Consider the following 72,089-nt stretch of genomic DNA (forward strand, 5'->3'; position numbering starts at 1 on the left):
AATAACTCTGCTCAGACGCTCCGCCTTCACACGAGGGAATCCACTTCTCACTGCATTGACCCACCACCATCCCCTCGCTCCGGAGGACTTTTATCCATCCATGCGAAGAACTCCACTCAGACGCTCCGCCATCACGCGAAGAACTCCATTCTGATGCTCAGCCGTCACGCGAATAAATCTGCTCAAACGCTCCGACTTCACACGAGGGAATCCACTTTTCACTGCATTGACCCACCACCATCCCCTTGCTCCGAAGGACTGTTATCCATCCATGCGAGGAACTCCACTCCACTCCGCTCCGCCCTCACGCGAAGAACTCCACTCAGATGCTCAGCCGTCACGCGAGGAACTCCACAGACACTCCGCCATCACGCGAAGAACTCCACTCAGATGCTCAGCCGTCACGCGAGGAACTCCACAGACACTCCGCCATCACGTGAAGAACTCAACTCAGGTGCTCAGCTGTCACGCGAGGAACTCCACAAACACTCTGCCATCACGCGAATAACTCTGCTCAGACGCTCCGCCTTCACACGAGGGAATCCACTTTTCACTGCATTGACCCAACACCATCCCCTTGCTCCGGAGGACTGTTATCCATCCATGCGAGGAACTCCACTCAGATGCTCCGCCATCACGCGAAGAACTCCATTCTGATGCTCAGCCGTCACACGAGGGAATCCACTTTTCACTGCATTGACCCACCACCATCCCCTCGCTACGGAGGACTGCTATCCATCCATGCGAGGAACTCCACTCTGCTCCGCCCTCACGCGAAGAACTCCACTCAGATGCTCAGCCGTCACGCGAGGAACTCCACAGACACTCCGCCATCACGCGAAGAACTCCATTCTGATGCTCAGCCGTCACGCGAATAACTCTGCTCCTACGCTCCGCCTTCACACGAGGGAATCCACTTTTCACTGCATTGACCCACCACCATCCCCTCGCTCCGGAGGACTGTTATCCATCCATGCGAGGAACTCCACTCAGACGCTCTGCCATCACGCGAAGAACTCCATTCTGATGCTCAGCCGTCACGCGAAGAACTCCACTTAGATGCTCAGCTGTCACGCGAGGAACTCCACAGACACTCTGCCATCACGCGAAGAACTCCATTCTGATGCTCAGCTGTCATGCGAATAACTCTGCTCAGACGCTCCGCCTTCACACGAGGGAATCCACTTCTCACTGCATTGACCCACCACCATCCCCTCGCTCCGGAGGACTTTTATCCATCCATGCGAAGAACTCCACTCAGACGCTCCGCCATCACGCGAAGAACTCCATTCTGATGCTCAGCCGTCACGCGAATAAATCTGCTCAAACGCTCCGACTTCACACGAGGGAATCCACTTTTCACTGCATTGACCCACCACCATCCCCTTGCTCCGAAGGACTGTTATCCATCCATGCGAGGAACTCCACTCCACTCCGCTCCGCCCTCACGCGAAGAACTCCACTCAGATGCTCAGCCGTCACGCGAGGAACTCCACAGACACTCCGCCATCACGCGAAGAACTCCACTCAGATGCTCAGCCGTCACGCGAGGAACTCCACAGACACTCCGCCATCACGTGAAGAACTCAACTCAGGTGCTCAGCTGTCACGCGAGGAACTCCACAAACACTCTGCCATCACGCGAAGAACTCCATTCTGATGCTCAGCCGTCACGCGAATAACTCTGCTCAGACGCTCCGCCTTCACACGAGGGAATCCACTTTTCACTGCATTGACCCACCACCATCCCCTCGCTACGGAGGACTGCTATCCATCCATGCGAGGAACTCCACTCTGCTCCGCCCTCACGCGAAGAACTCCACTCAGATGCTCAGCCATCACGCGAGGAACTCCACAGACACTCCGCCATCACGCGAAGAACTCCATTCTGATGCTCCGCCGTCACACGAGGGAATCCACTTTTCACTGCATTGACCCACCACCATCCCCTCGCTCTGGAGGACTGTTATCCATCCATGCGAGGAACTCCACTGAGACGCTCCGCCATCACGCGAAGAACTCCATTCTGATGCTCAGCCGTCACGCGAATAAATTTGCTCAGACGCTCCGACTTCACACGAGGGAATCCACTTTTCACTGCATTGACCCACCACCATCCCCTCGCTCCGGAGGACTGTTATCCATCCATGCGAGGAACTCCACTCAGACGCCCCGCCATCACGCGAAGAACTCCATTCTGATGCTCAGCCGTCACGCGAGGAACTCCACTCAGATGCTCAGCCGTCACACGAATAAATCTGCTCAAACGCTCCGACTTCACACGAGGGAATCCACTTTTCACTGCATTGACCCACCACCATCCCTTCGCTCCGGAGGACTGTTATCCATCCATGCGAGGAACTCCACTCCGCTCCGCCCTCACGCGAAGAACTCCACTCAGATGCTCAGCCGTCACGCGAGGAACTCCACAGACACTCCGCCATCACGCGAAGAACTCCATTCTGATGCTCAGCCGTCACGCGAATAACTCTGCTCCTACGCTCCGCCTTCACACGAGGGAATCCACTTTTCACTGCATTGACCCACCACCATCCCCTCGCTCCGGAGGACTGTTATCCATCCATGCGAGGAACTCCACTCAGACGCTCCGCCATCACGCGAAGAACTCCATTCTGATGCTCAGCCGTCACGCGAGGAACTCCACTCAGATGCTCAGCTGTCACGCGAGGAACTCCACAGACACTCTGCCATCACGCGAAGAACTCCATTCTGATGCTCAGCCGTCATGCGAATAACTCTGCTCAGACGCTCCGCCTTCACACGAGGGAATCCACTTCTCACTGCATTGACCCACCACCATCCCCTCGCTCCGGAGGACTTTTATCCATCCATGCGAAGAACTCCACTCAGACGCTCCGCCATCACGCGAAGAACTCCATTCTGATGCTCAGCCGTCACGCGAATAAATCTGCTCAAACGCTCCGACTTCACACGAGGGAATCCACTTTTCACTGCATTGACCCACCACCATCCCCTTGCTCCGAAGGACTGTTATCCATCCATGCGAGGAACTCCACTCCACTCCGCTCCGCCCTCACGCGAAGAACTCCACTCAGATGCTCAGCCGTCACGCGAGGAACTCCACAGACACTCCGCCATCACGCGAAGAACTCCACTCAGATGCTCAGCCGTCACGCGAGGAACTCCACAGACATTCCGCCATCACGTGAAGAACTCAACTCAGGTGCTCAGCTGTCACGCGAGGAACTCCACAAACACTCTGCCATCACGCGAAGAACTCCATTCTGATGCTCAGACGTCACGCGAATAACTCTGCTCAGACGCTCCGCCTTCACACGAGGGAATCCACTTTTCACTGCATTGGCCCACTACCATCCCCTCGCTACGGAGGACTGCTATCCATCCTTGCGAGGAACTCCACTCTGCTCCGCCCTCACGCGAAGAACTCCACTCAGATGCTCAGCCATCACGCGAGGAACTCCACAGACACTCCGCCATCACGCGAAGAACTCCATTCTGATGCTCCGCCGTCACACGAGGGAATCCACTTTTCACTGCATTGACCCACCACCATCCCCTCGCTCCGGAGGACTGTTATCCATCCATGCGAGGAACTCCACTCAGACGCTCCGCCATCACGCGAAGAACTCCATTCTGATGCTCAGCCGTCACGCGAATAAATCTGCTCAGACGCTCCGACTTCACACGAGGGAATCCACTTTTCACTGCATTGACCCACCACCATCCCCTCGCTCCGGAGGACTGTTATCCATCCATGCGAGGAACTCCACTCAGACGCCCCGCCATCACGCGAAGAACTCCATTCTGATGCTCAGCCGTCACGCGAGGAACTCCACTCAGATGCTCAGCCGTCACGCGAATAAATCTGCTCAAACGCTCCGACTTCACACGAGGGAATCCACTTTTCACTGAATTGACCCACCACCATCCCTTCGCTCCGGAGGACTGTTATCCATCCATGCGAGGAACTCCACTCCGCTCCGCCCTCACGCGAAGAACTCCACTCAGATGCTCAGCCGTCACGCGAGGAACTCCACAGACACTCCGCCATCACGCGAAGAACTCCATTCTGATGCTCAGCCGTCACGCGAATAACTCTGCTCCTGCGCTCCGCCTTCACACGAGGGAATCCACTTTTCACTGCATTGACCCACCACCATCCCCTCGCTCCGGAGGACTGTTATCCATCCATGCGAGGAACTCCACTCAGACGCTCCGCCATCACGCGAAGAACTCCATTCTGATGCTCAGCCGTCACGCGAGGAACTCCACTCAGATGCTCAGCTGTCACGCGAGGAACTCCACAGACACTCCGCCATCACGCGAAGAACTCTATTCTGATGCTCAGCCGTCACGCGAATAACTCTGCTCCTACGCTCCGCCTTCACACGAGGGAATCCACTTTTCACTGCATTGACCCACCACCATCCCCTCGCTCCGGAGGACTGTTATCCATCCATGCGAGGAACTCCACTCAGACGCTCCGCCATCACGCGAAGAACTCCATTCTGATGCTCAGCCGTCACGCGAGGAACTCCACTCAGATGCTCAGCTGTCACGCGAGGAACTCCACAGACACTCTGCCATCACGCGAAGAACTCCATTCTGATGCTCAGCCGTCATGCGAATAACTCTGCTCAGACGCTCCGCCTTCACACGAGGGAATCCACTTCTCACTGCATTGACCCACCACCATCCCCTCGCTCCGGAGGACTTTTATCCATCCATGCGAAGAACTCCACTCAGACGCTCCGCCATCACGCGAAGAACTCCATTCTGATGCTCAGCCGTCACGCGAATAAATCTGCTCAAACGCTCCGACTTCACACGAGGGAATCCACTTTTCACTGCATTGACCCACCACCATCCCCTTGCTCCGAAGGACTGTTATCCATCCATGCGAGGAACTCCACTCCACTCCGCTCCGCCCTCACGCGAAGAACTCCACTCAGATGCTCAGCCGTCACGCGAGGAACTCCACAGACACTCCGCCATCACGCGAAGAACTCCACTCAGATGCTCAGCCGTCACGCGAGGAACTCCACAGACATTCCGCCATCACGTGAAGAACTCAACTCAGGTGCTCAGCTGTCACGCGAGGAACTCCACAAACACTCTGCCATCACGCGAAGAACTCCATTCTGATGCTCAGACGTCACGCGAATAACTCTGCTCAGACGCTCCGCCTTCACACGAGGGAATCCACTTTTCACTGCATTGGCCCACTACCATCCCCTCGCTACGGAGGACTGCTATCCATCCTTGCGAGGAACTCCACTCTGCTCCGCCCTCACGCGAAGAACTCCACTCAGATGCTCAGCCATCACGCGAGGAACTCCACAGACACTCCGCCATCACGCGAAGAACTCCATTCTGATGCTCCGCCGTCACACGAGGGAATCCACTTTTCACTGCATTGACCCACCACCATCCCCTCGCTCCGGAGGACTGTTATCCATCCATGCGAGGAACTCCACTCAGACGCTCCGCCATCACGCGAAGAACTCCATTCTGATGCTCAGCCGTCACGCGAATAAATCTGCTCAGACGCTCCGACTTCACACGAGGGAATCCACTTTTCACTGCATTGACCCACCACCATCCCCTCGCTCCGGAGGACTGTTATCCATCCATGCGAGGAACTCCACTCAGACGCCCCGCCATCACGCGAAGAACTCCATTCTGATGCTCAGCCGTCACGCGAGGAACTCCACTCAGATGCTCAGCCGTCACGCGAATAAATCTGCTCAAACGCTCCGACTTCACACGAGGGAATCCACTTTTCACTGAATTGACCCACCACCATCCCTTCGCTCCGGAGGACTGTTATCCATCCATGCGAGGAACTCCACTCCGCTCCGCCCTCACGCGAAGAACTCCACTCAGATGCTCAGCCGTCACGCGAGGAACTCCACAGACACTCCGCCATCACGCGAAGAACTCCATTCTGATGCTCAGCCGTCACGCGAATAACTCTGCTCCTGCGCTCCGCCTTCACACGAGGGAATCCACTTTTCACTGCATTGACCCACCACCATCCCCTCGCTCCGGAGGACTGTTATCCATCCATGCGAGGAACTCCACTCAGACGCTCCGCCATCACGCGAAGAACTCCATTCTGATGCTCAGCCGTCACGCGAGGAACTCCACTCAGATGCTCAGCTGTCACGCGAGGAACTCCACAGACACTCCGCCATCACGCGAAGAACTCTATTCTGATGCTCAGCCGTCACGCGAATAACTCTGCTCCTACGCTCCGCCTTCACACGAGGGAATCCACTTTTCACTGCATTGACCCACCACCATCCCCTCGCTCCGGAGGACTGTTATCCATCCATGCGAGGAACTCCACTCAGACGCTCCGCCATCACGCGAAGAACTCCATTCTGATGCTCAGCCGTCACGCGAGGAACTCCACTCAGATGCTCAGCTGTCACGCGAGGAACTCCACAGACACTCTGCCATCACGCGAAGAACTCCATTCTGATGCTCAGCCGTCATGCGAATAACTCTGCTCAGACGCTCCGCCTTCACACGAGGGAATCCACTTCTCACTGCATTGACCCACCACCATCCCCTCGCTCCGGAGGACTTTTATCCATCCATGCGAAGAACTCCACTCAGACGCTCCGCCATCACGCGAAGAACTCCATTCTGATGCTCAGCCGTCACGCGAATAAATCTGCTCAAACGCTCCGACTTCACACGAGGGAATCCACTTTTCACTGCATTGACCCACCACCATCCCCTTGCTCCGAAGGACTGTTATCCATCCATGCGAGGAACTCCACTCCACTCCGCTCCGCCCTCACGCGAAGAACTCCACTCAGATGCTCAGCCGTCACGCGAGGAACTCCACAGACACTCCGCCATCACGCGAAGAACTCCACTCAGATGCTCAGCCGTCACGCGAGGAACTCCACAGACACTCCGCCATCACGTGAAGAACTCAACTCAGGTGCTCAGCTGTCACGCGAGGAACTCCACAAACACTCTGCCATCACGCGAATAACTCTGCTCAGACGCTCCGCCTTCACACGAGGGAATCCACTTTTCACTGCATTGACCCAACACCATCCCCTTGCTCCGGAGGACTGTTATCCATCCATGCGAGGAACTCCACTCAGATGCTCCGCCATCACGCGAAGAACTCCATTCTGATGCTCAGCCGTCACACGAGGGAATCCACTTTTCACTGCATTGACCCACCACCATCCCCTCGCTACGGAGGACTGCTATCCATCCATGCGAGGAACTCCACTCTGCTCCGCCCTCACGCGAAGAACTCCACTCAGATGCTCAGCCGTCACGCGAGGAACTCCACAGACACTCCGCCATCACGCGAAGAACTCCATTCTGATGCTCAGCCGTCACGCGAATAACTCTGCTCCTACGCTCCGCCTTCACACGAGGGAATCCACTTTTCACTGCATTGACCCACCACCATCCCCTCGCTCCGGAGGACTGTTATCCATCCATGCGAGGAACTCCACTCAGACGCTCTGCCATCACGCGAAGAACTCCATTCTGATGCTCAGCCGTCACGCGAAGAACTCCACTCAGATGCTCAGCTGTCACGCGAGGAACTCCACAGACACTCTGCCATCACGCGAAGAACTCCATTCTGATGCTCAGCTGTCATGCGAATAACTCTGCTCAGACGCTCCGCCTTCACACGAGGGAATCCACTTCTCACTGCATTGACCCACCACCATCCCCTCGCTCCGGAGGACTTTTATCCATCCATGCGAAGAACTCCACTCAGACGCTCCGCCATCACGCGAAGAACTCCATTCTGATGCTCAGCCGTCACGCGAATAAATCTGCTCAAACGCTCCGACTTCACACGAGGGAATCCACTTTTCACTGCATTGACCCACCACCATCCCCTTGCTCCGAAGGACTGTTATCCATCCATGCGAGGAACTCCACTCCACTCCGCTCCGCCCTCACGCGAAGAACTCCACTCAGATGCTCAGCCGTCACGCGAGGAACTCCACAGACACTCCGCCATCACGCGAAGAACTCCACTCAGATGCTCAGCCGTCACGCGAGGAACTCCACAGACACTCCGCCATCACGTGAAGAACTCAACTCAGGTGCTCAGCTGTCACGCGAGGAACTCCACAAACACTCTGCCATCACGCGAAGAACTCCATTCTGATGCTCAGCCGTCACGCGAATAACTCTGCTCAGACGCTCCGCCTTCACACGAGGGAATCCACTTTTCACTGCATTGACCCACCACCATCCCCTCGCTACGGAGGACTGCTATCCATCCATGCGAGGAACTCCACTCTGCTCCGCCCTCACGCGAAGAACTCCACTCAGATGCTCAGCCATCACGCGAGGAACTCCACAGACACTCCGCCATCACGCGAAGAACTCCATTCTGATGCTCCGCCGTCACACGAGGGAATCCACTTTTCACTGCATTGACCCACCACCATCCCCTCGCTCTGGAGGACTGTTATCCATCCATGCGAGGAACTCCACTGAGACGCTCCGCCATCACGCGAAGAACTCCATTCTGATGCTCAGCCGTCACGCGAATAAATTTGCTCAGACGCTCCGACTTCACACGAGGGAATCCACTTTTCACTGCATTGACCCACCACCATCCCCTCGCTCCGGAGGACTGTTATCCATCCATGCGAGGAACTCCACTCAGACGCCCCGCCATCACGCGAAGAACTCCATTCTGATGCTCAGCCGTCACGCGAGGAACTCCACTCAGATGCTCAGCCGTCACACGAATAAATCTGCTCAAACGCTCCGACTTCACACGAGGGAATCCACTTTTCACTGCATTGACCCACCACCATCCCTTCGCTCCGGAGGACTGTTATCCATCCATGCGAGGAACTCCACTCCGCTCCGCCCTCACGCGAAGAACTCCACTCAGATGCTCAGCCGTCACGCGAGGAACTCCACAGACACTCCGCCATCACGCGAAGAACTCCATTCTGATGCTCAGCCGTCACGCGAATAACTCTGCTCCTACGCTCCGCCTTCACACGAGGGAATCCACTTTTCACTGCATTGACCCACCACCATCCCCTCGCTCCGGAGGACTGTTATCCATCCATGCGAGGAACTCCACTCAGACGCTCCGCCATCACGCGAAGAACTCCATTCTGATGCTCAGCCGTCACGCGAGGAACTCCACTCAGATGCTCAGCTGTCACGCGAGGAACTCCACAGACACTCTGCCATCACGCGAAGAACTCCATTCTGATGCTCAGCCGTCATGCGAATAACTCTGCTCAGACGCTCCGCCTTCACACGAGGGAATCCACTTCTCACTGCATTGACCCACCACCATCCCCTCGCTCCGGAGGACTTTTATCCATCCATGCGAAGAACTCCACTCAGACGCTCCGCCATCACGCGAAGAACTCCATTCTGATGCTCAGCCGTCACGCGAATAAATCTGCTCAAACGCTCCGACTTCACACGAGGGAATCCACTTTTCACTGCATTGACCCACCACCATCCCCTTGCTCCGAAGGACTGTTATCCATCCATGCGAGGAACTCCACTCCACTCCGCTCCGCCCTCACGCGAAGAACTCCACTCAGATGCTCAGCCGTCACGCGAGGAACTCCACAGACACTCCGCCATCACGCGAAGAACTCCACTCAGATGCTCAGCCGTCACGCGAGGAACTCCACAGACATTCCGCCATCACGTGAAGAACTCAACTCAGGTGCTCAGCTGTCACGCGAGGAACTCCACAAACACTCTGCCATCACGCGAAGAACTCCATTCTGATGCTCAGCCGTCACGCGAATAACTCTGCTCAGACGCTCCGCCTTCACACGAGGGAATCCACTTTTCACTGCATTGACCCACCACCATCCCCTCGCTACGGAGGACTGCTATCCATCCATGCGAGGAACTCCACTCTGCTCCGCCCTCACGTGAAGAACTCCACTCAGATGCTCAGCCATCACGCGAGGAACTCCACAGACACTCCGCCATCACGCGAAGAACTCCATTCTGATGCTCCGCCGTCACACGAGGGAATCCACTTTTCACTGCATTGACCCACCACCATCCCCTCGCTCTGGAGGACTGTTATCCATCCATGCGAGGAACTCCACTGAGACGCTCCGCCATCACGCGAAGAACTCCATTCTGATGCTCAGCCGTCACGCGAATAAATCTGCTCAGACGCTTCGACTTCACACGAGGGAATCCACTTTTCACTGCATTGACCCACCACCATCCCCTCGCTCCGGAGGACTGTTATCCATCCATGCGAGGAACTCCACTCAGACGCCCCGCCATCACGCGAAGAACTCCATTCTGATGCTCAGCCGTCACGCGAGGAACTCCACTCAGATGCTCAGCCGTCACGCGAATAAATCTGCTCAAACGCTCCGACGTCACACGAGGAAATCCACTTTTCACTGCATTGACCCACCACCATCCCTTCGCTCCGGAGGACTGTTATCCATCCATGCGAGGAACTCCACTCCGCTCCGCCCTCACGCGAAGAACTCCACTCAGATGCTCAGCCGTCACGCGAGGAACTCCACAGACACTCCGCCATCACGCGAAGAACTCCATTCTGATGCTCAGCCGTCACGCGAATAACTCTGCTCCTACGCTCCGCCTTCACACGAGGGAATCCACTTTTCACTGCATTGACCCACCACCATCCCCTCGCTCCGGAGGACTGTTATCCATCCATGCGAGGAACTCCACTCAGACGCTCCGCCATCACGCGAAGAACTCCATTCTGATGCTCAGCCGTCACGCGAAGAACTCCACTCAGATGCTCAGCTGTCACGCGAGGAACTCCACAGACACTCTGCCATCACGCGAAGAACTCCATTCTGATGCTCAGCCGTCATGCGAATAACTCTGCTCAGACGCTCCGCCTTCACACGAGGGAATCCACTTTTCACTGCATTGACCCACCACCATCCCCTTGCTCCGAAGGACTGTTATCCATCCATGCGAGGAACTCCACTCCACTCCGCTCCGCCCTCACGCGAAGAACTCCACTCAGATGCTCAGCCGTCACGCGAGGAACTCCACAGACACTCCGACATCACGCGAAGAACTCCACTCAGATGCTCAGCCGTCACGCGAGGAACTCCACGGACACTCCGCCATCACGTGAAGAACTCAACTCAGGTGCTCAGCTGTCACGCGAGGAACTCCACAGACACTCTGCCATCACGCGAAGAACTCCATTCTGATGCTCAGACGTCACGCGAATAACTCTGCTCAGACGCTCCGCCTTCACACGAGGGAATCCACTTTTCACTGCATTGGCCCACTACCATCCCCTCGCTACGGAGGACTGCTATCCATCCTTGCGAGGAACTCCACTCTGCTCCGCCCTCACGCGAAGAACTCCACTCAGATGCTCAGCCATCACGCGAGGAACTCCACAGACACTCCGCCATCACGCGAAGAACTCCATTCTGATGCTCCGCCGTCACACGAGGGAATCCACTTTTCACTGCATTGACCCACCACCATCCCCTCGCTCCGGAGGACTGTTATCCATCCATGCGAGGAACTCCACTCAGACGCTCCGCCATCACGCGAAGAACTCCATTCTGATGCTCAGCCGTCACGCGAATAAATCTGCTCAGACGCTCCGACTTCACACGAGGGAATCCACTTTTCACTGCATTGACCCACCACCATCCCCTCGCTCCGGAGGACTGTTATCCATCCATGCGAGGAACTCCACTCAGACGCCCCGCCATCACGCGAAGAACTCCATTCTGATGCTCAGCCGTCACGCGAGGAACTCCACTCAGATGCTCAGCCGTCACGCGAATAAATCTGCTCAAACGCTCCGACTTCACACGAGGGAATCCACTTTTCACTGAATTGACCCACCACCATCCCTTCGCTCCGGAGGACTGTTATCCATCCATGCGAGGAACTCCACTCCGCTCCGCCCTCACGCGAAGAACTCCACTCAGATGCTCAGCCGTCACGCGAGGAACTCCACAGACACTCCGCCATCACGCGAAGAACTCCATTCTGATGCTCAGCCGTCACGCGAATAACTCTGCTCCTGCGCTCCGCCTTCACACGAGGGAATCCACTTTTCACTGCATTGACCCACCACCATCCCCTCGCTCCGGAGGACTGTTATCCATCCATGCGAGGAACTCCACTCAGACGCTCCGCCATCACGCGAAGAACTCCATTCTGATGCTCAGCCGTCACGCGAGGAACTCCACTCAGATGCTCAGCTGTCACGCGAGGAACTCCACAGACACTCTGCCATCACGCGAAGAACTCCATTCTGATGCTCAGCCGTCATGCGAATAACCCTGCTCAGACGCTCCGCCTTCACACGAGGGAATCCACTTTTCACTGCATTGACCCACCACCATCCCCTTGCTCCGAAGGACTGTTATCCATCCATGCGAGGAACTCCACTCCACTCCGCTCCGCCCTCACGCGAAGAACTCCACTCAGATGCTCAGCCGTCACGCGAGGAACTCCACAGACACTCCGACATCACGCGAAGAACTCCACTCAGATGCTCAGCCGTCACGCGAGGAACTCCACGGACACTCCGCCACGAGGGAATCCACTTTTCACTGCATTGACCCACCACCATCCCCTCGCTACGGAGGACTGCTATCCATCCATGCGAGGAACTCCACTCTGCTCCGCCCTCACGCGAAGAACTCCACTCAGATGCTCAGCCATCACGCGAGGAACTCCACAGACACTCCGCCATCACGCGAAGAACTCCATTCTGATGCTCCGCCGTCACACGAGGGAATCCACTTTTCACTGCATTGACCCACCACCATCCCCTCGCTCTGGAGGACTGTTATCCATCCATGCGAGGAACTCCACTGAGACGCTCCGCCATCACGCGAAGAACTCCATTCTGATGCTCAGCCGTCACGCGAATAAATTTGCTCAGACGCTCCGACTTCACACGAGGGAATCCACTTTTCACTGCATTGACCCACCACCATCCCCTCGCTCCGGAGGACTGTTATCCATCCATGCGAGGAACTCCACTCAGACGCCCCGCCATCACGCGAAGAACTCCATTCTGATGCTCAGCCGTCACGCGAGGAACTCCACTCAGATGCTCAGCCGTCACACGAATAAATCTGCTCAAACGCTCCGACTTCACACGAGGGAATCCACTTTTCACTGCATTGACCCACCACCATCCCTTCGCTCCGGAGGACTGTTATCCATCCATGCGAGGAACTCCACTCCGCTCCGCCCTCACGCGAAGAACTCCACTCAGATGCTCAGCCGTCACGCGAGGAACTCCACAGACACTCCGCCATCACGCGAAGAACTCCATTCTGATGCTCAGCCGTCACGCGAATAACTCTGCTCCTACGCTCCGCCTTCACACGAGGGAATCCACTTTTCACTGCATTGACCCACCACCATCCCCTCGCTCCGGAGGACTGTTATCCATCCATGCGAGGAACTCCACTCAGACGCTCCGCCATCACGCGAAGAACTCCATTCTGATGCTCAGCCGTCACGCGAGGAACTCCACTCAGATGCTCAGCTGTCACGCGAGGAACTCCACAGACACTCTGCCATCACGCGAAGAACTCCATTCTGATGCTCAGCCGTCATGCGAATAACTCTGCTCAGACGCTCCGCCTTCACACGAGGGAATCCACTTCTCACTGCATTGACCCACCACCATCCCCTCGCTCCGGAGGACTTTTATCCATCCATGCGAAGAACTCCACTCAGACGCTCCGCCATCACGCGAAGAACTCCATTCTGATGCTCAGCCGTCACGCGAATAAATCTGCTCAAACGCTCCGACTTCACACGAGGGAATCCACTTTTCACTGCATTGACCCACCACCATCCCCTTGCTCCGAAGGACTGTTATCCATCCATGCGAGGAACTCCACTCCACTCCGCTCCGCCCTCACGCGAAGAACTCCACTCAGATGCTCAGCCGTCACGCGAGGAACTCCACAGACACTCCGCCATCACGCGAAGAACTCCACTCAGATGCTCAGCCGTCACGCGAGGAACTCCACAGACATTCCGCCATCACGTGAAGAACTCAACTCAGGTGCTCAGCTGTCACGCGAGGAACTCCACAAACACTCTGCCATCACGCGAAGAACTCCATTCTGATGCTCAGCCGTCACGCGAATAACTCTGCTCAGACGCTCCGCCTTCACACGAGGGAATCCACTTTTCACTGCATTGACCCACCACCATCCCCTCGCTACGGAGGACTGCTATCCATCCATGCGAGGAACTCCACTCTGCTCCGCCCTCACGTGAAGAACTCCACTCAGATGCTCAGCCATCACGCGAGGAACTCCACAGACACTCCGCCATCACGCGAAGAACTCCATTCTGATGCTCCGCCGTCACACGAGGGAATCCACTTTTCACTGCATTGACCCACCACCATCCCCTCGCTCTGGAGGACTGTTATCCATCCATGCGAGGAACTCCACTGAGACGCTCCGCCATCACGCGAAGAACTCCATTCTGATGCTCAGCCGTCACGCGAATAAATCTGCTCAGACGCTTCGACTTCACACGAGGGAATCCACTTTTCACTGCATTGACCCACCACCATCCCCTCGCTCCGGAGGACTGTTATCCATCCATGCGAGGAACTCCACTCAGACGCCCCGCCATCACGCGAAGAACTCCATTCTGATGCTCAGCCGTCACGCGAGGAACTCCACTCAGATGCTCAGCCGTCACGCGAATAAATCTGCTCAAACGCTCCGACTTCACACGAGGGAATCCACTTTTCACTGCATTGACCCACCACCATCCCTTCGCTCCGGAGGACTGTTATCCATCCATGCGAGGAACTCCACTCCGCTCCGCCCTCACGCGAAGAACTCCACTCAGATGCTCAGCCGTCACGCGAGGAACTCCACAGACACTCCGCCATCACGCGAAGAACTCCATTCTGATGCTCAGCCGTCACGCGAATAACTCTGCTCCTACGCTCCGCCTTCACACGAGGGAATCCACTTTTCACTGCATTGACCCACCACCATCCCCTCGCTCCGGAGGACTGTTATCCATCCATGCGAGGAACTCCACTCAGACGCTCCGCCATCACGCGAAGAACTCCATTCTGATGCTCAGCCGTCACGCGAAGAACTCCACTCAGATGCTCAGCTGTCACGCGAGGAACTCCACAGACACTCTGCCATCACGCGAAGAACTCCATTCTGATGCTCAGCCGTCATGCGAATAACTCTGCTCAGACGCTCCGCCTTCACACGAGGGAATCCACTTTTCACTGCATTGACCCACCACCATCCCCTTGCTCCGAAGGACTGTTATCCATCCATGCGAGGAACTCCACTCCACTCCGCTCCGCCCTCACGCGAAGAACTCCACTCAGATGCTCAGCCGTCACGCGAGGAACTCCACAGACACTCCGACATCACGCGAAGAACTCCACTCAGATGCTCAGCCGTCACGCGAGGAACTCCACGGACACTCCGCCATCACGTGAAGAACTCAACTCAGGTGCTCAGCTGTCACGCGAGGAACTCCACAGACACTCTGCCATCACGCGAAGAACTCCATTCTGATGCTCAGACGTCACGCGAATAACTCTGCTCAGACGCTCCGCCTTCACACGAGGGAATCCACTTTTCACTGCATTGGCCCACTACCATCCCCTCGCTACGGAGGACTGCTATCCATCCTTGCGAGGAACTCCACTCTGCTCCGCCCTCACGCGAAGAACTCCACTCAGATGCTCAGCCATCACGCGAGGAACTCCACAGACACTCCGCCATCACGCGAAGAACTCCATTCTGATGCTCCGCCGTCACACGAGGGAATCCACTTTTCACTGCATTGACCCACCACCATCCCCTCGCTCCGGAGGACTGTTATCCATCCATGCGAGGAACTCCACTCAGACGCTCCGCCATCACGCGAAGAACTCCATTCTGATGCTCAGCCGTCACGCGAATAAATCTGCTCAGACGCTCCGACTTCACACGAGGGAATCCACTTTTCACTGCATTGACCCACCACCATCCCCTCGCTCCGGAGGACTGTTATCCATCCATGCGAGGAACTCCACTCAGACGCCCCGCCATCACGCGAAGAACTCCATTCTGATGCTCAGCCGTCACGCGAGGAACTCCACTCAGATGCTCAGCCGTCACGCGAATAAATCTGCTCAAACGCTCCGACTTCACACGAGGGAATCCACTTTTCACTGAATTGACCCACCACCATCCCTTCGCTCCGGAGGACTGTTATCCATCCATGCGAGGAACTCCACTCCGCTCCGCCCTCACGCGAAGAACTCCACTCAGATGCTCAGCCGTCACGCGAGGAACTCCACAGACACTCCGCCATCACGCGAAGAACTCCATTCTGATGCTCAGCCGTCACGCGAATAACTCTGCTCCTGCGCTCCGCCTTCACACGAGGGAATCCACTTTTCACTGCATTGACCCACCACCATCCCCTCGCTCCGGAGGACTGTTATCCATCCATGCGAGGAACTCCACTCAGACGCTCCGCCATCACGCGAAGAACTCCATTCTGATGCTCAGCCGTCACGCGAGGAACTCCACTCAGATGCTCAGCTGTCACGCGAGGAACTCCACAGACACTCTGCCATCACGCGAAGAACTCCATTCTGATGCTCAGCCGTCATGCGAATAACTCTGCTCAGACGCTCCGCCTTCACACGAGGGAATCCACTTTTCACTGCATTGACCCACCACCATCCCCTTGCTCCGAAGGACTGTTATCCATCCATGCGAGGAACTCCACTCCACTCCGCTCCGCCCTCACGCGAAGAACTCCACTCAGATGCTCAGCCGTCACGCGAGGAACTCCACAGACACTCCGACATCACGCGAAGAACTCCACTCAGATGCTCAGCCGTCACGCGAGGAACTCCACGGACACTCCGCCATCACGTGAAGAACTCAACTCAGGTGCTCAGCTGTCACGCGAGGAACTCCACAGACACTCTGCAATCACGCGAAGAACTCCATTCTGATGCTCAGACGTCACGCGAATAACTCTGCTCAGACGCTCCGCCTTCACACGAGGGAATCCACTTTTCACTGCATTGACCCACCACCATCCCCTCGCTACGGAGGACTGCTATCCATCCTTGCGAGGAACTCCACTCTGCTCCGCCCTCACGCGAAGAACTCCACTCAGATGCTCAGCCATCACGCCAGGAACTCCACAGACACTCCGCCATCACGCGAAGAACTCCATTCTGATGCTCCGCCGTCACACGAGGGAATCCACTTTTCACTGCATTGACCCACCACCATCCCCTCGCTCCGGAGGACTGTTATCCATCCATGCGAGGAACTCCACTCAGACGCTCCGCCGTCACGCGAAGAATTCCATTCACACACTCCACTTTCAAGCGAAGAATTACACTCAGTGTGTCTCTGTTTTTACTCTCTTTATCTTGGTCTTTATGAATCATTCCTGGTCTGGACTCAGAAGCTTTGCTGTCAGACGAAGAATTCCACCCACACGTCACGCGAAGAACTCCACTCAGAAGCTCCGCGTCACGACAGGAAATCCACTCTGCACAGTAATGAGCATCATCCCCTCGCTCCGGAGGCCACTAAGACACTCCGCTGTTGCGCAAAGAACTCAGCTCAGACGCTCCGCCGTATCGCAAGGAACTCCACTCACGGTACGAGGTCACGCGAGACATTCCGCTCAGACTCTCTTGATGTACCGCAAGGGACTACACTTACACGGTTCGAGGTCACGCGAGAACTCAGCTGACACTCCGCCGTCATGTGAGGGACCACACTCACGCGGTCTGAGGTCACGCGAGGGAACTCCACTCATACGCTCCGCCGTCACACAGACAACTACTCAGACGCTCCGCCGTCACGCGGAGAGTTCTATTCACACACTCTGCCTTCAAGCGAAGAATTCCACTCACACACTCTGCCGTCATGTGAAGAATTCCACTCCCACACTCCACTTTTAAGCAAAGAATTACACTCACGCCATGCCTTGGGAGACCCTACCAGGGGCTATTGTCCCCACAACATAGCTCCTAGGCTCACGCAAACCCCTCCACCACCACTCTCTTCATCTGGGTCTTCATGAATCACTCTTTGTCTGGCCCATCACCTAGGACCATTTTGCCTTGGGAGACCCTACCAGAGGCTATTGCCCCGGACAACATTGCTCCTAGGCTCACGCAGGCACGCAAACTCCCTCCACTCCGCTCCGCCCTCATGCGAAGAACTCCACTCAGATGCTCAGCCGTCACGCGAGGAACTCCACAGACACTCCGCCATCACGCGAAGAACTCCATTCTGATGCTCAGCCGTCACGCGAATAACTCTGCTCAGACGCTCCGCCTTCACACGAGGAACTCCACAGACACTCTGCCATCACGCGAAGAACTCCATTCTGATGCTCAGCCGTCATGCGAATAACTCTGCTCAGACGCTCCGCCTTCACACGAGGGAATCCACTTTTCACTGCATTGACCCACCACCATCCCCTCGCTCCGGAGGACTGTTATCCATCCATGCGAAGAACTCCACTCAGACGCTCCGCCATCACGCGAAGAACACCATTCTGATGCTCAGCCGTCATGCGAATAAATCTGCTCAAACGCTCCGACTTCACACGAGGGAATCCACTTTTCACTGCATTGACCCACCACCATCCCCTTGCTCCGAAGGACTGTTATCCATCCATGCGAGGAACTCTACTCCACTCCGCTCCGCTCCGCCCTCACGCGAAGAACTCCACTCAGATGCTCAGCCGTCACGCGAGGAACTCCAGACACTCCGCCATCATGCGAAGAACTCCACTCAGATGCTCAGCCGTCACGCGAGGAACTCCACAGACACTCCGCCATCACGTGAAGAACTCAACTCAGGTGCTCAGCTGTCACGCGAGGAACTCCACAGACACTCTGCCATCACGCGAAGAACTCCATCCTGATGCTCAGCCGTCACGCGAATAACTCTGCTCAGACGCTCCGCCTTCACACGAGGGAATCCACTTTTCACTGCATTGACCCACCACCATCCCCTCGCTACGGAGGACTGCTATCCATCCATGCGAGGAACTCCACTCTGCTCCGCCCTCACGCGAAGAACTCCACTCAGACGCTCTGCCCTCACGCGAAGAACTCCACTCAGATGCTCAGCCGTCACGCGAGGAACTCCACAGACACTCTGCCATCACGCGAAGAACTCCATTCTGATGCTCAGCCGTCATGCGAATAACTCTGCTCAGACGCTCCGCCTTCACACGAGGGAATCCACTTTTCACTGCATTGACCCACCACCATCCCCTCGCTCCGGAGGACTGTTATCCATCCATGCGAGGAACTCCACTCAGACGCTCCGCCGTCACGCGAAGAATTCTATTCACACACTCCACTTTCAAGCGAAGAATTACACTCAGTGTGTCTCTGTTTTTACTCTCTTTATCTTGGTCTTTATGAATCATTCCTGGTCTGGACTCAGAAGCTTTGCTGTCAGACGAAGAATTCCACCCACACGTCACGCGAAGAACTCCACTCAGAAGCTCCGCGTCACGAGAGGAAATCCACTCTGCACAGTAATGAGCATCATCCCCTCGCTCCGGAGGCCACTAAGACACTCCGCTGTTGCGCAAAGAACTCAGCTCAGACGCTCCGCCGTATCGCAAGGAACTCCACTCACGGTACGAGGTCACGCGAGACATTCCGCTCAGACTCTCTTGATGTACCGCAAGGGACTACACTTACACGGTTCGAGGTCACGCGAGAACTCAGCTGACACTCCGCCGTCATGTGAGGGACCACACTCACGCGGTCTGAGGTCACGCGAGGGAACTCCACTCATACGCTCCGCCGTCACACAGACAACTACTCAGACGCTCCGCCGTCACGCGGAGAGTTCTATTCACACACTCTGCCTTCAAGCGAAGAATTCCACTCACACACTCTGCCGTCATGTGAAGAATTCCACTCCCACACTCCACTTTTAAGCAAAGAATTACACTCGCGCCATGCCTTGGGAGACCCTACCAGGGGCTATTGTCCCCACAACATAGCTCCTAGGCTCACGCAAACCCCTCCACCACCACTCTCTTCATCTGGGTCTTTACAGCTTCAGCTCTGTTTACTACAGGACCACTCAGACGCTCCGCCGTCACGCGAGGAACTCCACTCAGACGCTCTGCCATCACATGAGGAACTCCACTCAGACGCTCTGCCATCACGTGAGGAACTCCACTCAGACGGTACAGGTCACACGAGGAACTCCGCCGTCACACGAGGATCTCCACCCAGACACTCCGCCGTCACGCGAGGGACTCCACTTCCACGGTCCAAGGTCACGCGAAGAATTCTATTCACACACTCCACTTTCAAGCGAAGAATTACACAGAGTGTGTCTCTGTTTTTACTCTCTTTATCTTGGTCTGGACTCAGACGCTCTGATGTCAGACGAAGAATTCCACCCACACGTCACGCGAAGAACTCCACTCAGAAGCTCCGCGTCACAAGAGGAAATCCACTCTGCACAGTATTGAGCACCATCCCCTCGCTCCGGAGGCCACTAAGACACTCCGCTGTTGCGCAAAGAACTCAGCTCAGACGCTCCGCCTTAACGCAAGGAACTCCACTCACGGTACAAGGTCACGCGAGACATTCCGCTCAGACGCTCTGATGTAACGCGAGGGACTACACTTACACGGTTCGAGGTCAGGCGAGAACTCTGCTGACACTCCGCTGTCATGTGAGGGACTACACTCACGCAGTCCGAGGTCACGCGAGGGAACTCCACTCATATGCTCCGCCGTCACACGGACAACTACTCAGACGCTCCGCTGTCACGCGGAGAGTTCTATTTACACACTCTGCCTCCAAGCGAAGAATTCCACTCACAACACTCTGCCGTCACGTGAAGAATTCCACTCCCACACTCCACTTTTAAGCAAAGAATTCCACTCACACCATGCCTTGGGAGACCCTACCAGGGGCTATTGCCCCCGACAACATAGCTCCTAGACTCACGCAAACCCCTCCACCACCACTCTCTTCATCTGGGTCTTTATGAATCACTCTTTGTCTGGCCCATCACCTAGGACCAGTTTGCCATGGGAGACCCTACCAGAGGCTATTGCCCCGGACAACATTGCTCCTAGGCTCACGCAGGCACGCAAACCCCTCCACCACGTTAAGGTGGTGATCTAGGGAGGGGGAGGAATGTTATAACTTCAGCTTTAAACATACACTGAAAACATCCTGAAAAACAAACCCACAACACTTACAGAGGAACATCCAGCGCCTGTCAAATGACAATCAACACTTAGAGAAAGATACTCAGCTCAACACCAAGAAAATAAAACTAAACACTTCGCCCGTGCACCCACCTTCCACCCGCTCAGAACTCCACTCACACACACTCCGCCTTAACGAGAAGAACATTCCTTAATACTGAATAAATAATTAATGGTTTATTCAGAAATATAAAGCTGTGTTTACTACCACCTGCACACACACACTAAACACCCCCCTCCCCCACCTCTGTCTCAGAAAAGTCCAATTGAAAAGCTACATCTCACACGCAAAAGATTTCATACCAAAATTTGTATAAAGTTTTAAACATTCAGCTAGGTATTGACTCACCACCACCCCTCTCTCTTGAGGGCTGTAATAACTTCAACACTCAACAGAGAAAATTAGTAAACACTACTTACCAAAAGACAACACCTACAGGACCACTCAGACGCGCCGCCGTCACGCGTAGAGCTCCACTCACACGGTCCGAGGTCACGCGAGGAAATCCGCTCAGACGCTCCGCCTTCACGCGAGGGACTCCACTCACACGGTCCGAGGTCACGCGAGGAACTCCGATCAGACGCTCCGCCGAAGAACGTATTTTGAGACATTCTTTCCCGTTGCACCGTGAGCTCCTCAGACGCTCCGCTGTAATGCGAGTAACTCCACTCAGACGCTCCCCCGACACTGTTCCTTAATTAAACGGCCACGTTCTTTTATAACCCCGGTTCGACTCTGATAGGCTGAGGACACATAAGCCCCGCCCACTTCTACATCATTCCTAAAAGTTCTAGAATTCTACTGACCAACAGGAGATTCCTGAAGATTCTAGTAAACTAGTAAACGACCCAATCAGAACTGGGTAATTTTCCAGATAGCAAGCATATATCGTAGTGATGGGAATTTCGGCTCTTTTTGGGGAGTCGGCACTTTTTGCTCGACTCTTTACCAAGAGCCGGCTCTTTCGGCTCCTAAATGGCTCTTTGTTTTACCACTTATTTCCACTGGTACAGAACAATATTACCTACATTTTACATGACTATATGGACAAAATAGTATTGTTCAATATTAAAAATAATAAATAGTGTTGCAGTGGCCAATTGTTTTTATGGCTGTCTTGTAATAACTCACTGATGGCACTCACACATTCAATTGTATAAATAACTGGTCCACCGGCTTAATAAGGTCTGCGCCCCGCAGACTATAGGCCACTGCTGATCCACTATTGGACCGCACATTTTACTGTCCCGTCTACAGTATCGAACTAGTTCTTAATATCCTCTGACAGACTGGAAATTAACGAATACTAACTTTCCAAACAACTGTGATATATTTAGAGCGCTGCTGCTGCTCGGCTCTTCTGAGGGGAAGCTATTAACCGTCTGCGGGTAACAGCACAGAAACACGGTAAGAAAAACGGCTTTTAACGGGTTAATTAGCTTATTTGTGTACATAATTCTATTTAGTGTCTTAGTGGGAAAGAAGTATAATAAATGGGGATGATATTTGTGGGTTTGTAACATTCAGTTTAACTGACTAAGCTAACGTTGTCTAGTCGCTAAAGTCCGTTAAAGTTTAAGACAGGCTGGAGTATATGGAATCAGATTTATGCCAAAAAGAATCGAAGAAAGAAAAGCGAAGACCCACTAGGTTAGTACACGATAGTAGTAATAGAGGTGCAAGCACTCGTGGATAATAATGTACAAATAAAGAAATAAACGCTCGTTTATTCTGTTTCATCCGGAGTAAACAGACATCGGTGTGCATTTACCTCAGATCAGTATCTGGCAACAGTACAATCTTTAATGCTTCGTTTTAGACAGAACATTACCTCAATATCTACATTGAATGTCGGGGTTTGCAGCTATTTCATCGTTTTAAAACAGTGAAGTACAAAGAGAATTCGTGTTTGTGTAAAATCACTAACTCTTTAATGTTGAAATCTTTCCTGTCTCTCCGCCGCTGAGCTTCAACGAACGCCTTGGGCACTGAGTTGTCACTCAAAAACTCATTAGCCAATGGAAAGGCACCTCTGAGAAGTCCCGCCCACTCGAGAGCTTTGTGCCAAAACTGCTCGCAAAACTCAGAGAGCTCGCGCTCAGAACTCTGCAGCTTTATGGAGTCAAAAAAGAGTCAAAAATATTTTGAGTTTGTAAAGAAACAGCTGGCGCACAAAATTCACAGAGCACGCGCAGAAAACTCAGAGCTCACGCACAAATGTCAGAGCTGGATATTTTGTTTGCAAGTTATAAGTTTTACGTTTGAGATAAAAAAATTTGTGCGATTATTTTTGGCCCAAATCTGATTCCATAGGAGTAAATGTAATGTTGGCTGAGGTCACATGTGTCTAGTTATCTGAGTTACTTACAAGAACGTCACACATTAAGGTTACAAACAGTTCAACACTTACTCAATATATATATTTTTGTCAAAGTGCTCGTAGTTTTAGAATGCTCGCTAGGTAAGCTAGCTAAGTAAATTTACATCACGTTAGCTGCTATCAGACATTCCAGCCATTAGTTTGAACAGTTTATGTAGTAGCAGCAGCAGCACTGTCGTCGTAAGACTGCAGTAGCTAAAGGGAAAATTAACTTTAAATGGGCATTTGGACCATGGTTCAATGGTTCACGGACAATTGAACTACAAGTTTTTCAGTCCAGTTAGGGGTATAGGACGCTCCTCAAAACCACCACTTTCAAGACGTCGACATACCACAATGCTGCCAAGCAACATTACTACTGGACTACTAGATTAATTAAAATGTCTTTATTGCACGTGAAGCTCTAATAGCATTGTACAACACTTCATGTCAGATTCTTGAAAGCTGACGTTTCAACCAAGACAATGTATGACTTTCTGATGAAGGCTCGTAATATGTGCTGACATCCAGTTCTGCTGACATATAATCCAGATTTCCCCTAAATATTTTTGTCAGTCTTATGCAAAATTTGTATATATATGTTTTGTAGTGGTGGTGTTGTTTTTCATAGTTCTTTTAAAGTATCAATACATGGAATTTGTCTGAGGCTATTTAAACATTTGTACCATTAAGAACTGGAATATATGAATCGGGAGTGGCATATAACCCCATATAGAAATGATCCTTACAAAATGAAATGTGGTATTGTCTGTATAACATTACAACTTGGTATTAACTTGGCTTTATCTTGAGTTTTCATTTTAGGAGCGCAGCTGTGTCAGTAACATGCTGCAGACTACCATCATGTACAATTTTACCAACACCAGTATGTAATAAATATTATATATTAAAGTAGACTTGTTCTCCTTTACAATAAAGTCCATGTGTTTATTTAACAACTTCTTTTTAAGTCTTTAACTTGGCCACAAAAACTAGGCACTGTGAAAAGATCTGACAGAAAAAAGAGTTCAACAATATGTAATTACTACTGAACAGTTAGTTTAGCTGTACAAGTCATCAAAAGTCTACAAAAACAACAATCATAAACAGCACATCATTTTTTACGTTATTTCTCTGCTTCCCTTTACTCAATCTCAATAATAAGACAATCACACTGATCACAAAGGAACATTTTGATTTCCTCAGCATTTACCAAAATAAATATACCATTATTAACATAGAAATTCAGATTAGAAACAGACAGCTTACTATTGCTAGCATCTTTAAAAAAAACAGAATACTTGAGGTGTTTTTTAGAGATGTGGTCCTGGGTGCACTCTATTCTACAGAATGGACAAGTACTGTGAGCCTGGATGTCATGAAACTGCCCATCAAGTGTTTCAAATGTGTGTCCTAAAAAGCAAAATAAATACAGGATAGCATTAAGGTATTAATGTTAACATGTCAGAGACTTGCAGCACCAGAACGTAGGCACACTAAACCTTATAGTATAGCCCTCTGCCACTTTAATAGCGTTCCTATACAGCATTCTATTGCATATTAGCAGTATAAAATGTATTTCCCATATATTACTGATAACCAGTGAACATGATACTACATGGCATTTAACATTACCTGTATAAAATAATATAAATAATAATGGTAGCTACATCACTGTTTGACCCTGTCGTACCAACAAGGCGTCTTTTCCAGGGACTTGACTAGTGCCCTCTCAATGGCCAGCAGAGCTAGGCTGCTTAAATGGCCTTGGCCCATGTGAAGTGTGTCCGCCTGTGCTCCCACGGATCTTTACACCAAAGTATCACTGATTCGCTCATTTCGCTGTCAATCAAAAAGGGACTCAGACAGATCATCCAATCATCATGCAGAAGCTGAGTGTCCGGGCCAGCAGAGGCCAGCCCACTGCCCCATAGACCCCCAGAGACGCTGAGCGTCCGTCCCAGCATTTATCCAATGACTCATCTGGTTTCCCTGCACTTCGCTGCTTTGCGATGCGTTGTAGTGCATATGTATTCAATAGCATGTACACACAACAGTATATATTTGATCACTTATTTTTTTACATTTTAGGGGAAGCTGATCTTCCCTTGCAGTCTTAGAGCGATAGCCACTGATATTTTATATATGTATATATATATGTTTATTACTGCCTCTCATGTTATAGCACGGCAGCATTGTGGTATGTGGTGGTTTTAAGGAGCGTCGTATACCCCTAACTGGGTAGAACTTGTAGTTCAATTGTCCATGAACACAGTGACAGTGGACTGTGTACGTATAAGGGATGCTATGTTTGTAGCATGTCACTTGTTTGGTCCGTTTACATGCTAGTAGCATACGTGTGCTAGTTAAATATATAGCTAGATTAAACATCCATATGCTAGCTAAACTTAGTCTACTGGCAAATGTTCAACAATGAAGTGGAGTATATGCCAGTGTCATAAAACGGATGTCAATGTCATCGGCATTTGCGCAAAACAGGCATATGTATTGTAAAAAAAATAAAATAAAATAAAATAGATGCCACTGTCACCCGTACGTAAGGTGCCGATGTCACTGGCATGTGCCAGCGTCATGCGAACGTAAGATGCCGGTGCCTTTCCATGTTAATACTGCTACTGGATTGTAGAGATGCTTAGCTAGTTAATTAGTCAGACACTTTCTACAATGCAATGCATTTTACAGCCGTTTTTTTTTTTACTTTCCAAAACCTCCAGTTTCCAAGGCAGTTCCACATGCCTTCTGATATTTTTTGGAGTGTTGATAATGGTTAAATGTTAGAACATCTTATGTTTTCTGGGCAAAGTTAATACATTTTATGTAATGACTTCCCATGACGGAGATTTCAAAGGCATTGTATGCTTCAGGCATATGGTTCCTGTCACCACAGATCATATTCAGTTTTGCACCACACAACTTTGAATAACTTTGTTAAAACTGATTTTATTTACAAATTTTCACTAAGTTTACAATGTGATTTGGATGGCAATTAATGCATTTGGTTAAAAGTGAAGGATAAATCTATGAGGATTTATACAGTAATTTTGTAGGATATACTTTTATTTTAAGATTATGGCAACATTCGTATGTAAATTCTCAATTTTTAAACCGAAAATGCACATGAGCAATTCTTAAGAGTACTATTCTGATAAAAAATAAAATCAGAAACTCTTGTGTAAATGTGTCACGGATCACGGGCAGACTGACGGAGACGGACGCACTTGCTAAAACACAGAAAACGTTTAATTATAACGAAAGCAATAACAAAACAACGACCGGCGACAGTTGATACAACAAAACACGAAATGAAACGAAACTAACACATAGACAGACTAGATTGGGGAACGATACGGTGAAAGGAAACGAAACAACTGGATTTGAAACAACTAAAGTCAAACTGCAGAGACAGACAGACAAACTAAATAACACGACTGATACGACTAAGGACAAAGGAGAAATGTACGACAAACAGGACGTGAGACAAGAGGGCCCAAATACAGACACAAACGAGACACACCTGGACAGACAATGAGGAGGACGGGTTAACACATGACACGGACGAGGAGGCGGAACAAAGGCGGGACGAGGGCGGAGACAAGGACATAAACAAAACATAGCCATGTGCTCGACAGGACGAAGGCGTGACAGATGCCCCCCCCTGAACGCGCAACTCCCGGGGCGCGTACACCTAAACCCCCCAGGAGCTGGCACAGGAGAGGGCACGAAAAACATGACAGACTCAGACAAGGAACCATGGGAGACAGGACTCAGGACAGGACGGGAACAGACACAGGAACTGGGGACATGACAGGAGACCGAAAAAAGGGAAAAGGAGACAGGATTTGGGATTGGAATGAGGCTGGGTACTGGGACTGGACATGAGACAAGACAGAGGGTTGAAACGGTGGCTGGACAGGAGATAAGACAGGTGATTGAACACTGGACGGATACAGGGACTGAACATGTTTGGGGACAGATGACTGGGCATGGACAGGTGACAGGACATGGGACTGGAGTGGGGACAAGACATGTGACTGAACATTGGACTGATACGGGGACTGGACAGATGACAGGACTGGGTGCTGGGAATGGACGGGAGCAGAGACTGGTGACAAGACACTGGACCGGACAGAAACGTTAGACTGTAAAGGGGTCTGTGACTGGACAGAAGACAGGACAGGTGACATGACACTAGACTGCAACGGGGACTGGACTGGAGACGGGACAGAGGGTTGGAACAGGGACTGGACAGGACTAACAGGGAACTGGACATGAGACAAGACAGATGATTGAACACTGGACGGATACAGGGACTGAACATGTTTGGGGACAGATGACTGGACATGATTAACAGGGGACTGGACCTGAGACGAGACAGAGGGTTGAAATGGGACCTGGACAGGAGACGGGACAGAGGGTTGAAAAAAGGACTGGACTGGGGGCAAGACAGGTGATTGAACACTGGACGGACACGGGGACTGAACATGAGACAGGACAGAGGGTTGAAACGGAGACTGAACAGGGCTGACAGGGGACTGGACTGGACTTGGCAGGGGAACAGGTACAAGAACATTTACAGGGACCGACACAAACACAGTGACCGGGACAGGGACAGAGACAAAGGCAGACAAGGGTACAGGGACAAGGACAGAGACAGGAACCAGGACAGGGACAGACAAGGGAACCAATATAACAGGGGGGTGCCCAGGACTGGCAAATGTTTGTGGGGCAGTCTGAGAAGCCAGCCTGGGCACAACTCTAGGGATCGGCCCCGAAGTCCTTCGGGCCGACCTACGGACATGACCAGGAGCGGCCGGAGCCACAGTCACAGGTGGCGAAGCGGCCGATGTCATAGTCATTGGGACAGAGACGGCCACAGTCACGGGGACAGGAGCGGCCGTAGCCATAGTCACGGGGACAGGAGCGGCTGAAGGAGCCGCCATCACGGAGACAGGAGCGGCGGGTGCCGCCCTCACGGAGACAGGAGCGGCCGAGGGAGCCGCGCTCACGGAGACAGGAGGCCCTGCAGTGACGTCCACGGAGACAGGGGGCCCTGCAGTGACGTCGTCCACGGAGACAGGGGAACCTGCAGTGACGTCGTCCACGGAGACAGGGGAACCTGCAGTAACGTCGTCCACGGAGACAGGGGAACCTGCAGTGACGTCGTCCACGGAGACAGGGGAACCTGCAGTGACGTCGTCCACGGAGACAGGAGAAACTGCGACGACGTCCACGGAGGCAGAGGAATCTGCGATGTCGTCCACGGAGACAGAAGAAACAGCGGCGACGTCCACGGAGACAGGAGAAACAGCAGCGACGTCCACGGAGGCAGAGGAATCTGCTACGTCGTCCACGGAGACAGGAGAAACAGCGACGACGTCCACGGAGGCAGAGGAATCTGCGACGTCGTCCACGGAGACAGGAGAAACAGCGGCGACGTCCACGGAGGCAGAGGAATCTGCGACGTCGTCCACGGAGACAGGAGAATCAGCGGCAACGTCCACGGAGGCAGAGGAATCTGCGACGTCGTCCACGGAGAAAGGAGAATCAGCGACGACGTCCACGGAGGCAGAGGAATCTGCGACGTCGTCCACGGAGACAGGAGAAACTGCGACGACGTCCACGGAGGCAGAGGAAACTGCGACAACGTCCACGCAGACAGGAAAAACTGCGACGTCGTCCACAGAGACATGAGAGGCGGGCGTCGCGCTCACGATGACATGAGAGGCGCGCACCGCGCTCACGAAGACAGGCGTGGCCGTAGGCTCCGCGCTCACGAAGACAGAAGAGGCTGGAGACGTCGCTTTCAAGGAGACCGGAGCGGCCGTAGGCGCCGCTTTAAAGGAAACCGGAGCGGCCGTTGGCGCTGCACTCTCGGAGAAAGGCGCGGCCGTAGGCACCGCGCTCACGAAGACAGGCGCGGCCGGAGGCGCCGCGCTCACGAAGACAGAAGCGGCTGGAGACGCCACTTTTACGAGGACAGGGGTTTGAACTGCTCGCCGGGCTCACGCTGGAGCTGTAGAGGGTTTAAGGGGTTTCACAGGCGCACCCATTAGATCCCTCAGTGGTGCGCCCCTGTTAGCCCCTCCTCCGTCGTCCTGAGGTTGGAGGCTAACAGCCCCTACCCTTAACCCCCCCCCCCCCCCCCCCCAAAAAAATTTCTCCGGACCTGAGGGGGTAATCGACCATCGAGGGGGTGACTCCAGCACGTTTCTTTCGGCGATTCCTTCTACTCGCGCTGGCGCAATCACTCGATTCAGGAGTCAACTCTATTGAAGTCTTTGCCTGGACTTCTTTTAGCTTCTCGCTAAATATAATGGAATAATCCATTGAGTCTCGAATCGAGTCCTCCGTTGGAGGGAAAGGAACCGCGCCGGGCATGGGCTGGAGCCGTGGACTCCATTCGGAGGCTGTTCTTAAAGCCTCCTCCACTGGTCCTTTAGGGCTTGTTCGAAATGGAGTCCGGCGAATAACACACCTCCTAACAAAGTGGTCTGAGTTAGCTGCGTCCTTTTGGTCGTACATTCTGTCACGGATCACGGGCGGACTGACGGAGACGGACGCACTTGCTAAAACACAGAAAACGTTTAATTATAACGAAAGCAATAACAAAACAACGACCGGCGACAGTTGATACAACAAAACACGAAATGAAACGAAACTAACACATAGACAGACTAGACTGGGGAACGATACGGTGAAAGGAAACGAAACAACTGGATTTGAAACAACTAAAGTCAAACTGCAGAGACAGACAGACAAACTAAATAACACGACTGATACGACTAAGGACAAAGGAGAAATGTACGACAAACAGGACGTGAGACAAGAGGGCCCAAATACCGACACAAACGAGACACACCTGGACAGACAACGAGGAGGACGGGTTAACACATGACACGGACGAGGAGGCGGAACAAAGGCGGGACGAGGGCGGAGACAAGGACATAAACAAAACATAGCCATGTGCTAAAAAGAGCACATGACCGGGGACAACAGACTCGACAGGACGAAGGCGTGACAAATGTGACAGCTAAATGTGACATGTGGCAGTAAAATGTTTTTTGTTTTTTTTGTTTTTTTTGTTTTTTTTTTCTTTTCTTCAGGTGAACTTTAACTTGAATCACCCTAAGGTAAATTTCAAAATGACTGTAGCTTATGTGTTATAGTCTATATAGAAATTTCAGAAGAACAAAAATATGTCCAGTTACTGGAGTTAACGCAAGACAATTCACTGTGGAACAGCTCAAGACAAAAACTACGATCGCCACCTTCAGAGACAGAGGAAGAGAATATAAGAACGTATAGGACATGTTTGACGCATGAGCTTGAATGTTTTTATAACAGGAGAGAAGAGAGACATCTTTACCTAAGGCACAAGAAGAGGATATTCTGGAGGATGAGGGACAGCACTTGAAATCTACAGATAAGACTAATGAGGAACAGGAAAAAGAAAGTTATACAGAAAGCAGTGAAGAAGAAACTCATGAAGCTTTCTCAGGTGAAAGCACAGAAGAAGTAGAAGATTTACAGGATCAGCTATTTGACTGGGCAGTCAACCGACAAATTACTCAGGCAGCGTTGTCAGATTTATTGAGAATTCTTTCTCAAATAATCCCAGAATTACCAAAGGATTCAGAACATTTCTTAAAATAAAAACAAATCTTAAAGTCAAAAATGTCTCTGGAGGCATTTACTTTCATTCAGGCTTAAAATATGGCATTTAATGCATGTGATGGAAAAAGAGTTTAACTTGCGCAGTGCTTTATCATTACAAATTAATGTAGATGGGCTTCCACTTCACAGAAGCGCAAATTCTCAGTTCTGGACAATTTTAGGACTCATTGAAAACTGAATACAAAAAAAACAAACAAGTATCCATTTGTTATAGGCATCTATTTTGGTCATCAAAAACCAACCAACTTGGAATTTCTCAATGATTTTGTTCACAAGGATTATCAGCTTGAGAAAGATGGTGTTCATTTACAGGACAATCACTTCACTGTATCAATATCAGCAATAATTTGTGATGCACCTGCTCGAGCATTTGTAAGGAATTCAAAGGGTCACGGGGGATTTTACAGTTGTCACAAGTGCCAGCAAAAAGGTGTTGTACATCAAGGCAGACTGACATTTCCAGAGAGTGATGCACCTGTCAGACCTTGTAATGAAATGTTTCAAGAGTTTAGTGAAAATTAGCATTTCAATGGATTCAGCCCTCTTTCTCTTTTATCTGTTGGTATGGTGACAACATTTCCCCATGACTATATGCACCTGGTGTATAGGAGTAATGCGCAGACTCCTGTATGTCTGGCTGAAGGAACCCTTGCACACTCGATTAGGCCCAGCTGTCAGAAAAGAATTATCTGCAGAACTGTTGAGAATTCGGACATATGTACATTCTGAGTTTAACCGTAAACCCAGAGCTCTCACTGAGTTTGAGAAGTGGAAAGCTACAGAGCTCAGTCTATGTTTATGGTATACAGGGCCAGCAAGCCTAAAAGGCAGAATACCAACATCCATTTATGACAATTTCATGATGTTGTCTGTAGCCATGACCATCCTACTTGGTGTAGGTTTGGTTGAAGAACATGCTGACTACGCCCACAGTCTGCTTGTGTTATTTGTGGACCACTGCAGTAAACTTTATGGAAAGGAACACATTGGTTATAACATGCATGGATTGCTTTACCTTAGCAAAGAAACAAAAAGGTATGGAGTTTTGGATAACACATCCTGCTTTCCTTTTGAGAATTTTCTTGGGCAGCTTAAAAAAATGGTCCACAAACCTGACAAGCCTTTGGAGCAAGTGATGCGCCGTCTCTCAGAGAGAGAGAGAGAGAGAGAGAGAGAGAGAGAGAGGCTAAAGCCAAGAGTGCACCCTGCTTTACCTCTAATCTGAAGACGGAGCATGAAATGGCCCGGCACCACATAATATTAATGCACTCCAGCAGTTCAAAAATATTGCACATGGAAAAATTCAATTTACAGATGTCAGCTGCTGATAGTTGTGTGGAACTTGTAAATAAACAGATAGTGATTATTCAAAACATTACAGTTGACACTTGTGGAGTGAGACACGGTTTTCAAATCATTTAAGAAAAGGATCTGACTTCTTGAATCTGTGTCTGTGTTGCCCTGTGAAGGACTGGCGCCCCCTCCAGGGTGTATTCCCGCCTTGCGCCCAATGATTCCAGGTAGGCTCTGGACCCACCGCGACCCTGAACTGGGTAAGTGCTTACAGATAATGAATGAATTAATGAATCTGACTTGTTCACTTATCCTCTGCCATCCTCTGAACTTGACATCTACCACCTGTCTGAATTGACTTCTCGCAAATATAAAAAGAAAGTATGTCCTCCTTCCATGCAAAGAGGGCTTTGCTGGAGTGCCACTATTACATCTATAGAATTTCTGCAGGTAGAAGGTATTTGTAGCTTGATAACAAATCCAAACACGCACAGAGACACAAACTTTAATGTTCTTATTTCTTGTGGTTTGCATTAACAATTTACCAGTGTTTTCTCCTCTTTTACTACAGGAATGTATCTTTTCGTTTCATTCCCAGAAGAAAATAATCTGTCAGCGATTGTGCCCGACAGCTGGTACCATGAGGGCCAATGCTACTAGCCACCGTACAATACACTTGAGAGGGTCAAAAAAGCAGCAGTGAATAGTGAGTCCCCAGACCCTGAATCCTGGACTGTTCACCCAGGAAGTGTGCTAAAAGCTAAATGTTAGTTTACAGCAGTTAGGTTTTTACATTTACACATTGATTTGAGTTTATGGTTAGATCAGTAATATCTATGGTAATATTTATGATATTTTTATATAGATAGCATGATATTATTCTACGTTCTGCTGGAAGGTTTTTTTTTAATTATTATTGTTTTTTTTCCCTCAGATAGCTATGAAAAAGCTCATGAATGTTGCTTACGAGTCAAAAGATGTGAAAGTATTGATACAGAACCAGATGCAGTACCAATTTTTTTGGAATCCGGTTTGTACTACATTCAGTATCCAAACACCTGGATATTCCGTGTGGTGTTTCATGTCAGTACAGTTTATAGTGGTTCCATGCTACATTCAGTACCCAAACACCTGGATAGTCCGTGTGGTGTTTCATGTCAGTACAGTTTATAGTGGTTCCATGCTACATTCAGTACCCAAACACCTGGATAGTCCGTCCGGTGTTTCATGTCAGTACAGTTTATAGTGGTTCCATGCTACATTCAGTACCAAAACACCTGGATAGTCCGTCCGGTGTTTCATGTCAGTACAGTTTATAGTGGTTCCATGCTACATTCAGTACCCAACCACCTGGATAGTCCGTCCGGTGTTTCATGTCAGTACAGTTTATAGTGGTTCCATGCTACATTCAGTACCCAAACACCTGGATAGTCCGTGCGGTGTTTCATGTCAGTACAGTTTATAGTGGTTCCATGCTACATTCAGTACCAAAACACCTGGATAGTCTGTGCGGTGTTTCATGTCAGTACAGTTTATAGTGGTACCATGCTACATTCAGTACCCAAACACCTGGATAGTCCGTCCGGTGTTTCATGTCAGTACAGTTTATAGTGGTACCATGCTACATTCAGTACCCAAACACCTGGATAGTCCGTGCGGTGTTTCATGTCAGTACAGTTTATAGTGGTTCCATGCTACATTCAGTACCCAACCACCTGGATAGTCCGTTCGGTGTTTCATGTCAATACAGTTTATAGTGGTTCCATGCTACATTCAGTACCCAAACACCTGGGTAGTCCGTGTGGTGTTTCATGTCAGTACAGTTTATAGTGGTTCCATGCTACATTCAGTACCAAAACACCTGGATAGTCCATGTGGTGTTTCATGTCAGTACAGTTTATAGTGGTTCCATGCTACATTCAGTACCCAAACACCTGGATAGTCCATGTGGTGTTTCATGTCAGTACAGTTTATAGTGGTTCCATGCTACATTCAGTACCCAAACACCTGGATAGTCCGTCCGGTGTTTCATGTCAGTACAGTTTATATTGGTTCCATGCTACACTCAGTACCCAACCACCTGGATAGTCCGTTCGGTGTTTCATGTCAGTACAGTTTATAGTGGTTCCATGCTACATTCAGTACCCAAACACCTGGATAGTCCGTGCAGTGTTTCATGTCAGTACAGTTTATAGTGGTTCCATGCTACATTCAGTACCCAAACACCTGGATAGTCCGTCCGGTGTTTCATGTCAGTACAGTTTATAGTGGTTCCATGCTACATTCAGTACCAAAACACCTGGATAGTCCGTGTGGTGTTTCATGTTAGTACAGTTTATAGTGGTTCCATGCTACATTCAGTACCCAAACACCTGGATAGTCCGTCCGGTGTTTCATTTCAGTACAGTTTATAGTGGTTCCATGCTACATTCAGTACCAAAACACCTGGATAGTCCGTGTGGTGTTTCATGTTAGTAAAGTTTATAGTGGTTCCATGCTACATTCAGTACCCAACCACCTGGATAGTCCGTTCGGTGTTTCATGTCAGTACAGTTTATAGTGGTTCCATGCTACATTAAGTACCCAAACACCTGGATAGTCCGTTCGGTGTTTCATGTCAGTACAGTTTATAGTGGTTCCATGCTACATTCAGTACCCAAACACCTGGATAGTCCGTCCGGTGTTTCATGTCAGTACAGTTTATAGTGGTTCCATGCTACATTCAGTACCAAAACACCTGGATATTCTGTGTGGTGTTTCATGTTAGTACAGTTTATAGTGGTTCCATGCTACATTCAGTACCCAAACACCTGGATAGTCCGTCCGGTGTTTCATGTCAGTACAGTTTATAGTGGTTCCATGCTACATTCAGTACCAAAACACCTGGATAGTCCGTGTGGTGTTTCATGTTAGTACAGTTTATAGTGGTTCCATGCTACATTCAGTACCCAAACACCTGGATAGTCCGTCCGGTGTTTCATTTCAGTACAGTTTATAGTGGTTCCATGCTACATTCAGTACCAAAACACCTGGATAGTCCGTGTGGTGTTTCATGTTAGTAAAGTTTATAGTGGTTCCATGCTACATTCAGTACCCAACCACCTGGATAGTCCGTTCGGTGTTTCATGTCAGTACAGTTTATAGTGGTTCCATGCTACATTAAGTACCCAACCACCTGGATAGTCCGTTCGGTGTTTCATGTCAGTACAGTTTATAGTGGTTCCATGCTACATTCAGTACCCAAACACCTGGATAGTCCGTCCGGTGTTTCATGTCAGTACAGTTTATAGTGGTTCCATGCTACATTCAGTACCAAGACACCTGGATAGTCCGTGTGGTGTTTCATGTTAGTAAAGTTTATAGTGGTTCCATGCTACATTCAGTACCCAAACACCTGGATAGTCCCTCCGGTGTTTCATGTCAGGCCAGTTTATAGTGGCTATATACTACATTCAGTACCCAAACACCTGGATAGTCCCTCCGGTGTTTCATGTCAGTACAGTTTATAGTGGCTATATACTACATTCAGTACCCAAACACCTGGATAGTCCGTGTGGTGTTTCATGTCGGTACAGTTTATAGTGGCTATATGCTACATTCAGTACCCAAACACCTGGATAGTCCGTGTGGTGTTTCATGTCGGTACAGTTTATAGTGGCTATATGCTACATTCAGTACCCAAACACCTGGATAGTCCGTGTGGTGTTTCATGTCGGTACAGTTTATAGTGGCTATATGCTACATTCAGTACCCAAACACCTGGATAGTCCGTGTGGTGTTTCATGTCGGTACAGTTTATAGTGGCTATATGCTACATTCAGTACCCAAACACCTGGATAGTCCGTGTGGTGTTTCATGTTGGTACAGTTTATAGTGGTTCCATGCTACATTCAGTACCCAAACACCTGGATAGTCCGTGTGGTGTTTCGTGTCGGTACAGTTTATAGTGGCTACATACTACATTCAGTACCCAAACACCTGGATAGTCCGTGTGGTGTTTCATGTCGGTACAGTTTATAGTGGCTATATGCTACATTCAGTCCCCAAACACCTGGATAGTCCGTGTGGTGTTTCATGTTGGTACAGTCTATAGTGGTTCCATGCTACATTCAGTACCCAAACACCTGGATAGTCCGTGTGGTGTTTCATGTCGGTACAGTTTATAGTGGCTATATACTACATTCAGTACCCAAACACCTGGATAGTCCGTGTGGTGTTTCATGTCGGTACAGTTTATAGTGGCTATATGCTACATTCAGTACCCAAACACCTGGATAGTCCGTGTGGTGTTTCATGTCGGTACAGTTTATAGTGGCTATATACTACATTCAGTACCCAAACACCTGGATAGTCCGTGTGGTGTTTCATGTCGGTACAGTTTATAGTGGCTATATGCTACATTCAGTACCCAAACACCTGGATAGTCCGTGTGGTGTTTCATGTTGGTACAGTTTATAGTGGCTATATGCTACATTCAGTAAGCAACATTTGAGGAATACAGTTTTCTTCTGGGCTATTAAGAGTGGTTTAAATTTTGTCTGCAGGACTAATATGTCAATGTTTGCTAGATGATGGCCAGTTCTCATTTTTGGTGTTCATCTGAAGTGCTTTTATTTTTATTTTATTATTTCTTAGAGAAGTGAATAATTAAACTCCATATAAACGTAAATGTAATTCCAGAACAATAAGAATAAGAAATTTTAAATTGCAGTTGCATGTCTTTGTATGTTCTTATGCATTGTCTGGTACAATAATTGTAAAAAGTGATTTTCCTTTTAGACTTTTAGAATTTTATAAAATGAAAAAATAAAATACACTAAATGGTGACTGAACTCAAATCAACATAAAGGGGTTACTTTAACTGAGCAGATTAACTCTTCTGTATTCCAGTTTGAAAACTTGCACTTGAATTTTTTGGGACATACTTTATTTATAACAATCTATTTTGTTATATGTACAGCATTTGCACTTTATGGGTTCAGCGCGTCTGTGACAACAAATAATGGCATTGTTGGCCGAAACAATTGTATGTGAATTTGTACCCGAACAGCTCCTGTCTTTTGCTAAACTAAAGTTCTGGGGAGTTCTTGAGGAGTTCATGAGTCCATGTCTCTCTTTTTTCCAATGTGGGTATCTTCATTTCATTTTCAGAAGATAGCACAAGATGTAAACAAAATAAACCAAGCATTGTTGGTGTTGACAGTGCTCAGCAAGTATTGCGAGAAAAACTGAAGATTCTTCAAGATGCATCATATCTCTGCATGAATAAGGAATTGTTGAAGAATGTAGCTTTAGTTGTACACTGTCTTGCAGAAAAACTCAGAAGGCCTCTGCCAAAAGAAAACTGCCTGCCACTTGTCAGTAATTCACAAGATGCTGCAAAGCGGAAACTGCGCCGATTACCGAAACGACACAAAAAATGCCAAGCTAGCTAAGCAAAGCTTGAAATATCAAATATCAAAATATTGTGATGCATATCGTGTTACAGTATACATTTTTTATGCGTGTAATGACTATATCTTTGCATTGTGATTGTATTATGATTAGACCCTATGGGTTTTTTTATACCAAGTGCACTAGTTAATTAAAAAGACTGAAACTAACATTGCAAAAAGGCTGTTGACAGAGTTGAACAAGCATCAAGTTGTTGAGGCAGTCAGAGGCAGTCATGTTAGGTACCATGTCTATGGGGAGGTACTTGAGAGCTGTGATTTCAAGACGCTGGAGCATCCAGAGTGGGTCAATGACAAGGTACAGTTAGGGTGTCCTGAAACATGAAGTCAACAGTGAGCCCGCTCAACAGAACCACATTTTTAATATTCCCTCATACATGGCTGTTTTGTGGGAAACAGATAGATGTGACTCTTGGATGTTTAAAAATGTAAAATAAATATTGTTGTCTGTTAGTTATGCATAGTTAATTTTAATAAATTGTAGTTCATATTGATATTTATGCTGATATTTCCTCTGTGTACACCAGGTTCAGTTCTCCCAGCTGAAGTGGATTTTTTTCCCCATCAACATCAACTCAGATCACTGGGTCCTTCTGGCAGCAGATGTTACCAGAATGGAAGTATCCATTCTGGACTCTGGAGGCAGTTGTGTGAGAAATGACAAATACCCGGCCCTGTGGATGTATGTTTTATTATCTTTGGGAAATAATGTGATAATTCTGCTAAAATATTGAGATTAATGTTGGCCTATTGTTTAAATTGGTAATGCTTTAGTTGTTTGATAGTGATGTTAACCTCTGTATTATTCATTGGATTTTGTGTTCACACAGAAGTTACATGAATGCACGGAGCAAAGTCACAAATGAGCTTGCAGGGGAGTGGAGAGTCGGTAACCTCGTGTCAAGGTTGTGGGGCTTTTGTAATGCTGGTAAGATATGCAGTGATGGGCAACCATTAATATATTTATTTTGATGGGCATCTCAAAGTACCTTCACCAACAGCAAAACGAGCTAGGAAAAGATCATCCGGATGGCAGCATGTTTCTCCGAAACATGTATATTTTGAATGCTGCCTTCACAGATGTGCATGTTATCCGTGCTATGTGCACTAATGCACCCCCATACAGTCAATGATTCTCACTTTTGAACTGTCATGCTTGGAACCTGTAGGACATGGCAGTCATTCATTCATTATGTGTAACCCTTATCCAGGTCAGGGTCACGGTGGGTCCAGAGCCTACCTGGAATCATTGGGCGCAAAACGGTAATACACCCTGGAGGGGGCGCCAGTCCTTCACAGGGCAACACATGGCATTCATGATTTCAAAATTTTGATTTGTCAGACCACAGGACATCATTGCATTGTTTTAATTTACATTTTGCACAGGTTTTTTGCAACCAGTGTTGTATCTAATATTTCTCATTTTTAATATTCTTGTAAGCTTATAATAATACTGTTTAACTTCGGGATAGTATAATTTTTACAGGAATTTTAAGAAAATGCCTGAAATAAGCAACACTGTGCTAATAGTGAGAATTTTACATAACATCCTTAATTTTTTTATTTAAAAATAAATTAAATGTTTTTATAATACTCCTACAATAATCTCAAAATGAGAAATAGATATATTGATTAGGTTTGAAAATTTTGCACACAAATAATCTCATTCTTTATGTCTATAGAAAGCACTTGCCCTCACAAGAAACATGAATCCTGCCAGCCTTACTCAGGCTCATGCACTTGCAGTGAGAGCATATGAGACTCTCAAACTGCTGCGGAATGACAAGGGGCCTCCTTCACAGTCAGTATGTGACCTTCCATGGTGCAACAATCCTACAGGAAAGGCTTGGTGGGTGGCCTGTGATGTCTGTGGAAGATGGAGTCACTTCAAATGTGGGCGTCTCTCTAAAAGACCAAGAGGAGATTATGTATGTCCACTCTGCAAAGCCCAGTATATTTAAAGTGAATACCATCATTCTAAATCTATACTTAATGTCCTGTTTACTTTGCACGTATGAACAAAATTAGCCATTTAATTATGCTCATTAACCTTTTTACCAGGTACACCTCCCAATCAGGTGCACTTTGTAGGTTTACAGATACTGACTGTGACCCATTTGTTGCTGCATTTTGATCAGTTCCCATCTTCTCTGCCCATATCTACCTGTGCTATACACACCAACTTCCTACAAACATGTGGCTGTTACTGTTGTTCTGAGAGTTATCCATTACCCAAATATCTGATCCCTTTTCCTTGATGGCAGGAAAACAAAGCTTAACATATTTAAGCTAACAAAGCTGTGTCTATATATCAAAACTATAGGAAAAACCTGCAAACTGTCCAGCAAAAACAATTAAAATATGCAAAGTGAAGAAACAAACTGTGGGTGTATAAATGACAAAACACATTACAGATAACTCAAATGTCCAATAATGTTGTTTAGGCAAGTTTATTCAATGAATTCATTCATTATCTGTAACCGCTTATCCAGTTGAGGGTCGCGGTGGGTCCAGAGCCTACCTGGAATCATTGGGCAGGAATACACCCAGGAGGGGGCGCCAGTCCTTCACAGGGCAACACACACATTTACGCCGCCAATCCACCTACCAACATTTGTTTTTGGACTGTGGGAGGAAACCCACGCGGACACGGGGAGAACACACCAACTCCTCACAGACAGTCACCCAGAGCAGGAAATGAACCCACAACCTCCAGGTCCCTGGAGCTGTGTGACTGCAACACTACCTGCTGCGCCACCGTGCCGCCCTCAATGAATTCATCTAGCAAGAAAGAGTTTTGTAAATGTTCATGAATAGTAAAAATCATGGCTGGATCATCAAAAAGTAGTACAAAGACAAAACAGATTGATGTCTTGATTGATAATGTCAAAAAACAAAGTACAAAAGTAAGTCAAAAAAAAAAAAATTGGTCTTCATTGTTCATCAATGCATATCACAGTCTATGGTATGTTTAGTCCCATATAAAACAACCAAATAATTCCCTTTGTAGATGACCTCTGCAGAGTTTAAACTGCAGATAAAGCTGGGTCACGCTAATAGGTTTTAGACAGTCGTATTCTACCAAGTAGAATGTTCTGTTATGTAGGCAAAAAAAATACATATGCATTCTGAGCCTACAGACTACCCAAAAAATAACCTGCTCAGATGCTCCGCCTTCACACCAGGATCTCCACTCAGACGCTCCGCCGTCACGCGAAGAACTCCGCTCAGACTCTCCGCCGTAACGCAAGGAACTCCACTCACATGGTCCGAGGCCACGGGAGGAACTGCGCTCAGGCGCTACGCCTTCACGTCAGGATCTCCACGCAAGCGCTCCGCCAATTACCGCCAATACCAGTTGCGTGAGGGAGTCCTTACACGGTCCGAGGTCATGCGAGGTACTCCGCTCAGACGCTCCGCCTGAGAACTGATTTTGAGACATTCCCGTTGCACCGTCAGCTCCTCTCTCTCTCTGTCTCTCTCATCTACAAGACATTGATTTATAACTTAATAATGCAGCCACTTTCTTTTATAACCTTGGTTCAACTCTGATTGGCTGAGCACACACAAGCCCCGCCCACTTGTACATGATTCCTAAAGTTCTACCATTTCACAGACCAACAGAATATTCTAGTAAACTAATGCTGAATTAAATAATATTGAATAAATAATTGCTTATTCAGAAATATATAGCTGCGTTTACTTCCAACTGCACACACACTGAACACACCCCACCCTCTCAGAAAAGTCCAATTGAAAAGCTACATCTCACACTCAAAAGATTTCACAACAGAAATTGTATTTTTCCTATTCCCACCATCCTCCCAACTCTTCGGAGGCCTGTATATATTTTAAGACATTTTAAACCTTCAGTTTGGTATTGACCCACCACCACCCCCTCTCTCTGGAGGACTGTAATAACTTCAACACTCAAAGGCTAGAGAAAATTACTAAACACTACTTACCAAAGACAACACCTACAGGACCACTCAGACACTCCGCCGTCACGCGAAGAACTCCACTCAGATGCTCCGCCGTCACACGAAGAACTCCACTCAGATGCTCCGCCCTCACGCGAAGAACTCCACTCAGATGCTCAGCCGTCACGCGAATAAATCTGCTCAAACGCTCCGACTTCACACGAGGGAATCCACTTTTCACTGCATTGACCCACCACCATCCCCTCGCTCCGAAGGACTGTTATCCATCCATGCGAGGAACTCCACTCCACTCCACTCCGCCCTCACGCGAAGAACTCCACTCTGATGCTCAGCCGTCACGCGAGGAACTCCACTCTGATGCTCAGCCGTCACGCGAGGAACTCCACAGACACTCCGCCATCACGCGAAGAACTCCATTCTGATGCTCAGCCGTCACGCGAATAACTCTGCTCCTACGCTCCGCCTTCACACGAGGGAATCCACTTTTCAATGCATTGACCCACCACCATCCCCTCGCTCCGGAGGACTGTTATCCATCCATGCGAGGAACTCCACTCAGACGCTCCGCCATCACGCGAAGAACTCCATTCTGATGCTCAGCCGTCACGCGAGGAACTCCACAGACACTCCGCCATCACGCGAAGAACTCCATTCTGATGCTCAGCCGTCACGCGAATAACTCTGCTCCTACGCTCCGCCTTCACACGAGGGAATCCACTTTTCAATGCATTGACCCACCACCATCCCCTCGCTCCGGAGGACTGTTATCCATCCATGCGAGGAACTCCACTCAGACGCTCCGCCATCACGCGAAGAACTCCATTCTGATGCTCAGCCGTCACGCGAGGAACTCCACAGACACTCTGCCATCACGCGAAGAACTCCATTCTGATGCTCAGCCGTCACGCGAATAACTCTGCTCAGACGCTCCGCCTTCACGCGAGGGAATCCACTTTTCACTGCATTGACCCACCACCATCCCCTCGCTCCGGAGGACTGTTATCCATCCATGCGAGGAACTCCACTCTGCTCCGCCCTCATGCGAAGAACTCCATTCTGATGCTCAGCCGTCACGCGAATAAATCTGCTCAAACGCTCCAAATTCACACGAGGGAATCCACTTTTCACTGCATTGACCCACCACCATCCCCTTGCTCCGAAGGACTGTTATCCATCCATGCGAGGAACTCCACTCCACTCCGCTCCGCCCTCACGCGAAGAACTCCACTCAGATGCTCAGCCGTCACGCGAGGAACTCCACAGACACTCCGCCATCACGCAAAGAACTCCACTCAGATGCTCAGCCGTCACGCGAGGAACTCCACAGACACTCCGCCATCACGTGAAGAACTCAACTCAGGTGCTCAGCTGTCACGCGAGGAACTCCACAGACACTCTGCCATCACGCGAAGAACTCCATTCTGATGCTCCGCCGTCACACGAGGGAATCCACTTTTCACTGCATTGACCCACCACCATCCCCTCGCTCTGGAGGACTGTTATCCATCCATGCGAGGAACTCCACTGAGACGCTCCGCCATCACGCGAAGAACTCCATTCTGATGCTCAGCCGTCACGCGAATAAATCTGCTCAGACGCTCCGACTTCACACGAGGGAATCCACTTTTCACTGCATTGACCCACCACCATCCCCTCGCTCCGGACGACTGTTATCCATCCATGCGAGGAACTCCACTGAGACGCTCCGCCATCACGCGAAGAACTCCATTCTGATGCTCAGCCGTCACGCGAATAAATCTGCTCAGACGCTCCGACTTCACACGAGGGAATCCACTTTTCACTGCATTGACCCACCACCATCCCCTCGCTCCGGAGGACTGTTATCCATCCATGCGAGGAACTCCACTCAGACGCTCCGCTGTCACGCGAAGAATTCTATTCACACACTCCACTTTCAAGCGAAGAATTACACTCAGTGTGTCTCTGTTTTTACTCTCTTCATCTTGGTCTTTATGAATCATTCCTGGTTTGGACTCAGAAGCTTTGCTGTCAGACGAAGAATTCCACCCACACGTCACGCGAAGAACTCCACTCAGAAGGTCCGCGTCACGAGAGGAAATCCACTCTGCACAGTAATGAGCATCATCCCCTCGCTCCGGAGGCCACTAAGACACTCCGCTGTTGCGCAAAGAACTCAGCTCAGACGCTTCGCCGTATCGCAAGGAACTCCACTCACGGTACGAGGTCACGCGAGACATTCCGCTCAGACTCTCTTGATGTACCGCAAGGGACTACACTTACACGGTTCGAGGTCACGCGAGAACTCAGCTGACACTCCGCCGTCATGTGAGGGACCACACTCACGCGGTCTGAGGTCACGCGAGGGAACTCCACTCATACGCTCCGCCGTCACACAGACAACTACTCAGACGCTCCGCCGTCACGCGGAGAGTTCTATTCACACACTCTGCCTTCAAGCGAAGAATTCCACTCACACACTCTGCCGTCATGTGAAGAATTCCACTCCCACACTCCACTTTTAAGCAAAGAATTACACTCACGCCATGCCTTGGGAGACCCTACCAGGGGCTATTGCCCCCACAACATAGCTCCTAGGCTCACGCAAACCCCTCCACCACCACTCTCTTCATCTGGGTCTTCATGAATCACTCTTTGTCTGGCCCATCACCTAGGACCATTTTGCCTTGGGAGACCCTACCAGAGGCTATTGCCCCGGACAACATTGCTCCTAGGCTCACGCAGGCACGCAAACCCCTCCACCACCACTCTCTTCATCTGGGTCTTTACAGCTTCAGCTCTGTTTACTACAGGACCACTCAGACGCTCCGCCGTCACGCGAGGAACTCCACTCAGACGCTCCACCATCACACGAAGAACTCCACTCAGATGCTCTGCCCTCTCGCGAAGAACTCCACTCAGACGCTCTGCCCTTACGCGAAGAACTCCACTCAGATGCTCAGCCGTCACGCGAGGAACTCCACAGACACTCTGCCATCACGCGAAGAACTCCATTCTGATGGTCAGCCGTCACGCGAATAACTCTGCTCCTACGCTCCGCCTTCACACGAGGGAATCCACTTTTCACTGCATTGACCCACCACCATCCCCTCGCTCCGGAGGACTGTTATCCATCCATGCGAGGAACTCCACTCAGACGCTCCGCCATCACGCGAAGAACTCCATTCTGATGCTCAGCCGTCATGCGAATAAATCTGCTCAAACGCTCCAAATTCACACGAGGGAATCCACTTTCCACTGCATTGACCCACCACCATCCCCTTGCTCCGAAGGACTGTTATCCATCCATGCGAGGAACTCCACTCCACTCCGCTCCGCCCTCACGCGAAGAACTCCACTCAGATGCTCAGCCGTCACGCGAGGAACTCCACAGACACTCCGCCATCACGCGAAGAACTCCACTCAGATGCCCAGCCGTCACGCGAGGAACTCCACAGACACTCCGCCATCACGTGAAGAACTCCATTCTGATGCTCAGCCGTCACGCGAGGAACTCCACTCAGATGCTCAGCCGTCACGCGAGAAACTCCACAGACACTCTGCCATCACGCGAAGAACTCCATTCTGATGCTCAGCCGTCATGCGAATAACTCTGCTCAGACGCTCTGCCTTCACACGAGGGAATCCACTTTTCACTGCATTGACCCACCACCATCCCCTCGCTCCGGAGGACTGTTATCCATCCATGCGAGGAACTCCACTCTGCTCCGCCCTCACGCGAAGAACTCCATTCTGATGCTCAGCCGTCATGCGAATAAATCTGCTCAAACGCTCCAAATTCACACGAGGGAATCCACTTTTCACTGCATTGACCCACCACCATCCCCTTGCTCCGAAGGACTGTTATCCATCCATGCGAGGAACTCCACTCCACTCCGCTCCGCCCTCACGCGAAGAACTCCACTCAGATGCTCAGCCGTCACGCGAGGTACTCCACAGACACTCCGCCATCACGTGAAGAACTCAACTCAGGTGCTCAGCTGTCACACGAGGAACTCCACAGACACTCTGCCATCACGCGAAGAACTCCACTCAGATGCTCAGCCGTCACACGAGGAACTCCACAGACACTCTGCCATCACGCGAAGAACTCCATTCTGATGCTCAGCCGTCACGCGAATAACTCTGCTCAGACGCTCCGCCTTCACACGAGGGAATCCACTTTTCACTGCATTGACCCACCACCATCCCCTCGCTCCGGAGGACTGTTATCCATCCATGCGAGGAACTCCACTCTGCTCCGCCCTCATGCGAAGAACTCCATTCTGATGCTCAGCCGTCATGCGAATAAATCTGCTCAAACGCTCCAAATTCACACGAGGGAATCCACTTTTCACTGCATTGACCCACCACCATCCCCTTGCTCCGAAGGACTGTTATCCATCCATGCGAGGAACTCCACTCCACTCCGCTCCGCCCTCACGCGAAGAACTCCACTCAGATGCTCAGCCGTCACGCGAGGAACTCCACAGACACTCCGCCATCACGCGAAGAACTCCACTCAGATGCTCAGCCGTCACGCGAGGAACTCCACAGACACTCCGCCATCACGTGAAGAACTCAACTCAGGTGCTCAGCTGTCACGCGAGGAACTCCACAGACACTCTGCCATCACGCGAAGAACTCCATTCTGATGCTCAGCCGTCACGCGAATAACTCTGCTCAGACGCTCCGCCTTCACACGAGGGAATCCACTTTTCACTGCATTGACCCACCACCATCCCCTCGCTACGGAGGACTGCTATCCATCCATGCGAGGAACTCCACTCTGCTCCGCCCTCACGCGAAGAACTCCACTCAGATGCTCAGCCATCACGCGAGGAACTCCACAGACACTCCGCCATCACGCGAAGAACTCCATTCTGATGCTCCGCCGTCACACGAGGGAATCCACTTTTCACTGCATTGACCCACCACCATCCCCTCGCTCTGGAGGACTGTTATCCATCCATGCGAGGAACTCCACTGAGACGCTCCGCCATCACGCGAAGAACTCCATTCTGATGCTCAGCCGTCACGCGAATAAATCTGCTCAGACGCTCCGACTTCACACGAGGGAATCCACTTTTCACTGCATTGACCCACCACCATCCCCTCGCTCCGGAGGACTGTTATCCATCCATGCGAGGAACTCCACTCAGACGCTCCGCTGTCACGCGAAGAATTCTATTCACCCACTCCACTTTCAAGCGAAGAATTACACTCAGTGTGTCTCTGTTTTTACTCTCTTCATCTTGGTCTTTATGAATCATTCCTGGTTTGGACTCAGAAGCTTTGCTGTCAGACGAAGAATTCCACCCACACGTCACGCGAAGAACTCCACTCAGAAGGTCCGCGTCACGAGAGGAAATCCACTCTGCACAGTAATGAGCATCATCCCCTCGCTCCGGAGGCCACTAAGACACTCCGCTGTTGCGCAAAAAACTCAGCTCAGACGCTCCGCCGTATCGCAAGGAACTCCACTCACGGTACGAGGTCACGCGAGACATTCCGCTCAGACTCTCTTGATGTACCGCAAGGGACTACACTTACACGGTTCGAGGTCACGCGAGAACTCAGCTGACACTCCGCCGTCATGTGAGGGACCACACTCACGCGGTCTGAGGTCACGCGAGGGAACTCCACTCATACGCCCGCCGTCACACAGACAACTACTCAGACGCTCCGCCGTCACGCGGAGAGTTCTATTCACACACTCTGCCTTCAAGCGAAGAATTCCACTCACACACTCTGCCGTCATGTGAAGAATTCCACTCCCACACTCCACTTTTAAGCAAAGAATTACACTCACGCCATGCCTTGGGAGACCCTACCAGGGGCTATTGCCCCCACAACATAGCTCCTAGGCTCACGCAAACCCCTCCACCACCACTCTCTTCATCTGGGTCTTCATGAATCACTCTTTGTCTGGCCCATCACCTAGGACCATTTTGCCTTGGGAGACCCTACCAGAGGCTATTGCCCCGGACAACATTGCTCCTAGGCTCACGCAAGCACGCAAACCCCTCCACCACCACTCTCTTCATCTGGGTCTTTACAGCTTCAGCTCTGTTTACTACAGGACCACTCAGACGCTCCGCCGTCACGCGAGGAACTCCACTCAGATGCTCCACCATCACACGAAGAACTCCACTCAGATGCTCTGCCCTCTCGCGAAGAACTCCACTCAGACGCTCTGCCCTTACGCGAAGAACTCCACTCAGATGCTCAGCCGTCACGCGAGGAACTCCACAGACACTCTGCCATCACGCGAAGAACTCCATTCTGATGGTCAGCCGTCACGCGAATAACTCTGCTCCTACGCTCCGCCTTCACACGAGGGAATCCACTTTTCACTGCATTGACCCACCACCATCCCCTCGCTCCGGAGGACTGTTATCCATCCATGCGAGGAACTCCACTCAGACGCTCCGCCATCACGCGAAGAACTCCATTCTGATGCTCAGCCGTCATGCGAATAAATCTGCTCAAACGCTCCAAATTCACACGAGGGAATCCACTTTCCACTGCATTGACCCACCACCATCCCCTTGCTCCGAAGGACTGTTATCCATCCATGCGAGGAACTCCACTCCACTCCGCTCCGCCCTCACGCGAAGAACTCCACTCAGATGCTCAGCCGTCACGCGAGGAACTCCACAGACACTCCGCCATCACGCGAAGAACTCCACTCAGATGCCCAGCCGTCACGCGAGGAACTCCACAGACACTCCGCCATCACGCGAGGAACTCCACTCAGATGCTCAGCCGTCACGCGAGAAACTCCACAGACACTCTGCCATCACGCGAAGAACTCCATTCTGATGCTCAGCCGTCATGCGAATAACTCTGCTCAGACGCTCTGCCTTCACACGAGGGAATCCACTTTTCACTGCATTGACCCACCACCATCCCCTCGCTCCGGAGGACTGTTATCCATCCATGCGAGGAACTCCACTCTGCTCCGCCCTCACGCGAAGAACTCCATTCTGATGCTCAGCCGTCATGCGAATAAATCTGCTCAAACGCTCCAAATTCACACGAGGGAATCCACTTTTCACTGCATTGACCCACCACCATCCCCTTGCTCCGAAGGACTGTTATCCATCCATGCGAGGAACTCCACTCCACTCCGCTCCGCCCTCACGCGAAGAACTCCACTCAGATGCTCAGCCGTCACGCGAGGTACTCCACAGACACTCCGCCATCACGTGAAGAACTCAACTCAGGTGCTCAGCTGTCACACGAGGAACTCCACAGACACTCTGCCATCACGCGAAGAACTCCATTCTGATGCTCAGCCGTCACGCGAATAACTCTGCTCAGACGCTCCGCCTTCACACGAGGGAATCCACTTTTCACTGCATTGACCCACCACCATCCCCTCGCTCCGGAGGACTGTTATCCATCCATGCGAGGAACTCCACTCTGCTCCGCCCTCATGCGAAGAACTCCATTCTGATGCTCAGCCGTCATGCGAATAAATCTGCTCAAACGCTCCAAATTCACACGAGGGAATCCACTTTTCACTGCATTGACCCACCACCATCCCCTTGCTCCGAAGGACTGTTATCCATCCATGCGAGGAACTCCACTCCACTCCGCTCCGCCCTCACGCGAAGAACTCCACTCAGATGCTCAGCCGTCACGCGAGGAACTCCACAGACACTCCGCCATCACGCGAAGAACTCCACTCAGATGCTCAGCCGTCACGCGAGGAACTCCACAGACACTCCGCCATCACGTGAAGAACTCAACTCAGGTGCTCAGCTGTCACGCGAGGAACTCCACAGACACTCTGCCATCACGCGAAGAACTCCATTCTGATGCTCAGCCGTCACGCGAATAACTCTGCTCAGACGCTCCGCCTTCACACGAGGGAATCCACTTTTCACTGCATTGACCCACCACCATCCCCTCGCTACGGAGGACTGCTATCCATCCATGCGAGGAACTCCACTCTGCTCCGCCCTCACGCGAAGAACTCCACTCAGATGCTCAGCCATCACGCGAGGAACTCCACAGACACTCCGCCATCACGCGAAGAACTCCATTCTGATGCTCCGCCGTCACACGAGGGAATCCACTTTTCACTGCATTGACCCACCACCATCCCCTTGCTCCGAAGGACTGTTATCCATCCATGCGAGGAACTCCACTGAGACGCTCCGCCATCACGCGAAGAACTCCATTCTGATGCTCAGCCGTCACGCGAATAAATCTGCTCAGACGCTCCGACTTCACACGAGGGAATCCACTTTTCACTGCATTGACCCACCACCATCCCCTCGCTCCGGAGGACTGTTATCCATCCATGCGAGGAACTCCACTCAGACGCTCCGCTGTCACGCGAAGAATTCTATTCACCCACTCCACTTTCAAGCGAAGAATTACACTCAGTGTGTCTCTGTTTTTACTCTCTTCATCTTGGTCTTTATGAATCATTCCTGGTTTGGACTCAGAAGCTTTGCTGTCAGACGAAGAATTCCACCCACACGTCACGCGAAGAACTCCACTCAGAAGGTCCGCGTCACGAGAGGAAATCCACTCTGCACAGTAATGAGCATCATCCCCTCGCTCCGGAGGCCACTAAGACACTCCGCTGTTGCGCAAAGAACTCAGCTCAGACGCTCCGCCGTATCGCAAGGAACTCCACTCACGGTACGAGGTCACGCGAGACATTCCGCTCAGACTCTCTTGATGTACCGCAAGGGACTACACTTACACGGTTCGAGGTCACGCGAGAACTCAGCTGACACTCCGCCGTCATGTGAGGGACCACACTCACGCGGTCTGAGGTCACGCGAGGGAACTCCACTCATACGCTCCGCCGTCACACAGACAACTACTCAGACGCTCCGCCGTCACGCGGAGAGTTCTATTCACACACTCTGCCTTCAAGCGAAGAATTCCACTCACACACTCTGCCGTCATGTGAAGAATTCCACTCCCACACTCCACTTTTAAGCAAAGAATTACACTCACGCCATGCCTTGGGAGACCCTACCAGGGGCTATTGCCCCCACAACATAGCTCCTAGGCTCACGCAAACCCCTCCACCACCACTCTCTTCATCTGGGTCTTCATGAATCACTCTTTGTCTGGCCCATCACCTAGGACCATTTTGCCTTGGGAGACCCTACCAGAGGCTATTGCCCCGGACAACATTGCTCCTAGGCTCACGCAGGCACGCAAACCCCTCCACCACCACTCTCTTCATCTGGGTCTTTACAGCTTCAGCTCTGTTTACTACAGGACCACTCAGACGCTCCGCCGTCACGCGAGGAACTCCACTCAGATGCTCCACCATCACACGAAGAACTCCACTCAGATGCTCTGCCCTCTCGCGAAGAACTCCACTCAGACGCTCTGCCCTTACGCGAAGAACTCCACTCAGATGCTCAGCCGTCACGCGAGGAACTCCACAGACACTCTGCCATCACGCGAAGAACTCCATTCTGATGGTCAGCCGTCACGCGAATAACTCTGCTCCTACGCTCCGCCTTCACACGAGGGAATCCACTTTTCACTGCATTGACCCACCACCATCCCCTCGCTCCGGAGGACTGTTATCCATCCATGCGAGGAACTCCACTCAGACGCTCCGCCATCACGCGAAGAACTCCATTCTGATGCTCAGCCGTCATGCGAATAAATCTGCTCAAACGCTCCAAATTCACACGAGGGAATCCACTTTCCACTGCATTGACCCACCACCATCCCCTTGCTCCGAAGGACTGTTATCCATCCATGCGAGGAACTCCACTCCACTCCGCTCCGCCCTCACGCGAAGAACTCCACTCAGATGCTCAGCCGTCACGCGAGGAACTCCACAGACACTCCGCCATCACGCGAAGAACTCCACTCAGATGCCCAGCCGTCACGCGAGGAACTCCACAGACACTCCGCCATCACGTGAAGAACTCCATTCTGATGCTCAGCCGTCACGCGAATAACTCTGCTCCTACGCTCCGCCTTCACACGAGGGAATCCACTTTTTACTGCATTGACCCACCACCATCCCCTCGCTACGGAGGACTGCTATCCATCCATGCGAGGAACTCCACTCCACTCCGCTCCGCCCTCACGCGAAGAACTCCACTCAGATGCTCAGCCGTCACGCGAGGAACTCCACAGACACTCCGCCAACACGTGAAGAACTCAACTCAGGTGCTCAGCTGTCACACGAGGAACTCCACAGACACTCTGCCATCACGCGAAGAACTCCACTCTGATGCTCAGCCGTCACGCGAATAACTCTGCTCAGACGCTCCGCCTTCACACGAGGGAATCCACTTTTCACTGCATTGACCCACCACCATCCCCTCGCTACGGAGGACTGCTATCCATCCATGCGAAGAACTCCACTCAGACGCTCCGCCATCACGCGAAGAACTCCATTCTGATGCTCAGCCGTCATGCGAATAAATCTGCTCAAACGCTCCGACTTCACACGAGGGAATCCACTTTTCACTGCATTGACCCACCACCATCCCCTTGCTCCGAAGGACTGTTATCCATCCATGCGAGGAACTCCACTCCACTCCGCTCCGCCCTCACGCGAAGAACTCCACTCAGATGCTCAGCCGTCACGCGAGTAACTCCACAGACACTCCGCCATCACGCGAAGAACTCCACTCAGATGCTCAGCCGTCACGCGAGGAACTCCACAGACACTCCGCCATCACGTGAAGAACTCAACTCAGGTGCTCAGCCGTCACGCGAGGAACTCCACAGACACTCTGCCATCACGCGAAGAACTCCATTCTGATGCTCAGACGTCACGCGAATAACTCTGCTCAGACGCTCCGCCTTCACACGAGGGAATCCACTTTTCACTGCATTGACCCACCACCATCCCCTCGCTATGGAGGACTGTTATCCATCCATGCGAGGAACTCCACTCAGACGCTCCGCCATCACGTGAAGAACTCCATTCTGATGCTCAGCCGTCACGCGAGGAACTCCACTCAGATGCTGAGCCGTCACGCGAGAAACTCCACAGACACTCTGCCATCACGCGAAGAACTCCATTCTGATGCTCAGACGTCACGCGAATAACTCCACAGACACTCCGCCATCACGCGAAGAACTCCACTCAGATGCTCAGCCGTCACGCGAGGAACTCCACAGACACTCCGCCATCACGTGAAGAACTCAACTCAGGTGCTCAGCCGTCACGCGAGGAACTCCACAGACACTCTGCCATCACGCGAAGAACTCCATTCTGATGCTCAGACGTCACGCGAATAACTCTGCTCAGACGCTCCGCCTTCACACGAGGGAATCCACTTTTCACTGCATTGACCCACCACCATCCCCTCGCTCCGGAGGACTGTTATCCATCCATGCGAGGAACTCCACTCTTCTCCGCCCTCACGCGAAGAACTCCATTCTGATGCTCAGCCGTCATGCGAATAAATCTGCTCAAACGCTCCAAATTCACACGAGGGAATCCACTTTTCACTGCATTGACCCACCACCATCCCCTTGCTCCGAAGGACTGTTATCCATCCATGCGAGGAACTCCACTCCACTCCGCTCCGCCCTCACGCGAAGAACTCCACTCAGATGCTCAGCCGTCACGCGAGGAACTCCACAGACACTCCGCCAACACGTGAAGAACTCAACTCAGGTGCTCAGCTGTCACACGAGGAACTCCACAGACACTCTGCCATCACGCGAAGAACTCCACTCTGATGCTCAGCCGTCACGTGAATAACTCTGCTCAGACGCTCCGCCTTCACACGAGGGAATCCACTTTTCACTGCATTGACCCACCACCATCCCCTCGCTACGGAGGACTGCTATCCATCCATGCGAAGAACTCCACTCAGACGCTCCGCCATCACGCGAAGAACTCCATTCTGATGCTCAGCCGTCATGCGAATAAATCTGCTCAAACGCTCCGACTTCACACGAGGGAATCCACTTTTCACTGCATTGACCCACCACCATCCCCTTGCTCCGAAGGACTGTTATCCATCCATGCGAGGAACTCCACTCCACTCCGCTCCGCCCTCACGCGAAGAACTCCACTCAGATGCTCAGCCGTCACGCGAGGAACTCCACAGACACTCCGCCATCACGCGAAGAACTCCACTCAGATGCTCAGCCGTCACGCGAGGAACTCCACAGACACTCTGCCATCACGCGAAGAACTCCATTCTGATGCTCAGACGTCACGCGAATAACTCTGCTCAGACGCTCCGCCTTCACACGAGGGAATCCACTTTTCACTGCATTGACCCACCACCATCCCCTCGCTCCGGAGGACTGTTATCCATCCATGCGAGGAACTCCACTCAGACGCTCCGCCATCACGCGAAGAACTCCATTCTGATGCTCAGCCGTCACGCGAGGAACTCCACTCAGATGCTCAGCCGTCACGCGAGAAACTCCACAGACACTCTGCCATCACGCGAAGAACTCCATTCTGATGCTCAGACGTCACGCGAATAACTCTGCTCAGACGCTCCGCCTTCACACGAGGGAATCCACTTTTCACTGCATTGACCCACCACCATACCCTTGCTCCGAAGGACTGTTATCCATCCATGCGAGGAACTCCACTCCACTCCGCTCCGCCCTCACGCGAAGAACTCCACTCAGATGCTCACCCGTCACGCGAGGAACTCCACAGACACTCCGCCATCACGCGAAGAACTCCACTCAGATGCTCAGCCGTCACGCGAGGAACTCCACAGACACTCCGCCATCACGTGAAGAACTCAACTCAGGTGCTCAGCTGTCACGCGAGGAACTCCACAGACACTCTGCCATCACGCGAAGAACTCCATTCTGATGCTCAGCCGTCACGCGAATAACTCTGCTCAGACGCTCCGCCTTCACACGAGGGAATCCACTTTTCACTGCATTGACCCACCACCATCCCCTCGCTACGGAGGACTGCTATCCATCCATGCGAGGAACTCCACTCTGCTCCGCCCTCACGCGAAGAACTCCACTCAGATGCTCTGCCCTCACGCGAAGAACTCCACTCAGATGCTCAGCCATCACGCGAGGAACTCCACAGACACTCCGCCATCACGCGAAGAACTCCATTCTGATGCTCCGCCGTCACGTGAATAACTCTGCTCAGACGCTCCGCCTTCACACGAGGGAATCCACTTTTCACTGCATTGACCCACCACCATCCCCTCGCTCTGGAGGACTGTTATCCATCCATGCGAGGAACTCCACTGAGACGCTCCGCCATCACGCGAAGAACTCCATTCTGATGCTCAGCCATCACGCGAGGAACTCCACAGACACTCCGCCATCACGCGAAGAACTCCATTCTGATGCTCCGCCGTCACGTGAATAACTCTGCTCAGACGCTCCGCCTTCACACGAGGGAATCCACTTTTCACTGCATTGACCCACCACCATCCCCTCGCTCCGGAGGACTGTTATCCATCCATGCGAGGAACTCCACAGACACTCTGCCATCACGCGAAGAACTCCATTCTGATGCTCAGCCGTCATGCGAATAAATCTGCTCAAACGCTCCAAATTCACACGAGGGAATCCACTTTTCACTGCATTGACCCACCACCATCCCCTTGCTCCGGAGGACTGTTATCCATCCATGCGAGGAACTCCACTCAGACGCTCAGCCGTCACGCGAGGAACTCCACAGACACTCCGCCATCACGCGAAGAACTCCATTCTGATGCTCAGCCGTCACGCGAATAACTCTGCTCCTACGCTTCGCCTTCACACGAGGGAATTCACTTTTCACTGCATTGACCCACCACCATCCCCTCGCTCCGGAGGACTGTTATCCATCCATGCGAGGAACTCCACTCAGACGCTCCGCCATCACGCGAAGAACTCCATTCTGATGCTCAGCCGTCACGCGAGGAACTCCACTCAGACGCTCCGCCATCACGCGAAGAACTCCATTCTGATGCTCAGCCGTCACGCGAGGAACTCCACTCAGACGCTCCGCCATCACGCGAAGAACTCCATTCTGATACTCAGCCGTCATGCGAATAACTCTGCTCAGACGCTCCGCCTTCACACGAGGGAATCCACTTTTCACTGCATTGACCCACCACCATCCCCTCGCTCCGGAGGACTGTTATCCATCCATGCGAAGAACTCCACTCCACTCCGCTCCGCCCTCACGCGAAGAACTCCACTCAGATGCTCAGCCGTCACGCGAGGAACTCCACAGACACTCCGCCATCACGCGAAGAACTCCACTCAGATGCTCAGCCGTCACGCGAGGAACTCCACAGACACTCCGCCATCACGTGAAGAACTCAACTCAGGTGCTCAGCTGTCACGCGAGGAACTCCACAGACACTCTGCCATCACGCGAAGAACTCCATTCTGATGCTCAGCCGTCACGCGAATAACTCTGCTCAGACGCTCCGCCTTCACACGAGGGAATCCACTTTTCACTGCATTGACCCACCACCATCCCCTCGCTACGGAGGACTGCTATCCATCCATGCGAGGAACTCCACTCTGCTCCGCCCTCACGCGAAGAACTCCACTCAGATGCTCTGCCCTCACGCGAAGAACTCCACTCAGACGCTCTGCCCTCACGCGAAGAACTCCACTCAGATGCTCAGCCGTCACCCGAGGAACTCCACAGACACTCTGCCATCACGCGAAGAACTCCTTTCTGATGGTCAGCCGTCACGCGAATAATTGCTCAAACGCGCCGCCTTCACACGAGGGAATCCACTTTTCACTGCATTGACCCACCACCATCCCCTCGCTCCGAAGGACTGTTATCCATCCATGCGAGGAACTCCACTCCGCTCCGCCCTCACGCGACGAACTCCACTCAGATGCTCAGCCGTCACGCGAGGAACTCCACAGACACTCCGCCATCACGCGAAGAACTCCATTCTGATGCTCAGCCGTCACGCGAATAACTCTGCTCCTACGCTCCGCCTTCACACGAGGGAATCCACTTTTTACTGCATTGACCCACCACCATCCCCTCGCTCCGGAGGACTGTTATCCATCCATGCGAGGAACTCCACTCTGCTCCGCCCTCACGCGAAGAACTCCATTCTGATGCTCAGCCGTCATGCGAATAAATCTGCTCAAACGCTCCAAATTCACACGAGGGAATCCACTTTTCACTGCATTGACCCACCACCATCCCCTTGCTCCGAAGGACTGTTATCCATCCATGCGAGGAACTCCACTCCACTCCGCTCCGCCCTCACGCGAAGAACTCCACTCAGATGCTCAGCCGTCACGCGAGGAACTCCACAGACACTCCGCCATCACGCGAAGAACTCCACTCAGATGCTCAGCCGTCACGCGAGGAACTCCACAGACACTCCGCCATCACGTGAAGAACTCAACTCAGGTGCTCAGCCGTCACGCGAGGAACTCCACAGACACTCTGCCATCACGCGAAGAACTCCATTCTGATGCTCAGACGTCACGCGAATAACTCTGCTCAGACGCTCCGCCTTCACACGAGGGAATCCACTTTTCACTGCATTGACCCACCACCATCCCCTCGCTCCGGAGGACTGTTATCCATCCATGCGAGGAACTCCACTCTGCTCCGCCCTCACGCGAAGAACTCCACTCAGATGCTAAGCCGTCACGCGAGGAACTCCACAGACACTCCGCCATCACGCGAAGAACTCCATTCTGATGCTCAGCCGTCACGCGAATAACTCTGCTCCTACGCTCCGCCTTCACACGAGGGAATCCACTTTTCACTGCATTGACCCACCACCATCCCCTCGCTCCGGAGGACTGTTATCCATCCATGCGAGGAACTCCACTCTGCTCCGCCCTCATGCGAAGAACTCCATTCTGATGCTCAGCCGTCACGCGAATAACTCTGCTCAGACGCTCCGCCTTCACACGAGGGAATCCACTTTTCACTGCATTGACCCACCACCATCCCCTCGCTACGGAGGACTGCTATCCATCCATGCGAGGAACTCCACTCTGCTCCGCCCTCACGCGAAGAACTCCACTCAGATGCTCAGCCATCACGCGAGGAACTCCACAGACACTCCGCCATCACGCGAAGAACTCCATTCTGATGCTCCGCCGTCACACGAGGGAATCCACTTTTCACTGCATTGACCCACCACCATCCCCTCGCTCTGGAGGACTGTTATCCATCCATGCGAGGAACTCCACTGAGACGCTCCGCCATCACGCGAAGAACTCCATTCTGATGCTCAGCCGTCACGCGAATAAATCTGCTCAGATGCTCCGACTTCACACGAGGGAATCCACTTTTCACTGCATTGACCCACCACCATCCCCTCGCTCCGGAGGACTGTTATCCATCCATGCGAGGAACTCCACAGACACTCTGCCATCACGCGAAGAACTCCATTCTGATGCTCAGCCGTCATGCGAATAAATCTGCTCAAACGCTCCAAATTCACACGAGGGAATCCACTTTTCACTGCATTGACCCACCACCATCCCCTCGCTCCGGAGGACTGTTATCCATCCATGCGAGGAACTCCACTCAGACGCTCAGCCGTCACGCGAGGAACTCCACAGACACTCCGCCATCACGCGAAGAACTCCATTCTGATGCTCAGCCGTCACGCGAATAACTCTGCTCCTACGCTCCGCCTTCACACGAGGGAATCCACTTTTCACTGCATTGACCCACCACCATCCTCTCGCTCCGGAGGACTGTTATCCATCCATGCGAGGAACTCCACTCAGACGCTCCGCCATCACGCGAAGAACTCCATTCTGATGCTCAGCCGTCACGCGAGGAACTCCACTCAGACGCTCCGCCATCACGCGAAGAACTCCATTCTGATACTCAGCCGTCATGCGAATAACTCTGCTCAGACGCTCCGCCTTCACACGAGGGAATCCACTTTTCACTGCATTGACCCACCACCATCCCCTCGCTCCGGAGGACTGTTATCCATCCATGCGAAGAACTCCACTCCACTCCGCTCCGCCCTCACGCGAAGAACTCCACTCAGATGCTCAGCCGTCACGCGAGGAACTCCACAGACACTCCGCCATCACGCGAAGAACTCCACTCAGATGCTCAGCCGTCACGCGAGGAACTCCACAGACACTCCGCCATCACGTGAAGAACTCAACTCAGGTGCTCAGCTGTCACGCGAGGAACTCCACAGACACTCTGCCATCACGCGAAGAACTCCATTCTGATGCTCAGCCGTCACGCGAATAACTCTGCTCAGACGCTCCGCCTTCACACGAGGGAATCCACTTTTCACTGCATTGACCCACCACCATCCCCTCGCTACGGAGGACTGCTATCCATCCATGCGAGGAACTCCACTCTGCTCCGCCCTCACGCGAAGAACTCCACTCAGATGCTCTGCCCTCACGCGAAGAACTCCACTCAGACGCTCTGCCCTCACGCGAAGAACTCCACTCAGATGCTCAGCCGTCACGCGAGGAACTCCACAGACACTCTGCCATCACGCGAAGAACTCCTTTCTGATGGTCAGCCGTCACGCGAATAATTGCTCAAACGCGCCGCCTTCACACGAGGGAATCCACTTTTCACTGCATTGACCCACCACCATCCCCTCGCTCCGGAGGACTGTTATCCATCCATGCGAGGAACTCCACTCCGCTCCGCCCTCACGCGACGAACTCCACTCAGATGCTCAGCCGTCACGCGAGGAACTCCACAGACACTCCGCCATCACGCGAAGAACTCCATTCTGATGCTCAGCCGTCACGCGAATAACTCTGCTCCTACGCTCCGCCTTCACACGAGGGAATCCACTTTTTACTGCATTGACCCACCACCATCCCCTCGCTCCGGAGGACTGTTATCCATCCATGCGAGGAACTCCACTCTGCTCCGCCCTCACGCGAAGAACTCCATTCTGATGCTCAGACGTCACGCGAATAACTCTGCTCAGACGCTCCGCCTTCACACGAGGGAATCCACTTTTCACTGCATTGACCCACCACCATCCCCTCGCTCCGGAGGACTGTTATCCATCCATGCGAGGAACTCCACTCAGACGCTCCGCCATCACGCGAAGAACTCCATTCTGATGCTCAGCCGTCACGCGAGGAACTCCACTCAGATGCTCAGCCGTCACGCGAGAAACTCCACAGACACTCTGCCATCACGCGAAGAACTCCATTCTGATGCTCAGCCGTCATGCGAATAACTCTGCTCAGACGCTCCGCCTTCACACGAGGGAATCCACTTTTCACTGCATTGACCCACCACCATCCCCTCGCTCCGGAGGACTGTTATCCATCCATGCGAGGAACTCCACTCTGCTCCGCCCTTATGCGAAGAACTCCATTCTGATGCTCAGCCGTCATGCGAATAAATCTGCTCAAACGCTCCAAATTCACACGAGGGAATCCACTTTTCACTGCATTGACCCACCACCATCCCCTTGCTCCGAAGGACTGTTATCCATCCATGCGAGGAACTCCACTCCACTCCGCTCCGCCCTCACGCGAAGAACTCCACTCAGATGCTCAGCCGTCACGCGAGGAACTCCACAGACACTCCGCCATCACGCGAAGAACTCCACTCAGATGCTCAGCCGTCACGCGAGGAACTCCACAGACACTCCGCCATCACGTGAAGAACTCAACTCAGGTGCTCAGCTGTCACGCGAGGAACTCCACAGACACTCTGCCATCACGCGAAGAACTCCATTCTGATGCTCAGCCGTCACGCGAATAACTCTGTTCAGACGCTCCGCCTTCACACGAGGGAATCCACTTTTCACTGCATTGACCCACCACCATCCCCTCGCTACGGAGGACTGCTATCCATCCATGCGAGGAACTCCACTCTGCTCCGCCCTCACGCGAAGAACTCCACTCAGATGCTCAGCCATCACGCGAGGAACTCCACAGACACTCCGCCATCACGCGAAGAACTCCATTCTGATGCTCCGCCTTCACACGAGGGAATCCACTTTTCACTGCATTGACCCACCACCATCCCCTCGCTCTGGAGGACTGTTATCCATCCATGCGAGGAACTCCACTGAGACGCTCCGCCATCACGCGAAGAACTCCATTCTGATGCTCAGCCGTCATGCGAATAAATCTGCTCAAACGCTCCGACTTCACACGAGGGAATCCACTTTTCACTGCATTGACCCACCACCATCCCCTCGCTCCGGAGGACTGTTATCCATCCATGCGAAGAACTCCACTCAGACGCTCCGCCATCACGCGAAGAACTCCATTCTGATGCTCCGCCGTCACACGAGGGAATCCACTTTTCACTGCATTGACCCACCACCATCCCCTCGCTCCGGAGGACTGTTATCCATCCATGCGAGGAACTCCACTCAGACGCTCCGCCATCACGCGAAGAACTCCATTCTGATGCTCAGCCGTCACGCGAATAACTCTGCTCCTACGCTCCGCCTTCACACGAGGGAATCCACTTTTCACTGCATTGACCCACCACCATCCCCTCGCTCCGGAGGACTGTTATCCATCCATGCGAGGAACTCCACTCAGACGCTCCGCCATCACGCGAAGAACTCCATTCTGATGCTCAGCCGTCACGCGAGGAACTCCACTCAGACGCTCCGCCATCACGCGAAGAACTCCATTCTGATGCTCAGCCGTCACGCGAGGAACTCCACTCAGACGCTCCGCCATCACGCGAAGAACTCCATTCTGATACTCAGCCGTCATGCGAATAACTCTGCTCAGACGCTCCGCCTTCACACGAGGGAATCCACTTTTCACTGCATTGACCCACCACCATCCCCTCGCTCCGGAGGACTGTTATCCATCCATGCGAGGAACTCCACTCAGACGCTCAGCCGTCACGCGAGGAACTCCACAGACACTCCGCCATCACGCGAAGAACTCCATTCTGATGCTCAGCCGTCACGCGAATAACTCTGCTCCTACGCTCCGCCTTCACACGAGGGAATCCACTTTTCACTGCATTGACCCACCACCATCCCCTCGCTCCGGAGGACTGTTATCCATCCATGCGAGGAACTCCACTCAGACGCTCCGCCATCACGCGAAGAACTCCATTCTGATGCTCAGCCGTCACGCGAGGAACTCCACTCAGACGCTCCGCCATCACGCGAAGAACTCCATTCTGATGCTCAGCCGTCACGCGAGGAACTCCACTCAGACGCTCCGCCATCACGCGAAGAACTCCATTCTGATACTCAGCCGTCATGCGAATAACTCTGTTCAGACGCTCCGCCTTCACACGAGGGAATCCACTTTTCACTGCATTGACCCACCACCATCCCCTCGCTCCGGAGGACTGTTATCCATCCATGCGAAGAACTCCACTCCACTCCGCTCCGCCCTCACGCGAAGAACTCCACTCAGATGCTCAGCCGTCACGCGAGGAACTCCACAGACACTCCGCCATCACGCGAAGAACTCCACTCAGATGCTCAGCCGTCACGCGAGGAACTCCACAGACACTCCGCCATCACGCGAAGAACTCCACTCAGATGCTCAGCCGTCACGCGAGGAACTCCACAGACACTCCGCCATCACGCGAAGAACTCCACTCAGATGCTCAGCTGTCACGCGAGGAACTCCACAGACACTCTGCCATCACGCGAAGAACTCCATTCTGATGCTCAGCCGTCACGCGAATAACTCTGCTCAGACGCTCCGCCTTCACACGAGGGAATCCACTTTTCACTGCATTGACCCACCACCATCCCCTCGCTACGGAGGACTGCTATCCATCCATGCGAGGAACTCCACTCTGCTCCGCCCTCACGCGAAGAACTCCACTCAGATGCTCTGCCCTCACGCGAAGAACTCCACTCAGACGCTCTGCCCTCACGCGAAGAACTCCACTCAGATGCTCAGCCGTCACGCGAGGAACTCCACAGACACTCTGCCATCACGCGAAGAACTCCTTTCTGATGGTCAGCCGTCACGCGAATAATTGCTCAAACGCGCCGCCTTCACACGAGGGAATCCACTTTTCACTGCATTGACCCACCACCATCCCCTCGCTCCGGAGGACTGTTATCCATCCATGCGAGGAACTCCACTCCGCTCCGCCTTCACGCGACGAACTCCACTCAGATGCTCAGCCGTCACGCGAGGAACTCCACAGACGCTCCGCCATCACGCGAAGAACTCCATTCTGATGCTCAGCCGTCATGCGAATAAATCTGCTCAAACGCTCCGACTTCACACGAGGGAATCCACTTTTCACTGCATTGACCCACCACCATCCCCTTGCTCCGAAGGACTGTTATCCATCCATGCGAGGAACTCCACTCCACTCCGCTCCGCCCTCACGCGAAGAACTCCACTCAGATGCTCAGCCGTCACGCGAGGAACTCCACAGACACTCCGCCATCACGCGAAGAACTCCATTCTGATGCTCAGACGTCACGCGAATAACTCTGCTCAGACGCTCCGCCTTCACACGAGGGAATCCACTTTTCACTGCATTGACCCACCACCATCCCCTCGCTCCGGAGGACTGTTATCCATCCATGCGAGGAACTCCACTCTGCTCCGCCCTTATGCGAAGAACTCCATTCTGATGCTCAGCCGTCATGCGAATAAATCTGCTCAAACGCTCCAAATTCACACGAGGGAATCCACTTTTCACTGCATTGACCCACCACCATCCCCTCGCTCCGGAGGACTGTTATCCATCCATGCGAGGAACTCCACTCAGACGCTCAGCCGTCACGCGAGGAACTCCACTCCACTCCGCTCCGCCCTCACGCGAAGAACTCCATTCTGATGCTCAGCCGTCACGCGAATAACTCTGCTCCTACGCTCCGCCTTCACACGAGGGAATCCACTTTTCACTGCATTGACCCACCACCATCCCCTCGCTCCGGAGGACTGTTATCCATCCATGCGAGGAACTCCACTCAGACGCTCCGCCATCACGCGAAGAACTCCATTCTGATGCTCAGCCGTCACGCGAGGAACTCCACTCAGACGCTCCGCCATCACGCGAAGAACTCCATTCTGATACTCAGCCGTCATGCGAATAACTCTGCTCAGACGCTCCGCCTTCACACGAGGGAATCCACTTTTCACTGCATTGACCCACCACCATCCCCTCGCTCCGGAGGACTGTTATCCATCCATGCGAAGAACTCCACTCCACTCCGCTCCGCCCTCACGCGAAGAACTCCACTCAGATGCTCAGCCGTCACGCGAGGAACTCCACAGACACTCCGCCATCACGCGAAGAACTCCACTCAGATGCTCAGCCGTCACGCGAGGAACTCCACAGACACTCCGCCATCACGTGAAGAACTCAACTCAGGTGCTCAGCTGTCACGCGAGGAACTCCACAGACACTCTGCCATCACGCGAAGAACTCCATTCTGATGCTCAGCCGTCACGCGAATAACTCTGCTCAGACGCTCCGCCTTCACACGAGGGAATCCACTTTTCACTGCATTGACCCACCACCATCCCCTCGCTACGGAGGACTGCTATCCATCCATGCGAGGAACTCCACTCTGCTCCGCCCTCACGCGAAGAACTCCACTCAGATGCTCTGCCCTCACGCGAAGAACTCCACTCAGACGCTCTGCCCTCACGCGAAGAACTCCACTCAGATGCTCAGCCGTCACGCGAGGAACTCCACAGACACTCTGCCATCACGCGAAGAACTCCTTTCTGATGGTCAGCCGTCACGCGAATAATTGCTCAAACGCGCCGCCTTCACACGAGGGAATCCACTTTTCACTGCATTGACCCACCACCATCCCCTCGCTCCGGAGGACTGTTATCCATCCATGCGAGGAACTCCACTCCGCTCCGCCCTCACGCGACGAACTCCACTCAGATGCTCAGCCGTCACGCGAGGAACTCCACAGACACTCCGCCATCACGCGAAGAACTACATTCTGATGCTCAGCCGTCACGCGAATAACTCTGCTCCTACGCTCCGCCTTCACACGAGGGAATCCACTTTTTACTGCATTAACCCACCACCATCCCCTCGCTCCGGAGGACTGTTATCCATCCATGCGAGGAACTCCACTCTGCTCCGCCCTCACGCGAAGAACTCCATTCTGATGCTCAGCCGTCATGCGAATAAATCTGCTCAAACGCTCCAAATTCACACGAGGGAATCCACTTTTCACTGCATTGACCCACCACCATCCCCTTGCTCCGAAGGACTGTTATCCATCCATGCGAGGAACTCCACTCAGACGCTCCGCCTTCACACGAGGGAATCCACTTTTCACTGCATTGACCCACCACCATCCCCTCGCTCCGGAGGACTGTTATCCATCCATGCGAAGAACTCCACTCCACTCCGCTCCGCCCTCACGCGAAGAACTCCACTCAGATGCTCAGCCGTCACGCGAGGAACTCCACAGACACTCCGCCAACACGTGAAGAACTCAACTCAGGTGCTCAGCTGTCACACGAGGAACTCCACAGACACTCTGCCATCACGCGAAGAACTCCACTCTGATGCTCAGCCGTCACGCGAATAACTCTGCTCAGACGCTCCGCCTTCACACGAGGGAATCCACTTTTCACTGCATTGACCCACCACCATCCCCTCGCTCCGGAGGACTGTTATCCATCCATGCGAGGAACTCCACTCAGACGCTCCGCCATCACGCGAAGAACTCCATTCTGATGCTCAGCCGTCACGCGAGGAACTCCACTCAGACGCTCCGCCATCACGCGAAGAACTCCATTCTGATGCTCAGCCGTCATGCGAATAAATCTGCTCAAACGCTCCGACTTCACACGAGGGAATCCACTTTTCACTGCATTGACCCACCACCATCCCCTCGCTACGGAGGACTGCTATCCATCCATGCGAGGAACTCCACTCCACTCCGCTCCGCCCTCACGCGAAGAACTCCACTCAGATGCTCAGCCGTCACGCGAGGAACTCCACAGACACTCCGCCATCACGCGAAGAACTCCACTCAGATGCTCAGCCGTCACGCGAGGAACTCCACAGACACTCCGCCATCACGTGAAGAACTCAACTCAGGTGCTCAGCCGTCACGCGAGGAACTCCACAGACACTCTGCCATCACGCGAAGAACTCCATTCTGATGCTCAGACGTCACGCGAATAACTCTGCTCAGACGCTCCGCCTTCACACGAGGGAATCCACTTTTCACTGCATTGACCCACCACCATCCCCTCGCTCCGGAGGACTGTTATCCATCCATGCGAGGAACTCCACTCAGACGCTCCGCCATCACGCGAAGAACTCCATTCTGATGCTCAGCCGTCACGCGAGGAACTCCACTCAGATGCTCAGCCGTCACGCGAGAAACTCCACAGACACTCTGCCATCACGCGAAGAACTCCATTCTGATGCTCAGCCGTCATGCGAATAACTCTGCTCAGACGCTCCGCCTTCACACGAGGGAATCCACTTTTCACTGCATTGACCCACCACCATCCCCTCGCTCCGGAGGACTGTTATCCATCCATGCGAGGAACTCCACTCTGCTCCGCCCTTATGCGAAGAACTCCATTCTGATGCTCAGCCGTCATGCGAATAAATCTGCTCAAACGCTCCAAATTCACACGAGGGAATCCACTTTTCACTGCATTGACCCACCACCATCCCCTTGCTCCGAAGGACTGTTATCCATCCATGCGAGGAACTCCACTCCACTCCGCTCCGCCCTCACGCGAAGAACTCCACTCAGATGCTCAGCCGTCACGCGAGGAACTCCACAGACACTCCGCCATCACGCGAAGAACTCCACTCAGATGCTCAGCCGTCACGCGAGGAACTCCACAGACACTCCGCCATCACGTGAAGAACTCAACTCAGGTGCTCAGCTGTCACGCGAGGAACTCCACAGACACTCTGCCATCACGCGAAGAACTCCATTCTGATGCTCAGCCGTCACGCGAATAACTCTGCTCAGACGCTCCGCCTTCACACGAGGGAATCCACTTTTCACTGCATTGACCCACCACCATCCCCTCGCTACGGAGGACTGCTATCCATCCATGCGAGGAACTCCACTCTGCTCCGCCCTCACGTGAAGAACTCCACTCAGATGCTCAGCCATCACGCGAGGAACTCCACAGACACTCCGCCATCACGCGAAGAACTCCATTCTGATGCTCCGCCTTCACACGAGGGAATCCACTTTTCACTGCATTGACCCACCACCATCCCCTCGCTCTGGAGGACTGTTATCCATCCATGCGAGGAACTCCACTGAGACGCTCCGCCATCACGCGAAGAACTCCATTCTGATGCTCAGCCGTCATGCGAATAAATCTGCTCAAACGCTCCGACTTCACACGAGGGAATCCACTTTTCACTGCATTGACCCACCACCATCCCCTCGCTCCGGAGGACTGTTATCCATCCATGCGAAGAACTCCACTCAGACGCTCCGCCATCACGCGAAGAACTCCATTCTGATGCTCCGCCGTCACACGAGGGAATCCAATTTTCACTGCATTGACCCACCACCATCCCCTCGCTCCGGAGGACTGTTATCCATCCATGCGAGGAACTCCACTCAGACGCTCCGCCATCACGCGAAGAACTCCATTCTGATGCTCAGCCGTCACGCGAATAACTCTGCTCCTACGCTCCGCCTTCACACGAGGGAATCCACTTTTCACTGCATTGACCCACCACCATCCCCTCGCTCCGGAGGACTGTTATCCATCCATGCGAGGAACTCCACTCAGACGCTCCGCCATCACGCGAAGAACTCCATTCTGATGCTCAGCCGTCACGCGAGGAACTCCACTCAGACGCTCCGCCATCACGCGAAGAACTCCATTCTGATGCTCAGCCGTCACGCGAGGAACTCCACTCAGACGCTCCGCCATCACGCGAAGAACTCCATTCTGATACTCAGCCGTCATGCGAATAACTCTGCTCAGACGCTCCGCCTTCACACGAGGGAATCCACTTTTCACTGCATTGACCCACCACCATCCCCTCGCTCCGGAGGACTGTTATCCATCCATGCGAAGAACTCCACTCCACTCCGCTCCGCCCTCACGCGAAGAACTCCACTCAGATGCTCAGCCGTCACGCGAGGAACTCCACAGACATTCCGCCATCACGTGAAGAACTCAACTCAGGTGCTCAGCTGTCACGCGAGGAACTCCACAGACACTCTGCCATCACGCGAAGAACTCCATTCTGATGCTCAGCCGTCACGCGAATAACTCTGCTCAGACGCTCCGCCTTCACACGAGGGAATCCACTTTTCACTGCATTGACCCACCACCATCCCCTCGCTACGGAGGACTGCTATCCATCCATGCGAGGAACTCCACTCTGCTCCGCCCTCACGCGAAGAACTCCACTCAGATGCTCTGCCCTCACGCGAAGAACTCCACTCAGACGCTCTGCCCTCACGCGAAGAACTCCACTCAGATGCTCAGCCGTCACGCGAGGAACTCCACAGACACTCTGCCATCACGCGAAGAACTCCTTTCTGATGGTCAGCCGTCACGCGAATAATTGCTCAAACGCGCCGCCTTCACACGAGGGAATCCACTTTTCACTGCATTGACCCACCACCATCCCCTCGCTCCGGAGGACTGTTATCCATCCACGCGAGGAACTCCACAGACGCTCCGCCATCACGCGAAGAACTCCATTCTGATGCTCAGCCGTCATGCGAATAAATCTGCTCAAACGCTCCGACTTCACACGAGGGAATCCACTTTTCACTGCATTGACCCACCACCATCCCCTTGCGCCGAAGGACTGTTATCCATCCATGCGAGGAACTCCACTCCACTCCGCTCCGCCCTCACGCGAAGAACTCCACTCAGATGCTCAGCCGTCACGCGAGGAACTCCACAGACACTCCGCCATCACGCGAAGAACTCCATTCTGATGCTCAGACGTCACGCGAATAACTCTGCTCAGACGCTCCGCCTTCACACGAGGGAATCCACTTTTCACTGCATTGACCCACCACCATCCCCTCGCTCCGGAGGACTGTTATCCATCCATGCGAGGAACTCCACTCTGCTCCGCCCTTATGCGAAGAACTCCATTCTGATGCTCAGCCGTCATGCGAATAAATCTGCTCAAACGCTCCAAATTCACACGAGGGAATCCACTTTTCACTGCATTGACCCACCACCATCCCCTCGCTCCGAAGGACTGTTATCCATCCATGCGAGGAACTCCACTCCACTCCGCTCCGCCCTCACGCGAAGAACTCCACTCAGATGCTCAGCCGTCACGCGAGGAACTCCACAGACACTCCGCCATCACGCGAAGAACTCCACTCAGATGCTCAGCCGTCACGCGAGGAACTCCACAGACACTCCGCCATCACGTGAAGAACTCAACTCAGGTGCTCAGCTGTTACGCGAGGAACTCCACAGACACTCTGCCATCACGCGAAGAACTCCATTCTGATGCTCAGCCGTCACGCGAATAACTCTGCTCAGACGCTCCGCCTTCACACGAGGGAATCCACTTTTCACTGCATTGACCCACCACCATCCCCTCGCTACGGAGGACTGCTATCCATCCATGCGAGGAACTCCACTCTGCTCCGCCCTCACGCGAAGAACTCCACTCAGATGCTCAGCCATCACGCGAGGAACTCCACAGACACTCCGCCATCACGCGAAGAACTCCATTCTGATGCTCCGCCATCACACGAGGGAATCCACCTTTCACTGCATTGACCCACCACCATCCCCTCGCTCTGGAGGACAGTTATCCATCCATGCGAGGAACTCCACTGAGACGCTCCGCCATCACGCGAAGAACTCCATTCTGATGCTCAGCCGTCACGCGAATAAATCTGCTCAGACGCTCCGACTTCACACGAGGGAATCCACTTTTCACTGCATTGACCCACCACCATCCCCTCGCTCCGGAGGACTGTTATCCATCCATGCGAAGAACTCCACTCAGACGCTCCGCCATCACGCGAAGAACTCCATTCTGATGCTCAGCCGTCATGCGAATAAATCTGCTCAAACGCTCCAAATTCACACGAGGGAATCCACTTTTCACTGCATTGACCCACCACCATCCCCTCGCTCCGGAGGACTGTTATCCATCCATGCGAGGAACTCCACTCAGACGCTCAGCCGTCACGCGAGGAACTCCACAGACACTCCGCCATCACGCGAAGAACTCCATTCTGATGCTCAGCCGTCACGCGAATAACTCTGCTCCTACGCTCCGCCTTCACACGAGGGAATCCACTTTTCACTGCATTGACCCACCACCATCCCCTCGCTCCGGAGGACTGTTATCCATCCATGCGAGGAACTCCACTCTGCTCCGCCCTCACGCGAAGAACTCCATTCTGATGCTCAGCCGTCATGCGAATAAATCTGCTCAAACGCTCCAAATTCACACGAGGGAATCCACTTTTCACTGCATTGACCCACCACCATCCCCTTGCTCCGAAGGACTGTTATCCATCCATGCGAGGAACTCCACAGACACTCCGCTCCGCCCTCACGCGAAGAACTCCACTCAGATGCTCAGCCGTCACGCGAGGAACTCCACAGACACTCCGCCAACACGTGAAGAACTCAACTCAGGTGCTCAGCTGTCACACGAGGAACTCCACAGACACTCTGCCATCACGCGAAGAACTCCACTCTGATGCTCAGCCGTCACGCGAATAACTCTGCTCAGACGCTCCGCCTTCACACGAGGGAATCCACTTTTCACTGCATTGACCCACCACCATCCCCTCGCTACGGAGGACTGCTATCCATCCATGCGAAGAACTCCACTCAGACGCTCCGCCATCACGCAAAGAACTCCATTCTGATGCTCAGCCGTCATGCGAATAAATCTGCTCAAACGCTCCGACTTCACACGAGGGAATCCACTTTTCACTGCATTGACCCACCACCATCCCCTTGCTCCGAAGGACTGTTATCCATCCATGCGAGGAACTCCACTCTACTCCGCTCCGCCCTCACGCGAAGAACTCCACTCAGATGCTCAGCCGTCACGCGAGGAACTCCACAGACACTCCGCCATCACGCGAAGAACTCCACTCAGATGCTCAGCCGTCACGCGAGGAACTCCACAGACACTCCGCCATCACGTGAAGAACTCAACTCAGGTGCTCAGCCGTCACGCGAGGAACTCCACAGACACTCTGCCATCACGCGAAGAACTCCATTCTGATGCTCAGACGTCACGCGAATAACTCTGCTCAGACGCTCCGCCTTCACACGAGGGAATCCACTTTTCACTGCATTGACCCACCACCATCCCCTCGCTCCGGAGGACTGTTATCCATCCATGCGAGGAACTCCACTCAGACGCTCCGCCATCACGCGAAGAACTCCATTCTGATGCTCAGCCGTCACGCGAGGAACTCCACTCAGATGCTCAGCCGTCACGCGAGAAACTCCACAGACACTCTGCCATCACGCGAAGAACTCCATTCTGATGCTCAGCCGTCATGCGAATAACTCTGCTCAGACGCTCCGCCTTCACACGAGGGAATCCACTTTTCACTGCATTGACCCACCACCATCCCCTCGCTCCGGAGGACTGTTATCCATCCATGCGAGGAACTCCACTCTGCTCCGCCCTTATGCGAAGAACTCCATTCTGATGCTCAGCCGTCATGCGAATAAATCTGCTCAAACGCTCCAAATTCACACGAGGGAATCCACTTTTCACTGCATTGACCCACCACCATCCCCTTGCTCCGAAGGACTGTTATCCATCCATGCGAGGAACTCCACTCCACTCCGCTCCGCCCTCACGCGAAGAACTCCACTCAGATGCTCAGCCGTCACGCGAGGAACTCCACAGACACTCCGCCATCACGCGAAGAACTCCACTCAGATGCTCAGCCGTCACGCGAGGAACTCCACAGACACTCCGCCATCACGTGAAGAACTCAACTCAGGTGCTCAGCTGTCACGCGAGGAACTCCACAGACACTCTGCCATCACGCGAAGAACTCCATTCTGATGCTCAGCCGTCACGCGAATAACTCTGCTCAGACGCTCCGCCTTCACACGAGGGAATCCACTTTTCACTGCATTGACCCACCACCATCCCCTTGCTACGGAGGACTGCTATCCATCCATGCGAGGAACTCCACTCTGCTCCGCCCTCACGCGAAGAACTCCACTCAGATGCTCAGCCATCACGCGAGGAACTCCACAGACACTCCGCCATC

The 72,089-nt window shown here is 52.3% G+C and overlaps 1 long non-coding RNA gene across 1 annotated transcript; it reads left to right on the forward strand.

Annotated features, from left to right (window-relative positions):
• Positions 1 to 33,200: 33,200 nt before the first annotated feature.
• LOC136695499 (uncharacterized) lies at positions 33,201 to 40,687 on the forward strand. The gene is made up of 5 exons (XR_010802297.1): positions 33,201 to 33,336; positions 38,611 to 38,765; positions 38,914 to 39,011; positions 39,295 to 39,346; positions 39,766 to 40,687. It is a non-coding gene; the product is annotated as an uncharacterized lncRNA (long non-coding RNA).
• Positions 40,688 to 72,089: the final 31,402 nt, after the last annotated feature.

Source organism: Hoplias malabaricus, chromosome 4 (genome assembly GCF_029633855.1).
Source record: "Hoplias malabaricus isolate fHopMal1 chromosome 4, fHopMal1.hap1, whole genome shotgun sequence".
Classification (NCBI taxonomy): domain Eukaryota; kingdom Metazoa; phylum Chordata; class Actinopteri; order Characiformes; family Erythrinidae; genus Hoplias; species Hoplias malabaricus.